At 44.6% G+C, this 72089-nt stretch overlaps 1 protein-coding gene across 2 annotated transcripts; it reads left to right on the top strand.

Annotated features, from left to right (window-relative positions):
* The first annotated feature begins 23078 nt into the window (after positions 1–23078).
* LOC144817787 (uncharacterized) lies at positions 23079–70892 on the top strand. Of its 2 annotated transcripts, XM_078674602.1 has the most exons (3): positions 51863–51995; positions 58444–58566; positions 68107–70892. In XM_078674602.1, the coding sequence occupies exons 2-3, from the start codon at positions 58482–58484 to the stop codon at positions 70152–70154; spliced, it is 2133 nt and encodes a 710-aa protein (XP_078530728.1). In that variant the 5' UTR covers positions 51863–51995; positions 58444–58481; the 3' UTR covers positions 70155–70892. The 2 variants fall into 2 exon arrangements, with proteins under 2 accessions (XP_078530729.1, XP_078530728.1); XM_078674603.1 differs by lacking the exons at positions 51863–51995; positions 58444–58566 and adding an exon at positions 23079–23153.
* The last annotated feature ends 1197 nt before the right edge of the window (positions 70893–72089 follow it).

Below are 72089 nucleotides of genomic sequence, written 5' to 3'. Positions count from 1 at the left end.
AGAAAGGGAAAAAAGGAGTGAGAAAAGAGGCAACGACGAAAAGGAAGGCAGAAGAGAAGGGGGGAAGAAAGAGGATATAAATAGAGGAAAGAAGATGAGGAAATGGGGTATAGTCCCCCAAGAGAAGACTGCAAAAAGAAGATGACAAAAAGCCAATTGACTTTAGTCATAGAGGACACTTGACCAAAAAACATTAATGTGGGAGGGGGGCATCAAAGAACAAGGCAACCGCTCGAGTAAGAGACAAGAATAAAAAAGAGAGGTCACCATACAATAATAATAACAAAAAGCGAAGTAACCATTTAAGACAAATGAAGGGAACTTACAAACATTCGGAAAGGAACAGCAGCAGAATGGATTGCACATTAGAAACATCAGGATAACATGAATGAGAATGCAAAGAGGAGACCTGTAAAACAAGGGAGAGGAAGAACAAAGTAATCATTACAGCTTACAGACAAAATTTGGAGGTGAAATTTATTAATACAAAACAGTAAACATTAACAAAACAACTAGGGTTTGTTCACTTCCAGAAGTTCTCCTTTGTGAGTGTGAATGAACTTTCAAAGGTCGGCAGGATCTTCAAAACTAAAAGTTATTTCTTTATAAGTTACTTTAAAAAAACCAGGGATGGTTTGGCCATTGCATACATTCATTGATCTCAGTGCATGTCGGAGGTCTTAGAATTCTTTCCGACGGGCAGCAGTTGGTTTAGAGACATCTCGAGTAAAGAAAACGTTATGTCCAGACCAGAGCATAAGTCGTAAGGTCTGAGTATGAGAGGAAATAAGCAATTATGCCTTTAGGTTTAGAATTAGAAGATGTATTCTTTGGTCCAAGACGATGGGCTCTTTGGATCTTGATATCCTTTTATCCATGTGTTTTGGGAGACCAAGAATTTGAAGGACTTGAGTTTTCAGGAGGTGAATGATGTCAGACCCTTCAGAACCTTCTGGAATACCACAAATGCGCAGGTTATTGTACCTATTTCGGTTTTCCAAAATATTCTGTGGTCTTTTTAAGTTGACTGAATTCTTTAGTAAGGCTATCAACTTTGGCGACAACATCCTGAACATCACTAACTTTTTGTTCTACGTCAGTAAGTCCCAGATCAAGGCTAGACCATTTATCATCCAACCTCTGAAGGGTAGCAGCCGTATCAGTCATGAAAGGATGAATGAGGCGCAATTCCTACATAAAATCCTCAAGTGTGATAGGAAGCAGTGATTTTGACGGAGAAGGTGGATCCTTATTGATGCGCTTACCAGAAGATGCAGCTGGCTCTTTACAACCTCTGGTAGCATGAGATTTGGTTGAATGTGGGGAATCCATGTTAAAAAAAAGTCACAGGAAAGGTGCAACAAAGAACAAAATGCAGGTGGAAAAAGAACCAATTGTTGGTAACGTCGAAGAGAAGTAGCAAAGAGAAAGTTTAGTGCAAAACAGCACCCTGTTGTACCAAAGGATGACAAAAAAGTAAATCCGCTCAATGCAGTGACAGAAGGCATTGGAAAGAAGAGCCCAGAAGGAGCGAATTAAAAGTACAATAAATTGTTAGTGAAGCAGGCCAATAGAACATGTGAATTCTCCCAAGCTCTTTTTAATCAGGCGCTAATTGCGAAGGGTCATCTCGGTGGTGTAGGGGTGGAAGAAATTAATTCTAACCTAGACCAACGTATCACGGAGGCCCTGGACCTGGTGGCTCCACTTGGTGCGGCCAAAATGGGGGGTAGAGCTATGAGATCAGCTCCTTGGTTCAATGAGGACATGCGGGTGGCTAAAGCAGCTTGCAAACGGGCGGAGAGGCAATGGAGGATTGCCTATTCAACTCCCTCCAAAGCAGAGTACATAGACTGCAGGCGTAACTACCATAAGCTGCTTAGAAAGGGGAAATCACTGTACTTCTGCACTAAGATTGCAGAAGCTGAACAGTCCACCAAGGAACTCTTCTCTATTTATAAATCTATTGCAGTAGGGAAGCCCGCTGTGATACCCACGAAACTTTGCACTACGGAGGGCTGCGACCGTATTGCAGAATTTTTTGCTAACAAAGTTACTAACATCTATAACTCCTTTCCTCAGCGGGCAAACACCAGTCCCCCACACTGGGAGGTCATTAAAACCAAAGGAGAACGACAGCTTATCTCCTTCGCCACCCCCTCAACTGAAGAATTAATCCGTATTTGCGGGTCGATAAAATCTGGTTCCCCAAGAGACCCGACGACTCCCAGTCGACTCAAGGGTAGCCTGCAAGTACTCGAACCCCACGTCCGCCACTTACTAGACACCTCCTTCAAATCCCAGAGTGTCCCCAAAGCTTGGAAGCAAGCAATTGTACTACCCCTACAGAAAAAAGCCAATGTGCATTTTGAAAAACTTGACAACCTTCGCCCCATCTCCCTCCTGCCCTATATGGCTAAAGTGGCGGAAAAAATAGCCAACGCACAACTTATGCAGTACGTGGAGGAGGCCTCACTACTCCACGACTCGCAATTCGGCTTCCGCCCCCGTCATTCGACGGAATCGGCACTACTTGTGGCGGTTGAAGCACTACGACAGGGCGTAGATGAGGGCCAAACCATGGCTTTGATCTTGCTTGACCTAAGCGCAGCATTCGACACTGTAGCACATTCCACCTTGCTACAGTGTCTGAATGGAGGTGGGGTTACAGGCGCCGCGCTGGGCTGGATCGGGTCCTTCCTGTCTGACAGGTGTTTCCAGGTCAGGCTGGGTGAATGCTATTCGAGGGAGATTGAGTTGGGCCAGGGCGTGCCTCAGGGTTCGTCCCTGAGCCCAACCCTATTTAATATCTACGTCTCCCCCCTAGCGGCCATCGTGGAGAGACACGGTCTTCGCCTGGTGTCCTACGCCGACGACACGCAGTTGGTCGTCTCCCTATCGCGTGCACCCGGTCTTGCAGCGGACATCTTCAGGAACTGCATGCAAGATCTTGCAACATGGATGTCCGCAAACTGTTTAAAACTGAACGGCAGCAAGACCGAGGTGCTCGTGGTGGGGGGAGGGCCTTCTGCTTGTTCGTCGGCGTGGTGGCCGCCCTGCCTGGGCGATGTCCCTGCTCCTTGTCAGGAGGCCAGGAACCTAGGCGTGTGGCTGGATAGAGACCTTGCCTTTGGTCCCCGGGTTAGCCGGGTGACGGGGATGTGCTTCGGTGTCCTAAGAGCCTTAAGGAAAGTCTTAGACCTGCTTCCCATTTCTGCCCGAAGGACGCTGGTGCACGCCCTGGTCACCTCGCGACTTGACTATGGGAACTTGCTCTATCTGGGGGCCACGAAAAAGGTCATGGGCCGCCTTCAAGTGCTTCAAAACGCCGCGGCACGGCTTGTACTCAGGCTTCCCAGGAGATCACCCTCCATACCTGCTCTTCAAGCCCTCCATTGGCTTCCTATGGAGAAGAGGGTTGAGTTTAAAGCCCTCTCCACATGCCATCGTATTTTGAGCGGTAAAGCCCCTGAACCACTTCAAAATCTGGTGACCCACTACGAGCCTACTCGCAAGTTACGGTCTTCTCAGACCGGACTACTAATGGTACCCAGGGTAAGGAAGGCCCGCATGGGAGGGAGATCTTTTAGATATCTCGCTCCCAGATGCTGGAATGTTCTGCCTCCAGAACTGCGACTTGAACCATCTGAAACCCTGTTTAGGAAAAAGCTTAAAACTCACCTTTTCAGCAGGTAGCTTTTAATGGGAGGGGGGGCGGCCACTCTCACTTACTACAGCGCGGGAACACGCCAGTGGCGTCACCAGGCGCTTTACAAATGCCCAAATAAATAAATAAATAAATAAATAAATAAATTGCGCCAACAGAGTACGCTGTCATAAGAAGATGCTCACATCCTTTATTCCAGTGCATAGATGGTGCTTAAACCATTGCTGAGGTGATTGAAGTAAAGCACAGCAGAGGTGATTTGACAAATTCACCAACTCAGCATGACTAGCACAGGAAAAAACAACAGGTCTCTCTACAGCATTAGAGGAAAACAGCAGCTAAAAGGGCAAAGCATGAAACAGCATTGCAGTGAGGGAAAAAGAAAAAAAAATGCTGCGTGGAAAGGAAACAAAATGGCTGCCGTTTTTCAGGAGAAACAAAATTAGTCCAGAAAATGCTCAAAAGACCACATTTGAGAATTTGCCCACCCATGCCCGAATACTTCTGTGCAAAAACGCTGCCTCGAAAATACTTTTTAATCACTAAAATTACAATATTAATCTCCCAGGCCGTGCCTAACAAAAAATATGGCATGGCTGGAGATTAAGATTTTAATTTTATTAAGTGATTTGCCCAGAATCACAGGATGTTGAGCCAATGAGGCCGGTAGGGCCAGATACTAACTCAAACCTATTCATAAAATCGGGTGGTGATGGACGGAGCATCTGAATTAAGCAGAACACTCCTACCCAGTCAAAAGATCAGGGCTTGATCCATCACCGTTTTTTAGCTCACCGCACCATCCCAGTTCAGAATCTGGCTACATGCAAATTAGTCTGTCCCTGGCACAGTGCATCATGGGAACAGAGCAGACCAAACTACCAAGCCAATTCTTTACTGGAAAGGAAACAAGCTTCCGGGGACCGGTTTCTGGCATTACAGCCGTCTTCGGCCCGGCTTGCTTAAAACCTGATGGTGCAGGGAGCAAGGGACTCCTGTCTGAGCATACCCTTCCACTCATATAGTGGCCAAAACGATTCATAAAAGGGGGTGGTGATGGACAGAGCATCTGAATTAAGCAGAACACTCCTACCCAGTCAAAAGATCAGGGCTTGATCCATCACCGTTTTTTAGCTCACTGCACCATCCCAGTTCAGAACCTGGCTACATGCAAATTAGTATGGCCCTGGCCCAGTGCATCATGGGAACAGGGCAGACCAAACTACCAAGCCAATTCTTTACTGGAAAGGAAACAAGCTTCCGGGGACCGGTTTCTGGCATTGCAGTCGTCTTCGGCCCGGCTTGCTTGAATCCTGATGGTGCAGTGAGCAAGGGACTCACATCTGAGTATACCCTACCACACTTATGGTGACCAAAACGATTCATAGCCTAGTGCGCAAGTTCGGGCTGAATGGAACATTTTTAAGCCCTAAAAAGGAACATGCGCACTCTTGCTGTGCGCTCACCCGGCCACCTGATACATTCTGCACTTGCACTGAACTCTGTCCTGCTGCGGCTGCCCGCCCCCTTCAGAGCCGACTGCCTACTGTGAGTGAGTGAGACTGAGAGAGTGATGGCAGCAACAGCACGCACGCTTGAAAGTCGACTCAGGCCTCAAATTAATTAGTGGGGCAATGCCCAAGCACCCTAATGGGCGCACCACTGCTGGTGACAACTCTGACTTGTCCTAATGTAGCACAGTGGTTTAATATTGCCTGCTGAAAAAACAAGTGTACCATGCAGATCGCAAAGTGGGTTACTGCTTTTGTCAGAGAAATCCTTTTAATACTTGCAATTTATAGATTAAAATCCTAATATTGAAAAGTGAGCTAATAACTGTCATCAAAGTACTGTATGGAATAAGTGATAGAGTTATGATATTTTTCTCCAGTCTTTCATTATTCAAATGCTGTAAAAATGGTTCTTTTGGGTAGAAATACATTCTTATTAGTAAAGAGAATGGCCAACCATTGTGATAAGTTTTAAATGCTTAGTTTGTCAATGCCACTTTACTTATAAGCCACAGTGTGAGTTCAGAAGGGGGGGCTCAATCATGAGATTGCAGGATTACAGCTGCCCCTGCAGTGAGCATGTTGGGTTGGCCAGCTGCTTTGCTATGGCCAGCCCGACATGCCAACTGTAGACCAAGTAACCCATGGATGTGAAACAGCTGGGAGATTGCTGGCACAGGCACCAAGCACTGCATGAGAGGACGTCCAAGATTAGTTGTTGAAGTCCCCCCGTTTCCTGCTCTAGGACGCTGATCGGGGAGAGAATCGCCTGGGGTGTAATATCTGTGGTGAGTTTGGCGCCATCATTTCCCACCATGTTTTCATAGTTCTAGCTGGATATTCAAAGGTATATTCTCTTTACAACTTTATGATGTTTGAATAAATAAAAAAGCAGATTTCTCTGATGGAATTTTCGGCTGAATGTTTGTTTGAGAAATCAACAGTGACAGGAGAAATGTATTTGCAACAAATGTTTTGAGAGCAACTTACATTGCAAATCCTTCTTATATGTGAAAAGCATGTCCTGCCTGACATGTATAGGGAAATTGTAGACACGTAAACCTACAAGAGGTATGCCTCCTTAATAAATTGTCCCATCAACTCACTAAAATACCCTCCCTGATGTTTTCAACATGGGAACCGAAGAGGCTAAGACTGGTCTTTCTCGGAAGATCTCCATCTTGCAGCCCTTTAATGACTTAGGGGCATATTATCAATGGGGTTTATCTCCGCTTTTTTGGCTTTAAAAGCCAAGTAAGTGGAGATAAAGTGATCTTCCTATTACCTAGCTGTCGCTAACACCAGTTAGCGACAACTAGTAGGAGATAGTGACCATCTTGGGCCCCGCTTTGCATGTCAGTGAAATTTATCACTAATGACATGCAAAGTGGGCGTGCCAAGATGTTAGCGACTGAAAACAGTCGCTAACATCGCTATCTCCTATTACCAACTTTTGGAGATATTTGCGCTAAGCGCGAATATCTCCAAAAGCTAACACCTGCCCTGAGCAGTTCTTAGCCATGTTATCCAATGGAAGGTGGATAACATGGCTAAGAGCATTAGCTCGGTAATGCATGAATATCGCTGATTTTTCAGCGATATTCATGCATTGGGGCAGATTTTTATGGCTTTTGCGATAAACCTTGATAATAGCAAGGCATATCTGCGATAATTTCTGGCGATGCTTTGAGGTTCCGTAAAAATTATTACGGCGTTCTGGGCATTACCGAATATGGACGAGTTTGGTATCTACGAACCGTAAATGGCGAGTTCGGCAAGAGTGTGTATTTTCGCTACACTACCTGCCAGGGTTCGTCTAATATTACGGGTTCTTCATCTGAACCCTTGGGTTCCATTTTAGATACGGCATCCATTTTGTTTCTTGCCCTCACGTAGTCAGCGAGCAGGTAACTGTTCGCCCCCTGACCCTCTAGTTCCCAAGCCTTGCGGAAGACGCATATTCCTTTCATGCATCTTTATGGCCGGAGGAATGACACAGCGAAGGCAGATGGCCCAGCTTGAGGGTGATCTGGTTGTACCGGTCTATTGTGACAGCCGTGCAGGCGATGGATCCAGCTCTTTGATCCTACGATCATGCTTCCGATATTACCCTCACCCTCTTTTCTCTACACGTGTCTGACTTCCTTGCAGCTGCCCTTGGCTTTTCTTCTTTGTCATTTACAACTCTCATGGGTGTGCCTAGTGGTGGGAAGATGTACTTTTACAGTTGGGAACCGACATTTCTACTGTAATTATGTTCCGGGATTCTGAACACATGAAAGCGACCCTTTTGAAGTTTTACTGTGGGAACTGAATTGTAACCTTTTGTTCACATGTTGTGCAATGGCAACATTTTGTATAAAAGAGAGCGACCTACATATGCAATTCGAAGCAGACTCGCAGAACCTACATGCCTATGTACTTCTAATGACTCTTGTTTCCCTGCAGTAATAAACGCTGATCTTTGACGCCGAAGGAAGTGTCCCGTGTCTCTGTAGTTGTGCGCCGAAACAGGTATCCCATGAAGGTTATAGGTGTTGTTCCCTGGCACCGCTGGTTCTGTTAAAAGTCCAGTCCTTCAGTTGGCGCCCCACGTGGGGCGACTTCAGCGGTACCGGTCCAAAGCCTGATGATCGTGAGGAACTTCGTGTGAAATCTCCGAGGGAAGGTGCACCCCGCTTCATCGATCCTGTTGTCGAAATAAGTGGCCCGAAGATTTTCCCTGCGAAGATTCCCGCCTCCTGACGGCTGCGACGGACCGATGCCCTGACTGTCGACCTGTCTTCGACGCCCGGCGCAGACCTTACGTACAAGCGAGACGATAGACGGGCCTTCCTGGTGACGCCATTGAAGTTCTGAGTTAAGTATTTGTGGGTCGCTCCCAGTCCTTAGTGGTTGTTCTAGCTTCTCGAAAGCTTTGTTGTAGCCTTTAAGGCTTTGTTGTAATAGCTCACTGAGCTTTGTTATAGCCTCTTCAGGCTTTGTTGTTAGCTCTCCGAGCTTTGTGGTAGCCTTAAGGCTTTGTTGTATTGCATGGTTCCATTGCATTTGTGGTTCTTAGTATTGGTTCTTAGTATTATTTGACAGTTGCAATTGCCAAAAACCGAGGGTTTTGACTTACACGAGGTTTAACTACTTCGGTAATCCTTGAAGTTTGATACTAGGTTAGTGTGCACGATGCCTAGCCATAGTGGTTTGTTTCGTATTTTCAAATGTTGCGCAATGGATTCCCGGTTGGAGGACTCGTGTCCGATACCTCCAGTTGGAACTCCGATACATGATCTTTATAGTCGACATGGGGTGGGTCCTATAATATATAATGATTACTGGGTCCGCTATACAAAGAAAGACGGTGACCTTAGATGGCCACCACATGGAACTTTTGAACTTTCGATTTTAGACAATCTTGAGGCTAAATTATTTTTAAAGAAAGCTAGGCCAGCTATGTTTGATTCCTTTCGGATATGGCGTAAAGAGGCCAAGCAGAAAGAAATCAAACAACTTAAAAAGGATCAAAAACAAGGGTTCGTTCCGATAATGCAAACTATACGAGAATGTAAACAGGAAAAAGAAGAAAAGGAAATGGAAATTTCTACTAGATTGCATCACATGAAAATAGATAAATGTTATCCGGTTTTACCGACTAGTCTGGATAAGAAAGGAGAAGATTCGAAGGAGGATTCCTTGTTATCGTATTTAATGAAATCACCACCTCCTTATGTACAGGGTGCTACTGCCCCTGTACCTCCTCCTGTTGTTCCTCCTGTTGTTCCACTTATTGCTCCAGCGGCTGCGGGTCAGCCCGTTGTTAACCCTACGTTTGTTCCACCACCTGTCCTTGTTCCTACTGCCCCTGTACCTGTACCTTCGCAGACTGTTGTTTCTGCTACTCCGACTACCTTGTCCGTTCCTACTATGCCTTCCTTCACCTCCAGTGTTGTTGCCCCTGTTTTTCTTTCTCCTTCTGTTCGTAAGCGTGTTCCTAACTCTGTTGCTACCCTTTATTCACCACTTTCTGGTCCGTTATTCCCGTCTGATTTATCTGAAACTCCTCAGAGACGGAGTCAGATCCCTAGTGGTAGGGAGAAAGAGATGTTAGTAACCATGGCACATAGGTGGATAAGACATCCTGCTAACTACACTCCTCGTGTGGTCTTTGACACGTTTTCTCAGTTTAATGAGCCTACGCAGAGATTCGTGTTTGAAGAGATGTGTAACTTTTTGAGGGAAGAATGGTATAACGATGATGTGGATAATGTACCGCCCGACATAATTGAACTCCAGAGTCATTTTTCGAACGGTATGATCGTAGGTGAAGATGTACGACGTGCCGTGGAACGCTTGTTAGCAGTCAGATCCACAGCGCATTCTCGGGTATCATTAGATGATACCACTGAGAATTGGAAAGCGGCTCCTGGTCAGTATCCTATGAGAGAGGTTCCGCCACTTTGGGTGCCTGGTGACCCTGGTGCTGCCCCTCCGGTTTTACCGCATTTTCGAAGAGTGTGGATACACCTACCATGGAAACGATCGGAAGTTTTGCAAGTGAAGCAATCCTTGCCTGATCCGCGTAAAAATCCGGCTGGTTATTATAAGGAGTTATCCCAACTGGTGGAAGCTTCTGTTATGAACCTTGCCGACATCGACATGTTGTTCGGTAATGTTGTACCGCAACCAGTTTGGGCGAAAATTCGTCAAGCCAACCACGCAATTGAGCTAGGGGGTGATTGGGCTGCACTGATAGCGGCTGATGCATTACAAGTTGGAGGGGCTAAGCCTGAACAGCTGATCTTGGATTTGCCTCAGAAAATCATTACGCTCATGAAAACTCTCATGCCAGCGATGAAGGTGAACTGGGATAAGTTATCAGCTTGTAAGCAAAAGAAAGACGAGAGTGTCTCGGATTTCTTCACAAGGTTTGAGGAAGCATTTGTCGACCACAGCGGCCAGGACATGGGCGCTGAGGGAGGCCAGCGGTTATTTGTTGACAAGTTCGTGTCGAATTTGTTGCCTGAGCTAAGCAACAAATTGAAGAATTCAGAAAGTGCGTGGGCGGTTTCAACCACTGCACAGATATTAGCAACAGCCCAATATTATGAGAATAGGGAAAAGGAGGAAAGTGATCGTGTAGAAAAGAAAACGAAGGAGCTCAAAACGAAGGTTTTGTTGCAGCAAGCATATCCTCCACGATCAAACCAAAATGATTCGCAACAGCAGTATCGACCACGGGCACAGCCCGATAGGATGCAGCCGCGCTCTGATAACTTTGATTATAGACCTTCATTTGGGTATAATCAGTGCGCATATTGTAGGAGAGAGGGACACATAAAATATGATTGTCCTGCCTTACGGGACCGTTTGAATGGTGTGTCAACACGAGGAAACCGTGGTGGTGGTCCTCAACAGGCATCACGAGGTAGAGGTCGTGGTTCATCCCAAAATCAGATTGATCGCCATCAAAATCAATCGGATGCGAATAATTGCTTTGACCAGCGAAATGCGGGGTCAGTTCGATCTGCACAATATAATGTGGACGATTATTACATAGAACATGAGACTGATGCAAACGACCATTACTAGGACAGCCAACGGCAAAGAGAGGGAGTAGTATCAGTACCGGTTGATCAGAGTGGGCCTTACGTTGCAGTGGCTACATCGGGCGTAGTTGAGCCTTTTCTGTTAGACACTGGTGCGACGAAAAGTTCCATCATGCATTCGAAACTCCCTTGCGCACCTTTGTCTGGCTTAACAAATGTTTCCGTTGGATTCTCCGGCGCCCCTGTTAGCAACCCAGTCTCTAGTCCTTTGTCCCTTATGATTGGACCTCGTGAGCTAACGGCTCCACTGATTCTATCTACAGGTTGTGGTGAGAATCTTTTGGGCCTGGATTTGTTGAAACGACTATATGCAACATTGTATTGTTCCCCCGAAGGAGTGGAGCTTACATTGGGACGGAAAGTGATCTCTCCCATGTACTTGTCGGTCGATAAATTCCCAACGGAATTAAGTTCCCTCCCTGCGTCCCTATGGGCCACAGGTCCCAATGATGTGGGCCTGTTAGACATTCCACCTTATGTGATTCAATTGAAACCGAACGTGCGATTACCACGTTTACCTCAATATCGTATCTCTCTTGATGGCGAACGAGCGCTGTTAGCGATTGTTCATGATCTAATTGGAAAAGGTGTTGTTGAAGAAACTCGTGGAAATGTGTGTAATAGCCCTGTATTGCCTATTCTGAAACGAACTGACCCAACTAAACCTCCTGTGTATCGTTTTGTAATAGATTTGAGAGAGGTAAATAAAATAGTGGTTCCACAATTTCCTGTGGTTCCCGATATCACGGCCTTACTAACAATGATTCCGGCATCTGCCTCCTGGTTCACAGTGATCGATCTAAAGAATGCTTTCTTTAGCATCCCGATTGCAGAGGAAAGCAGAGACCTATTCGGATTCTCATTAGGTGGTCGCAGTTTTAGGCTAAAACGCGCTCCACAGGGCTACTGTGAGAGTCCGTCAATCTACAGCCAAGCACTTAAAGGTCAGCTTGATGCCTTTGTTTTACCAACGGGTGCGGCTTTGATTCAATACGTTGACGATCTTTTAGTGGCAGCTGATACAGAAGCTATTTGCAAAACGGCTACGGTATCATTATTACACTATCTACATGACTTACACCACAAGGTATCGCCTTCAAAGCTACAGTATTGTTGTCAAGAAGTTACCTATCTAGGTCACTTATTGTCAAAAGAGGGGAGAAGGTTGACCCCAGAAAGAATCGCAGCGATTTCCCGAATGACTGTGCCTAAGAGCCAGAGAGATGTTCGTGCCTTTTTAGGTATTACGTCCTATTGCAGACAATGGATTCCAAATTTTTCATTGTTGGCGAAACCATTGATAGCCCTTACGTGCAAGGATGTTCCATCCCCGTTGCCTTGGTCTGAAGAGTGTCAGAAAAGTTTTTCTGAATTGCGTGATGCGTTGTGTTCGGCTCCTGTGTTGGGCACTCCTGACTACAGTAAGCCGTTTACGCTTTACGTTCACGAGAGGGATGGTTGTGCGTTGAGTGTTCTGACACAACCTTTTGTCGGCAAGCAACGCCCATGCGCCTATTTTTCTTTGACTTTAGACCCAGTAGCTAGAGCCTTGCCGAGTTGTTTGAGGGCAACAGCGGCAGCTGCGGCGTCCATTCGACAGTCCGCAGGTCTAGTCATGGATAATATGCTTACGGTGATGGTTCCGCATGCAGTTGACACTCTATTGAATCGAACGAAAACTCAACATTTGACGAGCGCAAGATTGTCTGGATATGAGTTGACGTTACTGGCCAGTCATATACGGATAAAACGATGTAATGTGTTGAATCCAGCAACATTGCTGCGGATCGACACGGAGTCAAGTGGTGAAGCACTACATGATTGTTGTCTCAGAACTGAAGAAGAAACTAAGGGTCGTATTGACCTAAAAGATACTCCATTGGCAGATCCCGATGGTACTTTATATGTGGATGGTTCCTGTTTCAAGTTGCCGAATGGTGATGTGACGACTGCGTATGCTGTAGTAACATTGAGTACGATTGTGGAAAGCGCAAGATTGAGTCAGAATTCGGCTCAGGCTGCTGAGCTGATCGCATTGACGAGAGCGTGTGTATTGTCTAAAGATAAATGGGTGAATGTATTTACAGATAGCCAGTATGCGTTTGGTGTGGCACATAGTTTTGGGCGACTGTGGAGAGAGAGAGGATTCCTTACGTCGCATGGCACGAAGATTCAGCATGGTCAGCTTGTAAATGATCTTTTAGATGCACTCACATTGCCTAAACAGGTGGCCGTAGTCAAATGTAGTGCGCATCAGAAAGTAACGGACGATGTGGGTCGTGGTAATGCGTTTGCGGATGAAACGGCTAAAGAGACAGCTAAAGATTTGATGAACAGAATGTATGTTACGAGCTCAGTGAGATGGCCAACAGAGACTGGTATGTGTGAAGACACAATTGAGAGTGTGAAGGGAATACAGAATGAAGCCACTGAGACAGAAAGGACTAAATGGAAAGAGAGCACAGGAAGATTGGATGGGAATGGATGTTGGGTTGATTTATCAGAGAAGCAGAGATGGATGTTACCGGATGCGTATGTGCTCGCTGTTGTTACAATGGCTCATGGTATGGCGCACATCAACACGAAAGGCATATGCAAGTTGTTGTCTCATGTATGGAAGAATGATGGGATCACTAAGTATGCAGAGAGAGTGGTTAAAAATTGTATGGTGTGTTTGATGCACAATCCTGGTAAGGGCACCCCCACTCCTCCTGGCCATTTTGCCCCTCCTACGTACCCTTTCGAAGTCATCCAGTTGGACTTTATCCACATGGACGGATGTAACAACTTGAAATACGTTTTGGTTGTGGTGTGTGCATTCTCTAGGTGGATTGAGGCCTACCCCCTTAAGTATAATACGGCCTTATCCACGGCAAAAATTTTGCTCAAAGAGTATTTTCCCCGCTACGGAATGCCTCGGGTCGTATGGTCGGACAACAGAAGTGAGTTTGTTGGGAGTGTGATGAAGAGTGTGTGTCGTGGTTTAGGGATAGTGCAAAAGTTTCATAGTGCAAACCATCCACAATCAGCAGGCTTGGTGGAAGGATATAATGGCACCCTAAAACTAAAATTGGCTAAAATTCAGGCAACAACTGGTCTATCATGGCCCGACGCTCTGCCTCTAGCTCTCCTGTCGACCAGGGCAACTGTACACTCTCGAGTAGGGCTCAGCCCATACGAGATTGTGTTCGGCCGTCCTGCTAATGTATGGGGAGTCCCAAGGCCTAAGGAGTTTGATAGAGTCGAATATCCTATGTTGATTGATTATCTCTATGATCTGACTGCTAAATTGAGTTTGATTCATCAACAGGTCTTTGAGGCTCTGCCGTCACAAACAGAGGGTCCTGGTCATCGGCTCCAACCCGGAGATTGGCTTCTCGTCCGAAACTTCGGACGAAAACGGAATCTTGAACCGAGATTTGTGGGTCCGTTCCAAGTACAGCTAGCTACGAGGACGGCGGTTCGACTGCAGGGACGCAAAAATTGGGTACATGCTACCCACACCAAAAAAGTCCCGCTTCCTTTGCCGTCGGACACCTGGATAAGAAGAGGTTTTTCTTCATGTGAAACAGACACTCCACAACACTTTGTTCCGTTCAGCGAAGCTCAGTCCATAGCTGACACCCCTCGAACAATTTCTTTGCCATCGCCATTGGAGAACTCTGAAAAATTGCCTGAACAATTAAACACTCATTTGCCATCCAATCCACTGTTTGAAGATCAGACTCGCCCTGGGAGCAGCCGATACTTTCTCCGTTCACGTACGAGCCACAAATAAAAAGATTTTTTTGTTTTTAGGTTCTACATTTGCTCTGAACATAGTGGACATTGTATATTGTGTATCTTCTTCCTTTTTCGTACAGCCAAGAACATTATTTAGCCAGAACCTACCATCCAGGTGGGCCGTAGGGCCGTGCGGGTACTTCCTTCTGTTTAGCAGCTATCGACACAAGGTCGGTTTCTTTTATCGATTTCTGGGAACTCCTGGGAATTGGTAATCGCTATTCAGAACGAAGTGCGTCAAGAACGTCGCGGACGGTCGTTAGGGGATGGAATCATCATTGTCAGAGCTGTCGAAAAGAGAGGAAATGTTGGCGCAAAGATCTGCATTGCATAAAATGTTTCATACGAAATGGGTTTTCTTACAGGTGATCATACTGTTCCTGACTATATCTATGTTACTGGTAGGGGGAGTATATTATGGGTCCCAATTCTTATTGTCTTCTGCTACACCTACTCTTCCATCTCGTGATCTATATTTCGTTTCAACTGTCTCTCCACATTCCTTTTATCTTCTGCCTCAACACGAACAAGTCAGACGTGCGGAATTCAGAAACAACTCTTTTATTCAACTCTTGCATCAGCATCAGTTAGTGGTAAACACCACCAATTGTTGGGTGTGTGGGTTAATGCCACATACCATGGATAAGGGTATTCCGTACTTAGTTCTGCCTTATAGTGCCCAAGGGTCAGCTCGAGCATTGCAAACCATGTTCCGTAGCGCACTAGATTCCTACCCCCATCGAGAACCACGATCAGCAAACTTTGGTCCTGGCCCGTACCACAAGACTCTGGCGAGAGCCATTGCAGACTTAGATAGAGATATTTTTGACGCATCGCTCATCCCAGAGGAAGAGGTGCGAGCATATAAGGAACTAAGTGAGGCTGAGTACAGCTTATCAGTGGGTGAGAGGCAGCTTAAAAGCTCGTCACCGATATGGATTGTACCTCACCTCGGTGATTTCTGCTTGAAAGGTCTTGGTCGAAATCCGAGAGCTCAGTTTGGGGAGAGCGCGTGTCCTGAGACATATGTCTTACCAACGCTCTCCTCCCCTGTCTTCCTGCCTGCCAAGGGTACCTACTTTGTATGTTATGATCGAGCCTATACGTGGTTACCTCATGACTTCTCGGGTACCTGCTATATTGCGAATCTTTTGCCCCCGACTTTCACTGTGGCCTCTGATTATCACAGAACTAGAATTGTGAGAGGTGTGGTTAGCAAAGAAGATACTGCCGGACAAGAAGCGAGAGACTTCTTTAAGGGTTTCCTACCGTTCTGGGGACCGATGGTTAATAGCAGGAACCTGAGGCAGTTAACTCGTGTAGTAGAATCAACTGCCAATATAACTGCAAGTGCCCTTGGTAATTTGACAGCCGAACTTCAGGCGGATAGACTAATGACGTTGCAGAACCGTATGGTTCTAGATATCGTTCTAGCAGATAGAGGTGGGGTTTGTAAAGTCATCCATTCGAGCTGCTGCGTATTCATACCTGATAACGATCCAACGGTTTATCAAGCCAACTCTAAGTTGCACAAAATTTCAGAGTCCATACACGTGGACGAAGGAAATTGGACGCTTCTGGGATGGTTTTGGGGTCTGATATCGACTTGGGGTTGGAAGATTCTGATGATCATAGGGGTTGTCGTGACATTTCTGTTCTCATGTTGTCTTTATGTGCAATGTGGTCCTGCCTTATGTGGCCTTTGTGCTACGACGTGTATAAGACAGCCCGTTGTCACCAAAGAGGCATTGAAGGATAGAATAATGCATCAGCAACATCTAAATGATCTGATGAGTATCGAAATCGATTATGATTCCGACTAGTGCTTGCCTACATGAGGGCAAAAGGACCGTCTGAGGTTCCGTAAAAATTATTACGGCGTTCTGGGCATTACCGAATATGGACGAGTTTGGTATCTACGAACCGTAAATGGCGAGTTCGGCAAGAGTGTGTATTTTCGCTACACTACCTGCCAGGGTTCGTCTAATATTACGGGTTCTTCATCTGAACCCTTGGGTTCCATTTTAGATACGGCATCCATTTTGTTTCTTGCCCTCACGTAGTCAGCGAGCAGGTAACTGTTCGCCCCCTGACCCTCTAGTTCCCAAGCCTTGCGGAAGACGCATATTCCTTTCATGCATCTTTATGGCCGGAGGAATGACACAGCGAAGGCAGATGGCCCAGCTTGAGGGTGATCTGGTTGTACCGGTCTATTGTGACAGCCGTGCAGGCGATGGATCCAGCTCTTTGATCCTACGATCATGCTTCCGATATTACCCTCACCCTCTTTTCTCTACACGTGTCTGACTTCCTTGCAGCTGCCCTTGGCTTTTCTTCTTTGTCATTTACAACTCTCATGGGTGTGCCTAGTGGTGGGAAGATGTACTTTTACAGTTGGGAACCGACATTGCTACTGTAATTATGTTCCGGGATTCTGAACACATGAAAGCGACCCTTTTGAAGTTTTACTGTGGGAACTGAATTGTAACCTTTTGTTCACATGTTGTGCAATGTATAAAAGAGAGCGACCTACATATGCAATTCGAAGCAGACTCGCAGAACCTACATGCCTATGTACTTCTAATGACTCTTGTTTCCCTGCAGTAATAAACGCTGATCTTTGACGCCGAAGGAAGTGTCCCGTGTCTCTGTAGTTGTGCGCCGAAACAGGTATCCCATGAAGGTTATAGGTGTTGTTCCCTGGCACCGCTGGTTCTGTTAAAAGTCCAGTCCTTCAGCTTAGCGTTAAAAAATGTGTTGCTAAGCATCGTTAGCGATAAATATCGCTTAACGTTGGTAATATGCCCCTTAGTGAGCTGCTCAGATTCTGGCAACTAACACGCCTGACACTATCTACATGGATTAAGCTACCCCCTCAAACATCCTTGTCCGACATCACCACATTGGCATACAGGATACTTCTCCCCATGATTGTGTTTATGAGCTGATTGCCACTGTGGCAACAGCACACTATTGTGTACTCCTCTCTTCTGACACGTCAGTATCCAGAGCGCATCCAGAACGCCTCTGCTCGCCTGATCCTCAACATCTCTCGCCGAAGTCAAATCAAACCCCACCAGAAATACCTGCACTGGCTCCCCATCAACAAGAGGATAACCTTCAAACTTCTCACCCACGCACACAAGGCACGCCACAACACCGGACCTCAACAGCCGACTCAGCCTCTACACCCCCACCTGCCAGCTCCGCTCCACTGACCTAACCCTTGCCACCGTCCCCTGCATCCGAAGAGTGACCGCCGGCGTCAGATCTTTCTCCCACCTCGCCCCGAAGACATGAAACACCCTCCCCATCGTCCTGCGGCAGAACGAAGACATTCTAACCTTCAGGAGACTTATCAAGACCTGGACATTCGAACAGAAGCAGCCTTCCCCCAGCGGCTTGAGACCCTCACGGGTATGTAGTGCGCTTTATAAATGCTATGATTGATTGAGTACACTCATCCATTGTACTGCGGTTCCACTAAGGTGCATAATACTGCCCTCTTGTAACATGCCAGTACACTCCTCCAATGCGCTGTGGTTCCACTAAGGCAAATTAGTACTGCCCTCTTGTAACATGACAGTGCCATCCTGCAACGCACTGATTCCAGTAAGGTGCATTAGTACTGCCCTATTCTAACCTATCTGTGCACTCCTGCATTACAAGTCTCATCTTCACAGAAATTCTGTGAAGGGTCACTTGTGTTTCTTGCAACGCTCCTGAGATCAGCCTAGACTGGCCTACGGCATATGATGTCATTCTATTGAAATCTGGCACAGCCCTGTCACAAAGTGTCATTTCTGTCCTCAGCTGCAACAAATTGTACATAAATCAATCCTGGGAAATTATGCCTAAGAGCAGGTGGTGTGAAGACATGCTGGCATTAACCTCTACTAATACATACATTGTCAGCATCTGGCTACACACTTCTGTAGCTGTCTGGTGGCAGCAGTAATAAGTTCAACACTACCAGAAAAATAACATATCGCAGATGATTTCATCACGTCTCAGATGAGATGGCCACAGTTACTTTCTGCTTCACAATTTTAAATCAAGGATCAATAGCGCCACCCTCTGAATGTGGTGTATTGCAGGCAAGCCAGATGTGTGAAAGGCTTATTTTGTAAAATTATTTGTATAGCAGATGTTGGCAGTACTAAGTATTTTAAAGAATAAAAGCTTTTACCCACCTTATTGGTACGCAATTCATCTGTCTTAGAATATTCAAAGGCTGAGCTGGTCAAGCCAAAAATACAACTTTCTTTTTTATAATGGAATCCTCTTTCGTTTTAGTGTTGGCAGTGGTCCTCTGGACCTGCTACCTGCTCTTCAGCAAACTTTTTTTAACATCCACAAAGTGCTTGGGGTGCTAAGGGGGCCCGTTCCCTTTTATGGATGCAGTACTATCTCCTTTGAGGTGTTAGTAAAATATCAATGTTTTGCGACCAGACTGAAGCTGGGAAACATTAATACATAATATACCAAAGCAGTATTTGGAAGGGACGCCTAAAGTCATCCCTCTCTAGATACCAAACTGGTATCCATGTGCCCAGGTTTAGCAGTCAGTTTAAGTTTTCTAACTTCGACAATGTGCTTGCCACTTAAGAAAATGAATTGTTACAGTTGAAAGCCTTACATTGAAGTGTTTGTGTCTGTAAAAATCCCGGCCTTAAAAATAAAGTCTGCAATGTGCTGCTCTGATATAAAACTGCTAATTCTCTTGTAAATCGCTCTAATGCCTTTGGGCCAAGTTTGCGCTATATAAAACTGCAAAAAAAATAACAAAAAAAATAAGTGTGACTGAGTGGTTCATTGCTTGTGAGGACAAAAGTATGCTGAAGTGGCATAAAATACTGTTGTCTCGAACAATACTTGCCAAACAAATGATTTGAGTTAAAGCTCACATCCTCACTCCTATTCTTGACACACACACACACACACACACATTATTCTAACCCACACATCCAAACATGGCTGTGTAATGTACAGAATGTAAATATGTATCATTTTAATGCATGCTATTTTACTTTTTGAATTCAACTCATTAACCTCGCACCCTTGAAATTATAGGTTTGTGTCATCCAACTAGGCAGAAATAAATCTATGTATACTATAGGTTCATTTTGTCAGGAAATAAAGGAAAACAATAAATCTAGGGGCAGGATGATAAACATGCCCTGTACCCTCGGGGCTCATGACTCGCTTGAGTGAAGGGGTGAGAGTCTGTCGACATCTGAACTTACTTACCCCTCACTACAGCCTTGCAACACGTCAGTCGGACTGATGCACCACAAAGCATCACTCCCTCCCAAGCACAGGAGCTGACCGTGTGGCTCCCTCCCTCATTTACTAGAGCTGATTCCTATCAATTGGAATGTTTGGCCACAGATTTCTAAGATTTGTCTGCAATAAAAATAAATGCAGAGTGAGAGCAGCTCAAGGGTCTGCCCCACCATGTTTTATGCGGTACAAAAGGGGGTGGTGATGGACGGAGCATCTGAATCAATCAAACACTCACACCCAGTCAAAAGATCTGGGTATAATCCATCACCGTTCTTTAGCCCACTCTGCCACCCCAGTTCAGACATGGTTATATGCAAATCAGTCTGACCCTGTGCCTCATGGGAACAGTCCAGCCCGAACTGCCAAGCCATGTCTTCCCTAAACCAGAAACAAGCTTCCGAGGACCGGTTTCTGGCATTCCAGCCGTCTTCAGCCCGGCTTGCTTGAATCCAGAGGCAAAGTGAGCAAGGGACTCACGTCTGAGTATACCCTGCCACACTTATGGCGGCCAAAAGCGGTACAAAAGGGGGTGGTGATGGACGGAGCATCTGAATCAATCAAACACTCACACCCAGTCAAAAGATCTGGGTTTAATTCATCACCGTTCTTTAGCCAACTCTGCCACCCCAGTTCAGACATGGCTATATGCAAATCAGTCTGACCCTGTGCCTCATGGGAACAGTCCAGCCCGAACTGCCAAGCCATGTCTTCCCTGGACCGGAGACAAACTTCCGAGGATCGGTTTCTGGCATTCCAGCCGTCTTCAGCCCGGCTTGCTTGAATCCAGTGGCAAAGTGAGCAAGGGACTCAAGTCTGAGCATACCCTGCCACACTTATGGCGGCCAAAAGCGGTACAAAAGGGGCTGGTGATAGACGGAGCATCTGAATCAATCAAACACTCACACCCAGTCAAAAGATCTGGGTTTAATCCATCACCGTTCTTTAGCCCACTCTGCCACCCCAGTTCAGCCATGGCTATATGCAAATAAGTCTGACCCTGTACCTCATGGGAACAGTCCAGCCCGAACTGCCAAGCCATGTCTTCCCTGCACCGGAAACAAGCTTCCGAGGACCGGTTTCTGGCATTCCAGCCGTCTTCAGCCCGGCTTGCTGGAATCCAGTGGCAAAGTGAGCAAGGGACTCACATCTGAGCATACCCTGCCACACTTATGGCGGCCAAAAGCTTTACAAAAGGGGTTGATGATGGACGGAGCATCTGAATTAATCAAACACTCACACCGAGTCAAAAGATCTGGGTTTAATCCATCATCGTTCTTTAGCCCACTCTGCCACCCCAGTTCAGACATGGCTAAATGCAAATCAGTCTGACCCTGTGCCTCATGGGAACAGTCCAGCCCGAACTGCCAAGCCATGTCTTCCCCTTTTGTACCACCATGTTTTATGAGCTGCCCTTTGAAGTGTTGAGAGCTGCTGTCACATGCATGAAGTAGGGAGTCAGCTGTCTTTTAAATGACAAGCATTGTCAAAGCCAATGGTTATTGCCTTTAGGACCTATTGGCTGTGTTACTTGCTTTTAGTGGTGCTGCAAAATAATAATATGTACAATAATGTCCCTTATTGCACTGACATGCACATGCGTTAGAACATGCGCAGATCAAGATATTGATGCAGGCACATTTTAAAGATGACAGATTCCATTCAGCATGGTGAATTAAAAATATTAGATTTTTTTTGTAAAAGCACCTCTTATACAAAGTACCACAGCTCTTGAGAGGTTAGGGGCTAAGGATGGATAGGGGAAAGCAGATAATAGAGGGAGGAGGGGAGAAGCTCAACAGGGAAAGAACACAAAGACGTGAGAAGGCAACACAGGGTATACAACCTTTACAACGCAACTTTTACCATGCAGTGCCTTTACGACGCAACTTTTACAACGCAAACCATTACAACGCATTGCGCTGGGGGGCGCTCTAGGATAGGGAATAGGTTTAATTTACTGTCCAACACCTTCCCTACTATCCACGGGGACTGGAGTTTGAATAGTAAATTAAACTATTCACTATCCAGCGCCCCAAAGCACTATGCGTTGTAATGGTATGCGTTGTAAAACTCGCGTTGTAAAAGCATGCGATGTAAAAGCATGCGTTGTAATGTCATACATCCCAACACAGAGTTTGGGAAGTAGGAGAGAAACATAAAAATGTGAGAGAGCAGCACAGGGGATGAGAGGCTCACAAAATAGAGAGCTGGAAAATATATGCATTGTGGGGTGCTTAGGAATAAAGATAGGAGGCAGAGCAGCTCAAAGGGGAGAAAACAGATGGATGAGAGAGAGAAACACAGGGTGGAAGGACGAGAAAGACTCTTATGAGGAAGACTGGAGGAAAATATATGCACTCATGTGGAATTCCTAAGCAAAAATAAAAATGTAACTCTCCTAAAAGTGAGCAGTGGAAGGACGTAACCAAGGAGGCAATTCTCTAGGGGATGGACAGACACAAGCTGTACTTGTATTACCTTTAAAGGAAAGCCTTTCCAGCTTTGCACATTTAAGACATACTACTGTTCTTGATTGTTGGTATTTGATTAGATGCATATGGGACTCTGTTTATTTTATTTATGTATCACAATATGTTAATATGGTTGTAAAAAATTATACAAATACACACATGAATTAGCTTTTACGAGCAGCAGCACCTAAAAGTCTGATTATCTATCCATACTTGAACAAATGGATTTTATATCACTTTATTATTTTCCTTAGAAATGTCTACCCTTTCTATGTAGTTATGTATCTATAAATGTATTACTTCACTCCTAATGTAGAAAAAAAAGTTAAACTCCCTCCAATGCACTAATCTATGTCTCACCCTAAACCTCTTTCAATATATGCTCCACCTCCACTCTCTGACTCATCCCAAACTTCACTCTATTACTATGATCTCCGTACGATCTATTATAGCTCTTCCCTCCTTTACTCACCCAAACACCATTTTACAACAATGATCTCCATAATAATCCATTCTGGACTCTTCCCTCCTCTATCGCTACCTCATCCGCATGTACACATCAAGTTAATGATACAGCTGCAATTTTTTTTATTTACTGATCCATGATGGCAGTTTTTTAGACATGCTGCTGCTCTTGATTGTTGTAGTTTCAGATATTCAGGGTCTTAAGTTGTCTGTATTTACTCCATATTGATAAACTATATTTTTCTGCCATACTATCCAGGAAGAAAATGTAGACAGCAGATCATCCCCATTAGACCCAGAATACTAACTTACTCTCTGGTCATCGTGCAGTCAATCCTGGAAATGTCCTTTTCTGGCTCAGTTTCCATTTACAGTAAGTTATCTTTTCATGGGAGCCCGGCATTACCTCATGATATTCTGTGATTTCATGCAGTGACAACTATGATCATGACTCTATTGGACATCTCCTCCTCCCACAGATAGAGGACAGAGGCAACCTCAAACCGTACTATAAACAAGGCATCATAGCTGGGTGGTCGAGTAATTCTTTGGAAGTACCCTAGATTTTGTGAAGCGAATACTACACTCCACATATGCTAAAGCTCTCAGCTTTAATGATGTCTCCTTACAATAGTGAAATCAATGACTTTGTTTCCTGAAACACAAATCCCTGTGTCAATGGCTGTGACAGACACTTCTACTGGAAGAGGATGTTGCAAATTATATTTCAGAAGAACATATTGCAGAGCAGGCTAACACAATAACATATCACTTTACTGTCTGCACACTGTGCACATACTAAGAAGATGTAGAATCAAGGAGGGTGAGAAGGAAGTGGTCGTGATCCATTCTGCTTCCTTAATATATAGTTAAAAAAATCAGAGGGGGAAGGATCACTTGTCCTGGGACACCAGGGTTTTTATTCTTTCGTTTCAAGGTACCGATAAAAAACCCTCAATCACGTGCCATACTCGAATGGCGGTATAGATTGAATCTCCGCCTTTAAAGGTACGTGGCAACATCATCATTGGATTTAGTGGTTATGCTTCCTCCACCTGGAGGTAAACCACTGGTAAGACCAGTAGTGATCAGTGATCGAAAAATTGTCAGTGGGTGAATATATGAAACAATATTGTTAAAAAGCTTGAATATCCAGAAATAGGTTTTTATTGAGTCTGGGTGCAGGCTAGATACAATGATCGGTGTGCTAAGGAAGAGGAGTAACAGGTTTCCTGCACTGTAATTAGTCAATTAAAAAGGTCGACATGTTTCAGCCTTTGTGTGCCCAGAAGGGGTCAATTAGGCTTTCATCAGGACCAAAAGTAGTGAAAATGACCTTAATATTTAGGTTTGATCAGTCTAGGAATATTATCCTGACTGTGGTGAGGTCTGTAAGTACCTCTGTGTCAATGTTGTCTGACCTCATCGAGCGATCCAAGAGGTATGTGCCTGCTCTTTTGCAGGATGTGCACCGCTTGTGCTGTCGCTGCCTCTGGATCCCCTAGACTGAAGCAAGGAAGGCTCAACCATCCCTGCAAACAGGAAGTAAGTGCTTCAAGTGTCTAGGCCCAACCATCCATCCAACACAGACATCAGTAAAATAACCAGAATTGATTACCTAGGGGCGGATAATCATATCCACATGGGATGAAATAGGGTGAAGATAAGACTATCCTGAATTGAAAAAAAAAAAGCAAGATTTATATCCAATCTAGTGAAAAAAGGGAAAGCTGCTGTAGTATCTGGAGAACTGAAGTGAGCAAGCATCTAGGGATAATTAGGTGGATGAGAGAAAGAATGGGAGCCAATAATGATGCAGTGAGGAGCACTGCTGTTGACATGGAGAATACATTACATAGGACAAGAAGGGATACTGCAAGCTGGGGGGTGGCAATTATTGTACCTGCTACATAGGAGCAGAGACTAACTGCATCTGCAGAAAACAGACATCCAGCATTAGGAAAGAAAGCGTGGGTAAGCTGAATTGGGACATATTGTGAGGATTGGTCAGGAATGAGAAGGGGCTTCTCATCAATAGCAGGTTACCCATAATATTCTTAGAAATATCGCCGTAGTAGCCAGGTCCTTAACAATGTCCTTGTCTTGGATTTGAGTGGTGCAAGGGCGATGAAAAACCTTGATATATATGGGCCTAAATGTTGATCTGTGCATGCCCAATCACTGGACAATGTGCCCTCACCTCAGATGCATTTTTGAGTGATATATGTGCTCACTATACACTTATGCTCAATACTTTCTGTTGACCATCATCTGCTTAGCCATGATTTGCGCATCCTAAGCGCCTCCATGTGCCCCCGAGAGCAGACTGGAGCTCATGCTTTTTGCAGCAGCCGACACTGAGGTCACAGAATCATGTGGGCTGCAAGTCTGAGCCCCTCTATCCAGCCTATGGACGCCCCTCTTGCGGTCAGCATCCCTGCCTGGTGCCCCTTGATATGTTGGCAACATATAACACATATAACCAAAGACATAAAGGAAAAAGAGTCATGCACGTCTCTGCTTGTCAATAAAAAATTTTCATTATACAACGTCACAGTTATGACACAGTTGTAATATTAGAAGGTTATAACAAATAGACTTACCATGAAGTTGTGCCTGCTTGTACCTGTTAAATGTGAGTCCAGGGCACAAGAGACTAGCTGACCCATGGGTGTAAAGACATGGCTTGGGCCGCTGACAGAAAGGGAGAAAAGCCAGACATGGCTCTGTGTGAAATGGGAAGTCGAATTGAAGAAGTCCTTAATCACAAGCAGGACCTTGGTGCAGCGCTCTGTCCCCACTGAACCCACCTCAGAAGATAGCGCCCTATCCAGAGAAGGTGCAAACCAGGGAGTGAGTTATACCTCATTGACTCTCATGCACTCTCTCTCTGTCCACTAATCTAAAGCAGCTCACAGACTCACTCACTCCATCAGCAGACCCTCATTTACAATGGCCGACCAATCTGTGGTAATACCACCAATGTGGTTTTGTTACCACACCCTGCACATTTTCCATTAGCATTATGTATTGTGACATTGCTAAATCCGCACCGGAATAATAAGGCATTGCTATAAATTAGTTGAATGTAAAATTCCCCTTTTTATTTTTTTATCCAAACTAAAGGCGCAGTTTGCCAGCATTTTTTTTACCTTAACTGATTTTAGAAGAACAAAACCACATTCGCTGATGCACCTATGTGAAGCATTTGCTTATGTACCTATGTGAAGCGTTTGCTGATGCACCTATGGAAAGAACACTACTCCACAATGCATTAACCGTCCACAGCTGCTTCCGTCCTGTTACACATTGTCTTCAAGGTCGTGAATGGCCATGTACAGCTCTCCTCTATCTTTATGCTACGTTTAGGCTATAGAAATGCCATATACACACATACATACAAATTCACAATTCTGATTCATAGATTCTGGTTGGTTGGCTTTCATCCTTACAAATATCATTTGCGAATACAGAATTCCAATCAGTGGAACTTCCACAACAGCGAATTAATAATTATTTGCAAGTTCAACTCCATTTTTTGTAGGCCTCATTACAAACTACAAGCTGAGGTGATTACAGGCCTTTACCCCCCTCACCCTCCCATGGGTAGTTTCTCATGCACAGTAATATACTCCTCTCATGGACGGGGATAAGCCTGCACGTCATGAGCAGGAAGGAAGTATACACTCATTTAAAGGGGGTTCACAGAAAGAAATGTTATCATTCAAATCAGTTTCCTCATGCAAAGAAATGATACATAAAATGAAATATGCAAAATGCCCAGTTACTTCAAATTTATCATAGCAGAACTTCAGCCTATAGGAATTTTTGGGCAGAAATCTGGACTAGTGTACAATGTTATGAGCCTTCCCATGATCCTTTGAGAATCCCAAAAATGTGGAATACTAACTTAAAATGTAGGAAGAATCACAGAAGAGAAAATCCCCACCTTGGGCAATATGACCAACTATGTGACTTTCTTTGAGTGGTGTGACCAGTAATAATACTTGGCAGAAAGCCGACATGGAGGGGTACCGGAGAAATAGTAGTCAAACGTATATATCAATTCCTTCTGTTAATGTGGAAGAAATGCGGCCACTAACTAAGGGATGTTGAGAGAGAATCAAAGCAAAGCACAATTTTTGACAAAACTCAGCAAACTGCTACACAGCAGGAAGGGCTGGCTTCTCCATGAGAGTGGAGGAGTGCGAACTAAAATGAGCCCAAAAGCCCCTGAGATGAAAAATAAAATGGTAATAAAGTTAATTTATTTCCACTTTTTTTCATCCACGCATCCCGAACTCAAGGTCAGGATGGGTGAGGTTTGCTGAGTGGCAGCAGCAGGGAGGAGGGTGGGCTTTATGGCACTTCAGTTCATAGTTCTATGGCCAGGCAGACATGCAAACTTTGAACATTTTCTAACCCATTTCTAACCCAGCTGTCCTAGGGCAGCTGGCTTAGAACAAGCACAGGGAGAGCTGAGAGAGTACACTCCCTCCAATCCTGGTGATTTCCTTGTGCTTCTCTCGTGCTGGCTAACAGCATGAGGGCAGTGACAGGATCGGTTAAGGAAGTTGGCTGGGGCCTGCGCTGAACACCGCCGCAGGAGGAATTGCAGTGAGAAGGAGGACGTTTCAAAGGTAAGTGGATTGTTAGAGAATTATTTCGAACCAACATCCATTTTCCTGTCACCCATACTCCCCATAGATGCCAGCTGCCACTGCTAAACACTTTGCTCTTGCTAGCCCTGTGGCTACTGGAACCAGCTTCTTTCAAAGACCTGTGAAGAACGGTTCTGTTCTGTCTTCTCTCCTCCACATGGTTATTGTTACAGACATAGCAGTCTGGTATGGATTGATCTTTGCTAGGATATTGCTGAACAAGCGCAACCATCTGCTCAGAGGTTTCATGTCCTAGGATGTGTGGTTGAGCGGCAGAGTTAATATTGTTGTATATTAACTTACTTTCTTGAGCCCTCAAAACATATAGGTATAGAAATCGATGGTTATTTTCTCACATGCCTTCTCATATGTTAAGAGCATACTTAAGGGGGGTGGCAGTGTTTAAACTCTCACAAAGAAAATAGTGGTTGAAGCAGAGAGATAGGAGACCACTTACCATTTATAATAATACAATAGGCATTGGTAAACCAATCTGTCTTGCTCTGCCAGTGATTATATTAGATTTGCCAATACTTGTTCAGCACAAGCATTTTCAAAGCCATTACTATTGAGTATCCACCTTAGAATTCAGTCAATGAAGCTGGATTTTTGAAATGTGGCTATTCATCCACGAGGGTCTCCAGGTACTAAGGCCCGGCTACTAAAGAGACTGTAGTTGGGCAGCAATGTCTTGAGTCCTTTCTGAATTCCAGAAGAAAGTGTGAGGTCACTAAGTGAAGGGGAAGTCATTTATAGGATTCATGGCATGGTAGGAGAAGGAGTGTCCTCCACTGTTGCTTCAGCAACTGCGGGTGGTGTGCGAGGGAGAGGGAGGTAGAGTGCAGGTGTCTGGTGCATGTGTGTTTGTGAAGGGCTTTGTAGTTGTGGATCAGCATCTTGAATTTGCATCTCTTCTGGATGGGGGGCCAGTGGAGTTTTTTTTTAGATGTGGGGTGAAGTGGGTCCTTTTGGGAAGGTTTAGGATAAGCCTGTCCACTGAGTTCTGTATGGTCTGCAGTCTTGTCAGATGGTGTTATTACTATGTGGAGTGTGTTGCCGTAGTCAAGCTGACTGGTGACTAGGTCTTGGGTGATGGTACATCTGCTGCTGACTGGGAGCCATTTGATGATCTTATGAAGCATGCAAAGTAGGCAGAAGATACTGCATTGATCTGGCTTTTTAATGTGAACTAATTTTCCAATGTTTCTACATGAGCTGTTGGTGATGATCTGACTTGGTTCCGTGCCCAATGTTCTAGCAAGGAACCAGGTCTGTCTAAGGTTCTGTTGAGTAAGTGTTCTGAAAGTGTCAGTTGGCCCTTGCTGTCTGTTGGATGAGGTTCTATGTCCTATCTGAATCATCACTTCGTGTGGACCTTCTTTATTACACTAGCGATGCTTGGATGGAGAGGCAGGCTCGCTAAAATTTACAACCTCAACAACAACAAGAAGTAACGTCTATTTTTTGGGGGGGAATGTAAAAGAAGGTATACTTGCAGTTTTGGGCACTTCGTCATATATTATGCGAGGTGGAGTTGTCTGTGGAGAGGTGTCGGTTCCAATGCAGTTTCCGTGAGGAGGAATCGGGAGGTGTGGCAGTGATGTGCAAGTAGCTTGGTGTTTCTGGAGCGGTGGATCTAGGTGACACGCACAGGCCTGCATGCGTTCCACTACGACGAGAAGCCTAAAGCAAGCATGACGCTCTGCTTGCGTTCCACTGCGGTGGGAGGCAGAAAGCAAGCACGATGCTCCACAAGAATTAAGCCCAGAAGCTGTTGTCTGGGATGTTTAGAGCAAGCCCAATCGCCCAGGGAAATAGCACTGTTTGTTTCATGACGCAACGTGAAGGCCATCTTAGGGATGAAGACGTACGGCAAGCTGTATCGGTGTATGAGGCATTTTGAGCTTGTCGTCAGGTAACAGCCTGTGTGTTCCAGAGAATAATGAATGATCTTTTTAAGGGTATACCAGGAGTTAGATGTTATCAGGATGATGTGTTGATCTGCGGAAAGGATGTAAAAGTACATGATGAAAGAGTAAACTCTGTCCTGAAAAGAATGCTTGAGGCTGGGTTATCTTTACGGCGTGATAAATGCAAGTTTGGCGTTACTGAACTTGAATATTTGGGTGACCATATTTTTCGGCAAGGGGTTAGACCTAAAAAAGAGTTGGTTGATACTATTGAGATGTTGAAGGTGTAGCAGGGGTTCCATTCTTCCACAGAACTGTGCACAGAGATTTGGAACCTCGGCGAATTAGGGTGACCCAAAACTCACCTCAGTACCCGAAATCCCCTTACCAAGCTAGCTACAGTGTCTCATTGGTCATAACAACACTCCCAATGTTTAGACAAACCAGAACATGGATTTACAATACCTCAGGTTACATGGAACACATGAACACTCTTTCGTTATACAATCATTTCAACCCAGAACGTGGAGTAAATGAGGACACATGCACATTTGAAATATGTATTTACTAATGCCGTTTCTCAAATGCAGTATCTTAGATAATACAAGGAAACATATTATCAGAAGCAAAGTTATCAGCATAGTTACTAGTCCATAGAAAGCAAACGGTGACAGCATACTATTATGCTGAAATGAATAAGTGCTACCCACACCTAATTCTCACCCTCCCTAACTAGTATATTATATTAATATATAAGAAGGTCTCTTTGGGTTTTAGCAGGGCGGGCCCATACCTCAAGATCCTAGTATGAAGAGATTACATCTGCTTCCACCAGCTCCCTGCATGCGTACCGCATCAAGTGAGTGTATGTGCTCCAAGCATTGCAATATAAAACACGCTTAAAGCCAGAATTTGGCAGGAGCTGCACTTGTGTTATGTCTATGAAGGTGCGGAGATCAGTTCTCACAACAATCTGTGTCGTGTTATTCTTGTAGCTTCAGCACTCACTGTACAGACATAGTTTATTAAGCAAAGCTGATTTGAGAGCAATTACATATTATTCTCATGTAAACTACTAGGTTGAAAGCTAAATCAACAATTATGTATCGTGTGCAGAAGCAGCAACAGGAAAAAATGGCGTTTAAACATTTAATGAGCCTATGCTAACTTAACACAGTATTCAGATTAACAGTAGCTATATGACACCCCCCCTTGATCCGAGCACGGATAAGATAAGATAACATAAGGGCCATCACTTGAGAGCAGAGTTCAAGAACTATGAGCCTGGTGCATACTTAAAAAATATTGGAGAAACTGTGGCATAATGAAACTATTTGAAAAAGCCAAAGTTCATGTTTGCTCAAGTCAATAGGCCTGGGAAGGTAAAAAAGTGTAACACATTCCGCAAAAATAATGTCAGCAGAAAGCTAGTTGGCAGGATCTGAAACATGGAAAAGTTTTTAGGACATGACCGTATATGCAAAATAAGCAGCAACAGCCTCCAACATGAAATCACCGTCTTCATCCGAAAACAGTTCAGCCATCCAATTTAAAAGTGGAAAAGAACATACGTGTTCTCCTAGTACCGGAGCCTCTATTAACATCAGAGGACAACTCGGTGGGTTTTCAAGAAAGCTCAGTGCCAAGAAATCTTGCGCTGCTGCGAGTATGTTCCAAGGCCCCATTAGTCCATGCATCGCTGCTAAGGCCATAATCCTTTTGCCAGTACAAACCAACTCGTGAGTAACGACGGGACCCATCAGCTGATTAAAATCGACTTCAGGAGAAACCGGTCCGCAGAGACACAAATCAATGGCCAAGTCAAAATCACAGCTAAGGCAATGAAACACAGGCTTGACACAGGTGAAGTAGGAAAATCGAAATGATAATCCATATGCCGTGCTCAAAGTCGCAAGCGGCAGGGTGCCATAGTATTCAAGCATCCGGTTGTGAAACAGCGCCAGAAGGTGCTGGGCGGCTTCTTGCACAGGAAGGGCATCCATATTTAATGAAGCAAAAAATCACCAGAACGCCTGCCGCTAGTGCCAGTAAAACCGGGACACCACCAAACAAACTTGAAAAAATGGAATGGAAGAAAGCAGGAATGACTCCAAATATTTTTTCAAATGAAGTCACGAGACCGCTGCTAACTTGCGCCAGCCCAGTTGTGGAGGACGCGTTAAAGATAGAATGAACCATCTCGCTGAAATGCAATGGTAAATCAGTATTTAAAAGGGCCTGAACCTCTGTACGGGTGTTAGCTATGTGAAGCACGAAAGTTTCTCGAGCCGAACTCAAGGCCACTTCTTTTTGGGACAATAGAGCTCTTACTCTGCTCATGCCATTGAACTCCGCTGTCAAGGTTGGGATGCGCGGCCAGATGGAAACATCCCTGTTCTCATGCGTGGGTGGGTACAGTACATTTCTGCAGCAAACTACACGCTCAGTTACAGTTACCACATAGGGAACCCCTTTTATTAACCCACAACAATCCTCAATATTCAAAAGTAAATAACTACCGTTTCCCAATAAGGTAAAAGTTGGGATGATCGCTGGAACTGGTGTCCCTTTTAAAACACAGGCTAAATTTGGCCGGTCCTTGTTGCAGGAACTGTGTAATTGTATGTGCCTACACATTAATGAATGATCAGGTGTCTCTGTACACTCCTCCCCATTCAGATAAACCTCTTGTCCATCTTTCAAACATCTGTAAGTGAAAGGAAGGGACCACACTTCATGAAGGAAACCACTACCTAATGGTTCATATCGACCAATGGCAACATATCGCATACAATTTGTAAATTTATACAAAGCAAAAGGCAACGTTATTAAACCGTGGATAAGCCACGTTGCAGCAGTGGCCTCCGCCACAGAAAAAGGCAAGGACTCTAATCTCTCAATATGTAACATTGACGGCCGTCTTCGGCCCGGCTTGCTTGAATCCTGATGGTGCAATGATCTTTGGACTGGGTAAGAGTGGTATGCTTAATTCAGGCACTCTGTTCATCACCACCCCCTTTTCTGAATCATTTTGTCCACCATAAGTGTGGAAGGGTATGCTCAGACATGAGTCCCTTGCTCATTGCACCATCAGGATTCAAGCAAGCCGGGCCGAAGACGGCTGTAATGCCAGAAACCGGTCCCCGGAAGCTTGTTTCCTTTCCAGTGAAGAATTGGCTTGGTAGTTTGGTCTGCCCTGTTCCCATGATGCACTGGGCCAGGGACAGACTAATTTGCATATAGCCAGGTTCTGAACTGGGATGGTGCATTGAGCTAAAAAACGGTGATGGATCAAGCCCTGATCTGTTGACTGGGTAGGAGTGTTCTGATTAACTCAGATACTCTGTCCATCACCACCCCCTTTTTGTAACTATTTTGGCCACCATGAGTGTGGAAGGGTATGCTCAGACATGAGTCCCTTGCTCATTGCACCATCAGGATTCAAGCAAGCCGGGCCGAAGACGGCTGTAATGCCAGAAACCGGTCCCCGGAAGCTTGTTTCCTTTCCAGTGAAGAATTGGCTTGGTAGTTTGGTCTGCCCTGTTCCCATGATGCACTGGGCCAGGGACAGACTAATTTGCATATAGCCAGGTTCTGAACTGGGATGGTGCATTGAGCTAAAAAACGGTGATGGATCAAGCCCTGATCTGTTGACTGGGTAGGAGTGTTCTGATTAACTCAGATACTCTGTCCATCACCACCCCCTTTTTGTAACTATTTTGGCCACCATGAGTGTGGAAGGGTATGCTCAGACATGAGTCCCTTGCTCATTGCACCATCAGGATTCAAGCAAGCCGGGCCGAAGATGGCTGTAATGCCAGAAACCGGTCCCCGGAAGCTTGTTTCCTTTCCAGTGAAGAATTGGCTTGGTAGTTTGGTCTGCCCTGTTCCCATGATGCACTGGGCCAGGGACAGACTAATTTGCATATAGCCAGGTTCTGAACTGGGATGGTGCATTGAGCTAAAAAACGGTGATGGATCAAGCCCTGATCTGTTGACTGGGTAGGAGTGTTCTGATTAACTCAGATACTCTGTCCATCACCACCCCCTTTTTGTAACTATTTTGGCCACCATGAGTGTGGAAGGGTATGCTCAGACATGAGTCCCTTGCTCATTGCACCATCAGGATTCAAGCAAGCCGGGCCGAAGACGGCTGTAATGCCAGAAACCGGTCCCGGGAAGCTTGTTTCCTTTCCAGTGAAGAATTGGCTTGGTAGTTTGGTCTGCCCTGTTCCCATGATGCACTGGGCCAGGGACAGACTAATTTGCATATAGCCAGGTTCTGAACTGGGATGGTGCATTGAGCTAAAAAACGGTGATGGATCAAGCCCTGATCTGTTGACTGGGTAGGAGTGTTCTGATTAACTCAGATACTCTGTCCATCACCACCCCCTTTTTGTAACTATTTTGGCCACCATGAGTGTGGAAGGGTATGCTCAGACATGAGTCCCTTGCTCATTGCACCATCAGGATTCAAGCAAGCCGGGCCGAAGACGGCTGTGTTTTGCCAGAAACCGGTCCCCGGAAGCTTGTTTCCTTTCCAGTGAAGAATTGGCTTGGTAGTTTGGTCTGCCCTGTTCCCATGATGCACTGGGCCAGGGACAGACTAATTTGCATATAGCCAGGTTCTGAACTGGGATGGTGCATTGAGCTAAAAAACGGTGATGGATCAAGCCCTGATCTGTTGACTGGGTAGGAGTGTTCTGATTAACTCAGATACTCTGTCCATCACCACCCCCTTTTTGTAACTATTTTGGCCACCATGAGTGTGGAAGGGTATGCTCAGACATGAGTCCCTTGCTCATTGCACCATCAGGATTCAAGCAAGCCGGGCCGAAGACGGCTGTAATGCCAGAAACCGGTCCCCGGAAGCTTGTTTCCTTTCCAGTGAAGAATTGGCTTGGTAGTTTGGTCTGCCCTGTTCCCATGATGCACTGGGCCAGGGACAGACTAATTTGCATATAGCCAGGTTCTGAACTGGGATGGTGCATTGAGCTAAAAAACGGTGATGGATCAAGCCCTGATCTGTTGACTGGGTAGGAGTGTTCTGATTAACTCAGATACTCTGTCCATCACCACCCCCTTTTTGTAACTATTTTGGCCACCATGAGTGTGGAAGGGTATGCTCAGACATGAGTCCCTTGCTCATTGCACCATCAGGATTCAAGCAAGCCGGGCCGAAGACGGCTGTAATGCCAGAAACCGGTCCCCGGAAGCTTGTTTCCTTTCCAGTGAAGAATTGGCTTGGTAGTTTGGTCTGCCCTGTTCCCATGATGCACTGGGCCAGGGACAGACTAATTTGCATATAGCCAGGTTCTGAACTGGGATAGTGCATTGAGCTAAAAAACGGTGATGGATCAAGCCCTGATCTGTTGACTGGGTAGGAGTGTTCTGATTAACTCAGATACTCTGTCCATCACCACCCCCTTTTTGTAACTATTTTGGCCACCATGAGTGTGGAAGGGTATGCTCAGACATGAGTCCCTTGCTCATTGCACCATCAGGATTCAAGCAAGCCGGGCCGAAGACGGCTGTAATGCCAGAAACCGGTCCCCGGAAGCTTGTTTCCTTTCCAGTGAAGAATTGGCTTGGTAGTTTGGTCTGCCCTGTTCCCATGATGCACTGGGCCAGGGACAGACTAATTTGCATATAGCCAGGTTCTGAACTGGGATGGTGCATTGAGCTAAAAAACGGTGATGGATCAAGCCCTGATCTGTTGACTGGGTAGGAGTGTTCTGATTAACTCAGATACTCTGTCCATCACCACCCCCTTTTTGTAACCATTTTGGCCACCATGAGTGTGGAAGGGTATGCTCAGACATGAGTCCCTTGCTCATTGCACCATCAGGATTCAAGCAAGCCGGGCCGAAGACGGCTGTAATGCCAGAAACTGGTCCCCGGAAGCTTGTTTCCTTTCCAGTGAAGAATTGGCTTGGTAGTTTGGTCTGCCCTGTTCCCATGATGCACTGGGCCAGGGACAGACTAATTTGCATATAGCCAGGTTCTGAACTGGGATGGTGCATTGAGCTAAAAAACGGTGATGGATCAAGCCCTGATCTGTTGACTGGGTAGGAGTGTTCTGATTAACTCAGATACTCTGTCCATCACCACCCCCTTTTTGTAACTATTTTGGCCACCATGAGTGTGGAAGGGTATGCTCAGACATGAGTCCCTTGCTCATTGCACCATCAGGATTCAAGCAAGCCGGGCCGAAGACGGCTGTAATGCCAGAAACCGGTCCCCGGAAGCTTGTTTCCTTTCCAGTGAAGTATTGGCTTGGTAGTTTGGTCTGCCCTGTTCCCATGATGCACTGGGCCAGGGACAGACTAATTTGCATATAGCCAGGTTCTGAACTGGGATGGTGCATTGAGCTAAAAAACGGTGATGGATCAAGCCCTGATCTGTTGACTGGGTAGGAGTGTTCTGATTAACTCAGATACTCTGTCCATCACCACCCCCTTTTTGTAACTATTTTGGCCACCATGAGTGTGGAAGGGTATGCTCAGACATGAGTCCCTTGCTCATTGCACCATCAGGATTCAAGCAAGCCGGGCCGAAGATGGCTGTAATGCCAGAAACCGGTCCCCGGAAGCTTGTTTCCTTTCCAGTGAAGAATTGGCTTGGTAGTTTGGTATGCCCTGTTCCCATGATGCACTGGGCCAGGGACAGACTAATTTGCATATAGCCAGGTTCTGAACTGGGATGGTGCATTGAGCTAAAAAACGGTGATGGATCAAGCCCTGATCTGTTGACTGGGTAGGAGTGTTCTGATTAACTCAGATACTCTGTCCATCACCACCCCCTTTTTGTAACTATTTTGGCCACCATGAGTGTGGAAGGGTATGCTCAGACATGAGTCCCTTGCTCATTGCACCATCAGGATTCAAGCAAGCCGGGCCGAAGACGGCTGTAATGCCAGAAACCGGTCCCCGGAAGCTTGTTTCCTTTCCAGTGAAGAATTGGCTTGGTAGTTTGGTCTGCCCTGTTCCCATGATGCACTGGGCCAGGGACAGACTAATTTGCATATAGCCAGGTTCTGAACTGGGATGGTGCATTGAGCTAAAAAACGGTGATGGATCAAGCCCTGATCTGTTGACTGGGTAGGAGTGTTCTGATTAACTCAGATACTCTGCCCATCACCACCCCCTTTTTGTAACTATTTTGGCCACCATGAGTGTGGAAGGGTATGCTCAGACATGAGTCCCTTGCTCATTGCACCATCAGGATTCAAGCAAGCCGGGCCGAAGACGGCTGTAATGCCAGAAACCGGTCCCCGGAAGCTTGTTTCCTTTCCAGTGAAGAATTGGCTTGGTAGTTTGGTCTGCCCTGTTCCCATGATGCACTGGGCCAGGGACAGACTAATTTGCATATAGCCAGGTTCTGAACTGGGATGGTGCATTGAGCTAAAAAACGGTGATGGATCAAGCCCTGATCTGTTGACTGGGTAGGAGTGTTCTGATTAACTCAGATACTCTGTCCATCACCACCCCCTTTTTGTAACTATTTTGGCCACCATGAGTGTGGAAGGGTATGCTCAGACATGAGTCCCTTGCTCATTGCACCATCAGGATTCAAGCAAGCCGGGCCGAAGATGGCTGTAATGCCAGAAACCGGTCCCCGGAAGCTTGTTTCCTTTCCAGTGAAGAATTGGCTTGGTAGTTTGGTCTGCCCTGTTCCCATGATGCACTGGGCCAGGGACAGACTAATTTGCATATAGCCAGGTTCTGAACTGGGATGGTGCATTGAGCTAAAAAACGGTGATGGATCAAGCCCTGATCTGTTGACTGGGTAGGAGTGTTCTGATTAACTCAGATACTCTGTCCATCACCACCCCCTTTTTGTAACTATTTTGGCCACCATGAGTGTGGAAGGGTATGCTCAGACATGAGTCCCTTGCTCATTGCACCATCAGGATTCAAGCAAGCCGGGCCGAAGACGGCTGTAATGCCAGAAACCGGTCCCCGGAAGCTTGTTTCCTTTCCAGTGAAGAATTGGCTTGGTAGTTTGGTCTGCCCTGTTCCCATGATGCACTGGGCCAGGACAGACTAATTTGCATATAGCCAGGTTCTGAACTGGGATGGTACATTGAGCTAAAAAACGGTGATGGATCAAGCCCTGATCTGTTGACTGGGTAGGAGTGTTCTGATTAACTCAGATACTCTGTCCATCACCACCCCCTTTTTGTAACTATTTTGGCCACCATGAGTGTGGAAGGGTATGCTCAGACATGAGTCCCTTGCTCATTGCACCATCAGGATTCAAGCAAGCCGGGCCGAAGACGGCTGTAATGCCAGAAACCGGTCCCCGGAAGCTTGTTTCCTTTCCAGTGAAGAATTGGCTTGGTAGTTTTGTCTGCCCTGTTCCCATGATGCACTGGGCCAGGGACAGACTAATTTGCATATAGCCAGGTTCTGAACTGGGATGGTGCATTGAGCTAAAAAACGGTGATGGATCAAGCCCTGATCTGTTGACTGGGTAGGAGTGTTCTGATTAACTCAGATACTCTGTCCATCACCACCCCCTTTTTGTAACTATTTTGGCCACCATGAGTGTGGAAGGGTATGCTCAGACATGAGTCCCTTGCTCATTGCACCATCAGGATTCAAGCAAGCCGGGCCGAAGACGGCTGTAATGCCAGAAACCGGTCCCAGGAAGCTTGTTTCCTTTCCAGTGAAGAATTGGCTTGGTAGTTTGGTCTGCCCTGTTCCCATGATGCACTGGGCCAGGGACAGACTAATTTGCATATAGCCAGGTTCTGAACTGGGATGGTGCATTGAGCTAAAAAACGGTGATGGATCAAGCCCTGATCTGTTGACTGGGTAGGAGTGTTCTGATTAACTCAGATACTCTGTCCATCACCACTCCCTTTTTGTAACTATTTTGGCCACCATGAGTGTGGAAGGGTATGCTCAGACATGAGTCCCTTGCTCATTGCACCATCAGGATTCAAGCAAGCCGGGCCGAAGACGGCTGTAATGCCAGAAACCGGTCCCCGGAAGCTTGTTTCCTTTCCAGTGAAGAATTGGCTTGGTAGTTTGGTCTGCCCTGTTCCCATGATGCACTGGGCCAGGGACAGACTAATTTGCATATAGCCAGGTTCTGAACTGGGATGGTGCATTGAGCTAAAAAACGGTGATGGATCAAGCCCTGATCTGTTGACTGGGTAGGAGTGTTCTGATTAACTCAGACACTCTGTCCATCACCACCCCCTTTTTGTAACTATTTTGGCCACCATGAGTGTGGAAGGGTATGCTCAGACATGAGTCCCTTGCTCATTGCACCATCAGGATTCAAGCAAGCCGGGCCGAAGACGGCTGTAATGCCAGAAACCGGTCCCCGGAAGCTTGTTTCCTTTCCAGTGAAGAATTGGCTTGGTAGTTTGGTCTGCCCTGTTCCCATGATGCACTGGGCCAGGGACAGACTAATTTGCATATAGCCAGGTTCTGAACTGGGATGGTGCATTGAGCTAAAAAACGGTGATGGATCAAGCCCTGATCTGTTGACTGGGTAGGAGTGTTCTGATTAACTCAGATACTATGTCCATCACCACCCCCTTTTTGTAACTATTTTGGCCACCATGAGTGTGGAAGGGTATGCTCAGACATGAGTCCCTTGCTCATTGCACCATCAGGATTCAAGCAAGCCGGGCCGAAGACGGCTGTAATGCCAGAAACCGGTCCCCGGAAGCTTGTTTCCTTTCCAGTGAAGAATTGGCTTGGTAGTTTGGTCTGCCCTGTTCCCATGATGCACTGGGCCAGGGACAGACTAATTTGCATATAGCCAGGTTCTGAACTGGGATGGTGCATTGAGCTAAAAAACGGTGATGGATCAAGCCCTGATCTGTTGACTGGGTAGGAGTGTTCTGATTAACTCAGATACTCTGTCCATCACCACCCCCTTTTTGTAACTAGGAACTACTCAGGGCAGGCGTTAGCTTTTGGAGATAATAGCGCTTAGCGCGAATATATCCAAAAGTTGGTAATAGGAGATAGCGATGTTAGCGTCTGTTTCCAGTCGCTAACATCTTGGCCCGCCCACTTTGCATGTCATTAGTGATAAATTTCTCTGACATGCAAAGCGGGGCCCAAGATGGTCGCTATCTCCTACTAGTTGTCGCTAACTGGTGTTAGCGACAGCTAGGTAATAGGGAGATAATTTTATCTCTGCTTTCTTGGCTTTTAAAGCCAAAAAAGCGGGGATAAATCCCTTGATAATATGCCCCAAAGTCAATAACAAATCCTCTGGCAGTAGCATTAAAAGCATCCAAAATAAAGTGAAATTGGGACGTGGAGTGAAGATTGTTTTGGAAGAATTCCTCCATGAAAAGTGTGAAATGTTCAGTGAACTGGGGATCAAGGAGGAGAGAGTTATTGATGCGCCAACGCCGAGTGGTGGGAATAGTCAAGGGGTAATCAATGTCCAATATAACAGGGGCATGATTTGAGATAAGGATAGAACCTATTTCTGAGTTAGTCATGAATTGGAAAATGTGGTGAGTGAGGAAAATGTAGTCTATAAGGGAGTGTGATGCATGTACAGGAGAAAAAAATGAGAATTCTAGTGTATCAGGATGAGATATTCTCCAGGAATCTATGAGGTCTCTAGAGGAAGTAGCTTTATAAGGAGTAGTTTCTGTCCTGTAACTCCAGTTCTGTAGTAGGGGTATCTCTGTTATAGTCATAATCTAGTGAATAGTCCCGCCCATGTGCGTGGACCCCGGAGCAATCAAAAATAATCTCTTACAGTGTCAAAAAATGCAGAAATGCATAGACACTTAAGAGAGAATTTAAAGACAGATAATGCAGCCAAAAAGGCTACACTGTCCAGTACTTCAACTAGAAATTCCACCATAAAATCCACAAAACAGCAAAGCCTGTACAGATTTCCCTTGCTTAACAGCAAAAATCCCTCAGGAATGATAGAGAGAAGAACCTGGACAGACAAGCCCCATAGGCTGCCATTATGTGGCTTAAACAGGATACTGTGCCTTTAAGGAACCTTCCAGAACCTTCTCCCAGTATCCCAGAATGCATAGCAGGTCCAACTTAGTTTCAGTTCTTTTTGAAGGCGTAAGAAACGCCAGACCTGTAGCATTACGTACATGAATAACTCTCCACCGGGGAGGCGGGAGGGCGCTTATGACTATAACAGAGATACCCCTACTACAGAACTGGAGTTACAGGACAGAAACTACTCCTTCTGTAGTAGGGGATCTCTGTGTATAGTCATAATCTAGTGAATAGAATGGCAAGCCCACCCCCACACCAAGCGGCGGTGGAGAATACAAAATTACGCCACTATTGTGCGAACAGATTCCGCAGCAAAGCCTGCCCAACCTGAGCGTCTGCCCTGGCGTCAGTGTCCAGGCAGTAATGCTTAGCAAAGGTATGGACCGACTTCCAAGTGGCCGCCTTGCAGATCTCTGCAATGGGAACATTACGAAGCATAGCTGTCGTAGCAGCTTTGCCCCTGGTGGAATGAGCCTTAGGTTTGCCCCCTAAGGTCTTATTAGCTTTGTACTAACACAACTGTATGCAGGACACAATCCACCTCGAGATGGACTGTTTAGAGGTAGCAAGACCTGTCCTGACTGAGCCATAATTGATGAACAATTGGTCTGACCTACGAATATCTTTAGTCTTATCAAGATAAAACTTCAGCACCCTCCTCACATCCAGGGAATGTAAAGACCTTTCCGCTGGAGATGAAGGATGCTGAAAGAACGTAGGCAAAGTGATAGTCTGGTTGATATGAAAATCAGAAACAACCTTGGGAAGAAACTTAGGGTGAGTACGCATAACAACCTTAGGATTATGAAAGACAGTATAAGGTTCTTGGCAACACAATGCCTGAATCTCACTCACCCTGCGGGCCGATGTAATGGCCACGAGGAACGCCGCCTTCCAGGACAGGTGCTGCAACGAAGCCTTATGAATGGGTTCAAAAGGCTCCTTCATCAATCTCGACAGCACCACATTCAGGTCCCATGAAGGCGAAGGAAGCCTGATAGGAGGGAACACGTTCTTCAAGCCTTCCAAAAAATCTTTGATCACAGGGATCTGGAAAAAGGAAGTCTGTGAAGGGCCTTTCCTGTAGGCAGTCAAAGCAGCCAGATGAACCTTAATGGAATGGACATTAAGGCCCGACTGCGCCAGATGTAGCAGATATGGAAGGATGACATCTTCCTTGCATGTCGTAGGGTCATAGTTCTTAGACTTGCACCAGATGCAAAACCTCTTCCACTTGTAAGCATAAGAAGTCCTAGTGGAAGGTCGCTTAGCCTCCTTCAGTATGTCCATACAATCCTCTGGGAGATTCAGATGGCCATATTGCACTATTTCAGGAGCCATGCCGCCAAACTCAAAGATGAGAGGTTGGGGTGCACCATCCGCCCCCCGAACTTCGTGAGAAGGTCCGGCCTGCACGGCAGCTTCATGTGAGGAAGGAGAGATCGGTGAAGCAGGTCCGTGAACCACCACTGTCTGGGCCATTCTGGGGCAATCAGAATCATTCTCGCCCTGGATTGGGACAGCTTGATGAGAACCGCCGGAATCAGGGGAATTGGTGGAAAAGCGTACAGAAAGCTGTTCGACCAGTAGATCCATAACGCGTTCCCCAGCGTCCCCGGCTGGTAGTACCTGGAGGCGAAGCCTCGGCATTTGCTGTTTTCGGCGGTGGCGAACAGATCGACGTCTGGAGTTCCCCACCTTGCGAAGACTTCTCCTAGAACTTCGTCGTTTATGACCCATGCGTGGTTTTCCTGAATGAGTCTGCTCAGTTCGTCTGCCTGAACATTCTGCACACCTGGCAGATGGGTAGCCGCTATCGACAGTCCTCGAGCCAGAAGCCAGTGCCAGATCACCTGCGCCTCCTGCGACAGAGTGCGTGATCTCGAGCCCCCCTGCTTGTTGAGGTAATACATCGTTGTTGTATTTTCCGTCTGAACAAGCAGAGAGTTGGTCTGAAAGGACGGATGAAAAGCCTTCAGTGCCAAGTGAACAGCTCTGAGTTCCAGGAAGTTGATGTGGTACGTGGACTCCGTCTGAGACCACATCCCTTGAATCTGTAGGTCTCCGGAGTGCGCTCCCCAGCCTTGGAGAGACGCATCCGTCACGATGGTCTGTGTGGGAATGTCCTTGTGGAAGGGAACACCTCTGAGAAGATTCTACTTCGAGCACCACCACTTCAGAGACTGAAGAGCATGTAGAGACAGTCGTATCTTGTCGTCCCAAGATCCTCTCCCCTGGTCCCATTGATCCTCCAAGCACTCCTGCAGCGGTCTCATGTGCAGCCGCGCATGTGGCGTCAGGAAGATACACAAGGCCATCGATCCCAGCAGAGAAGACACCGTCCTCACTGTCGTGGATGGAGCGGACATGAGAGCCTGGGCCTCCCGAAGGAGTGATAAACGTCGCTCTTCCGAAGGAGACACGCTTGCTGACAGCGTATTGATGGAGGCTCCCAAGTACTGGATACACTGGACCGGAGTCGGGACAGACTTGGACATGTTGATGTGCAACCCCAGCTTGTTCAAGAGAACGCACGTCTTCTGGAAGTGCGCTTGAGCTTCCGAGAAGGAGGAGGCCTTGATCAACCAATCGTCCAGGTACGGGTAGACAAACACCTTGTTCTTCCTCAGGTGTGCCGCTACCACTGCCATGCATTTCGAGAACGTCCTGGGCGCAGACTTCAGCCCGAAGGGAAGCACCGTGTACTGATAGTGATGGGTGCCGACCTGAAAGCGCAGAAACTTTCTGTGATTGCATGCAACTGGCACATGGAAGTATGCATCCTGTAGATCTATGGCACACATCCAGTCTCCTCGTTGCAGCTGAGGATAGATCTGATGCAACGACAGCATGCGAAATGTTTCTCTGCGAATCCACTTGTTTGCCTGTCGCAAGTCCAGAATGGGCCTGAACTCGTTCTTGCGGACGAGAAAGAACCGAGAGTAAAGACCTCTTCCTCTTTGAGACAGAGGTACGTCCTCTATCGCCCTTTTCCTCAGCAGAATGTCTGCCTCCGCCTGGAGCTCTCGCAGTTGGTACTGTGAGCTGACCGGGGGGATCGATGGAGGAGGGCTGATGAACCGAAGACTGTATCCATTGCAAACAATATTCAGCACCCACTTGTCCTGAGTAATTTTTCTCCACTCGGCGAGAAAAAATTGAACGCTTCCCCCCACCGGAGCGGGTAACGGACGAGGGGGAAGTAACTGCTCAGCGTCAAGACCCGGCCGGGCCCTTGGACGCGGTAGAGGATTGCTGTCCACCTCTACCTCTCTGACGCTTCTGGAAGGGTCTTCTGTACTGTTGCTGCTGTTGCTGCTGCTGATGTTGTCCAGCAGACTGTCCCCTTCCACGACCCTGCGACCCGAACCGTCGTTGGAACTGGCGGTAGGGTTTCTTTTCCTTGGGCTTCTCCAAGCCCACTGCCGTCAGGGTCTCCGCCTCGGCCTTCATCCTGGCCATCTCGTCATCTGCGTGTTTTCCGAAGAGGGTATCTCCGGAAAACGGGAGATTCACCACACGTTGTTGCGCTTCCGGTTTAAGCGACGTCAACCTGAGCCAAGCATGGCGTCTCTGGTTAATCCCGTGGCAGTATCCGTGCGCTGACAGCAAGGAGATATCCACCGCGGCGCTGATGGCCTGGTTAGAGACCAGCATCCCCTCCTGGACGATCTCCATGAAGTCCTCCTTGCGGTCACGAGGAACAAGGTCCGCAAACTGCTCCATTGAGTCCCAAAGTGCACGGTCGTAACGCCCCAACAACGCAGAGTCACTGGCGGCCTTCATCGAAGAGGAGGACGTACCACACGCTTTCCGACCAGCAGAGTCGATCCAGCGGCTCTCTTTGTCCGGAGGCACCGTGGACGCAGGGGAGGTGGCATGAAGCTTCCGGGCCGCCGTCACAATCACCGAATCCGGTACCGGGTCCTTTCTCAAGAAGGCTGGGTCCGAGTCCGGAGCTCTGTACTTTTTGAGGAGCCTGGAAGGCGCAGACTTCACCACTGCCGGTGTCAGGAAGAGCTGTTCAGCCGGCTCGAGGAGCCCCGGCACCAGGGGCAGCAGGGGGCGAGACATGTGTTTTTTATGTAATGTCTCAAAGATCACAGAAGTCGAAGGTGTAGGCGCTTCAACCTTGATCCCCAACTTCGCCGCTCCACGCAGGAGAACCTCCTGGAATGTGCCGATATCGTCTATAGGGGACACCCTAGTCTCCGGCGAATCAGACAGTGTGGGCGAGTAAGAACGGGTCCCAGATGCAGAACGTGACCTGGACCTACGCCTCCTATGGTGATGCCTGGATCTCGATGAAGATCCACGTCCACTCCTAGATCTGTCCCTTCTCCCCGAGCGAGACCTCGATCTCTTGGGTCTCGGACGTTCCGTTGGCCTCCCTGGTTCAGACGCCCTAGGCTTCCTAGGAGTCTTCTTCGGTGGCGTCGGATACTTTGGCATCGACACCGCCCTCGGCGGAACCGGGGGTGGGGGAGTAACCGGACGCGGGGCCTGCGGAGCCGGCAACGGAGGAGGGGTCGGACCCTTCGGAGGCGGACCCTTCGGTAAAGGAGGCAGCGAAGGAGGCGCAGAAGGCTTCTTCGGGGTATATACCTCGGAATACACCGTTCCCGGCGAGCCATCATCCTGTTCGGACTGTGGGGAGCCCCCCACAGTCCTGGGCCTGTCCTTACGACCTCCAGACGCCGAAGATCGGTGCCCAGACGACGACCGTGGATCCTTAGACGTCGAGCGGCCCTTCGGCGTCGACCGTTTCTCACTCTTCGACGTCGAACGGTGTCTACGTCTCGACGTCGACCCCGACCAGATGGATGAACCACGAAACCTCGACGACGGGCGATGGTGCCTCGACGGCGACCTCGACCTCTTCGCACGTCTCGACGTCGACCTCTTGGATCGCCTCGACGTCGATCTCTTTGAACGTCTCGACGTCGATCTCTTTGAAGGTTTCAACGTCGACGTCTTCGGCGCCGGAGACTTCTTCTGTCTCGACAGCGGCCTTGACGACGACGATCCCCTCGACGACGATGTCCTTGACGGCGAACGGCGGTGTCGCCTCGACGGCAAGCGCCGACGCCGGGCCCTCCGATGTCGACCACTCAACGCCGACAGCGACGACGAGGAGATCGACACCGGCTTCGACGGCGGCCGGAACACGTCCCTCGACGTCGACGGGCGACGTTTTCTCAACCCAGAGCTCTGGGGAGACCGGGAACTGGCCGTGGACCTTCCTCTCGACGTCGTGGTCATCGCAATTGACCCAGACGGAGATCTTGGGCGCGGGCTGGACTTCCTGCCCCTGGGGAGCCCCCCAGAGGCCTCAGCATGGGCAGAAGGAGCCCCTCCTGACCCACCTCGTGCCTTCAATCTTCTTTCTTCAAGTCCCTGAAGTCTGATTTTACTCCTGTCCTTCAGGGTCCTTCCAGAGAAGCCTCTACAGATCACACAGTCCTCAGGGATGTGGGAAGAGGGAAGGCAGAGGATACAGACCTCATGGGGGTCTGACTTGGCCTTCTTCCTGGAGCACTCCGGGCATTTGTCAAATAATGCTGGCATTATGGACAATAAAAGAGTGCAGAAACTCAAGAAGAAAGTCACCAAAGTACTTTAAAAGCACCAAAAATCGAATTTAGTGTAAAAACACCAACAAAACCCTTGAAAAGAGAGAGCTCAATGCTCCAGGGTCCTGCTTGCAGGAGCCGGAAAAAAGAACTGAAACTAAGTTGGACCTGCTATGCATTCTGGGATACTGGGAGAAGGTTCTGGAAGATTCCTTAAAGGCACAGTATTCTGTTTAAGCCACATAATGGCAGCCTATGGGGCTTGTCTGTCCAGGTTCTTCTCTCTATCATTCCTGAGCGATTTTTGCTGTTAAGCAAGGGAAATCTGTACAGGCTTTGCTGTTTTGTGGATTTTATGGTGGAATTTCTAGTTGAAGTACTGGACAGTGTAGCCTTTTTGGCTGCATTATCTGTCTTTAAATTCTCTCTTAAGTGTCTATGCATTTCTGCATTTTTTGACACTGTAAGAGATTATTTTTGATTGCTCCGGGGTCCACGCACATGGGCGGGACTATTCACTAGATTATGACTTTACACAGAGATCCCCTACTACAGAAATGGATTTTTGCAATCTATTGGGAACATATCTGGTTTGAGATTTGCAATCTAAAAAGGGGTCCATAAGTTGATTGCAGTCACCGCACACAAACAAGTTATCAGTCGCACGTGATGAGAGAAGCATGGAAAAGTCTACACCATTGGAGCCATAAACATTGCAAAGAGAAAGTTTTTTATTATTGACAGTAACATATAAAAACAACTATCTACCATTAGTATCATGAAAATCGGTTTGTAACTGAATAGTCAACGACTTGTGAAACACAATGATAACACCATTTTTGTTGTTCACTGCCGGAGAGCAAAAGGTTTCTCCCACCCACTGTTTACGCAGTGAAGACAAATCTTTTAAAGTGAGGTGAGTGTTTTGCAACATTGCAACTTGACATTTCAGTCTCGTAAGTGAGATAAAACACATTTTTTAACAGTATTGCGTATACCTATGACATTCCAAGAGATAACGCAAAGACCATTCATCTTTGGAAATTACATAAGAGTAGGCGGAAAACTAGAGAGAAAACATTGAAGGGTAGGAGCAAAGGAAAGAGGATAAAAAGAGGTTGGGAAGATATAGAGTAAAGAAAAGTACAAGAGGTAAAAATTGAGCCATGTGACCACCACAGAAATAGAAACAGGAACAATTTGAAAGAACAATAGCAAGTCAAAAACTGAGTGAAAAAGAGAGAAAGGTGCAAAATGTGGCAAACGATGAATAGGTTGCCTAATAGAAAGGGAAAAAAGGAGTGAGAAAAGAGGCAACGAAGAAAGGGAAGGCAGAAGAGAAGGGGAGAAGAAAGAGGAGATAAATAGAGGAAAGAAGACGAGACATAGAGGACAATTGACCATAAAACATTAATGTGAGAGGGGGGCAGCAAAGAACAAGACAAACGCTCGAGAAAGAGACAAGAATAAAAAAAAAGAGGTCACCATACAATAATGATAACAAAAATCGAAGTAACCATTTAGGACATTCGAGAAGGAAGAGCAGCGGAATGGGTTGCACATTACAAACATCAGGATAACACGAATGAGAAGGTTGTACAACAAAACTGCAAAGGGGAGACCTGTAAAACAAGGGAGAGGAAGAACAAAGAAATCATTACAGCTTACAGACAAAATTTGGAGGTGAAATTTATCAATACAAAAGAGTAAACATTAACAAAACAACAAGGGTTTGCTCACTTCCAGAAGGTCTCCTTTGTGAGTGTGAATGTACTTTCAAATGTCGGCAGGATCTTCAAAACTAAAAGTTCTTTCTTTATAAGTTACTTTAAAAAACCAGGGATGGTTAGGCCATTGCTTGCATTCATTGATCTCAGTGCAGGTTGGAGTACTAAGAATTCTTTCCGATGGGCAGCAGTTGGTTTAGAGACATCTTGAGTAAAGAAAACGTTATGTCCAGACCAGAGAATGAGTCATAAGGTCTGAGTATAAGATGAAATAAACAATTCTGCCTTTAGGTTTAGAATTAGAAGATGTATTCTTTGTTCCAAGACGATGGGCTCTTTGGATGTTGATATCCATGTGTTTTGGGAGACCAACAATGTGAAGGACTTGAGTTTTCAGGAAGTGAATGATGTCAGACCCTTCATAACCTTCCGGAATACCACCAATGCGCAGGTTATTGTGCCAAATATTCTGTGGTCTTTTTAAGTTGACTGACTTCTTTAGTAAGGCTATCAACTTTGGCGACAACATCCTGAACTTCACTAACTTTTTGTTCTACCTCAGTAAGTCTGAGATCAAGGCTAGACCATTTATCATCCAACCTCTGAAGGGTAGCAGCAGTATCAGTCATGAAAGGACGAATGAGGCGCAATTCCTACATAAAATCCTCAAGTGTGATAGGAAGCGGTGATTTCGACGGGAGAAGGTGGATCCTTCTTGATGCACTTACCAGAAGTTGCAGCTGGCTCTTTACAACCTCTGGTAGCATTAAATTTGGTTGAATGTGGGGAATCCATGTTGAAAAAAATGTCACAGGAAAGTTGCAACAAAGAACTAAAATGCAGGTGGAAAAAGAACCAATTGTTGGTAACGTCGAAGAGAAGTAGCAAAGAGAAAGTTTAGTGCAAAACAGCACCCTGTTTTACCAAAGGATGAAAAAAAAGGAAATCCCTCAATGCAGTGACAGAAGGCGTGGGAAAGAAGAGCCCAGAAGGAGGTAATTAAATTGTTAGTTAAGCAGGCCAATAGAACATGTGAATTGCGCCAACAGAGTACGCTGTCTAAAGAAGATGCTCACATCCTTTATTCCAGTGCATAGTTGGTGCTTAAACCAGTGTTGCTATGTGCATTGCTGAGGTGACTGAAGTAAGGCACATCAGAGGTGATTTGACAAATTCACCAACCCAGCATGACGAGCACAGGAAAAAAACAACAGGTCTCTCTACAGCATTAGAGGAAAACAGCAGCTGAAAGGGCAAAGCATGAAACAGCATTGCAGTGAGGGAAAAAGAAAAAAAAATGCTGCGTGCCGTTAGTCAGGAGAAACAAAATTAGTCCAGAAAATGCTCAAAAGATCACATTTTAATTTGAGAACTTGCCCATTGATGCCCGAATACTTGCGACGACAGAATCCGCTGTTTCTGTGCAGAAACACTGCCACAAAAATACTTTTTAATCACTAAAATTACAATCTTAATCTCCAAGGCCGTGTCTAACAAAAAATACTTTTTTGTTTGGCATGGCTGGAGATTAGGATTTTAATGTTATTAATTGATTTGCCCAGAATCACAGGATGTTGAGCCAATGAGGCCGGTAGGGCCTGATACTAGCTCAAACCTGGCTGGTTTCTTTCAGGTACACCAGGTTGTTCGGATCTCTGCATTGATGGCTCCACATTTCATCGTGTAATGTATTCTGCAGCAGGGTTCATGGCCCATGAACTCTGCTGCAGGACAAAATGTGTGTTGAGCCATCGGATCCTGGGATCATGGCTGTAATGCTGGCCAGAGCAAACACAGCTGAGGTGCTGACTTTGGAGTGGGTGCTGTGTGTGCAAGTCCGACGTGTGCACTGTAGTAATGGCGGCGTTAGCTAAAGAGCAGACCTGACGACCTTGGAAGCACCAAAGTTGGCAGCTCAGCTCTTCCATGATACACACACACAAACAAAATAATACATACTCACTCACAATAAGTGGGCAGGTCAGGCATTCATCTGACATTCACGTTGCAGTCTGCCAACAAAAAAGTAGTGACGCACACACTACAGCCGTGTGCTTGAGGCAGCGCAAATGTGGTAACACTCAAACCTAGTTGTCAGGTTTCCCCCATCCAAAACCAACATTATAAACCACCCACTTTATCCAGGAGTCTGGACCCATACATCACAGGGTGTCCTCAAACATCCAGCCATCTGCTGTATGGTCTCACGTCTCAGATAGCACCTCACGCTAACTCCTGGCTGGCTGGCAAGAACACCCTGCGTCTCAGCCAATCCAGATGCTGCTCTAGCAGTAGCACTTGGATAGGCTTGAGCAGTAGTGCGCATGTTCTGTTTAGGGCCCAAAGATTTTGGCGACCAGCCCAAATATGCGCACTAGGCAGCTGATTAGAAGAGCGGCATGGAACAACCGTCGGTCTTCTAATGAGCAGCCTAGTGCGCATGTTCAAGCTGATCGCAACATTTTTAAGCCCTTAAAGGGAACATGCACACTCTTGCTGTGCGCTCCACCGGCCACCTGATACATTCTGCACTTGCACTGAACTCCGTCCTGCTGCGGCTGCCCGCCCCCTTCTGAGCCGACTACCTTCTGTGAGTGAGTGAGACTGAGAGAGTGATGGCAGCAACGGCACGCACGCTTGAAACTCGACTCAGGCCTAAAATTAACTAGTGGGGCAACGCCCAAGCACCCTAAAGGACGCACCGCTGCTGGTGGCAACTTTGACTTGTCTTAAGGTAGCACAGAGGGTTATATTGCCTGCTGAAAAAACATGTGTACCATGCAGGTCCCAAAGTGGGTTACTGCTTTTGTCAGAGAAATCCTTTTAATACTTGCAATTTATAGATTAAAATCCTAATATTGAACAGTGATCTATTAACTGTCATCAAAGTACTGTATGGAATAAGTGATAGAGTTATGATTTTTTTCTCCAGTCTTTCATTATTCATATGCTATAAAAAGGGTTCTTTTGGGTAGAAATACATTTTCATTAGTAAAGAGAATAGCCAACCATTGTGATAAGTTGTAAATGCTTAGTTTGTGCTTCTCCAGTCCAAGCACCATTAAACGATACTTCCTACCAGTATGGGTGGCATGTGACTCCTACACCTGTAGTCCTCTGTCTTATGCAACATTTCCGATACCCTGAATTAGGCACACATGATAAACTGTCTCTGTTTAATGTGTGTGTGATGTAAAGTGCTCTGACAGCCTACACTGTATGAGTGGGCAATAAAACAAATGAAATGCATGAGAGAGATAGTGGTCATGGAGACTCAAGGGACACTGTTAAAGGGTGGTAGTGAGGGAATCCGTGGCAGAGGAGGTCATTGAGGACACCAAAAAACATGGTCCCACCGGGCGTCACCAGCACTAACGAAATTTAGAAATACATTATTATGCTCTCTTTTTTTAGGTGTTCTGTAGTAGCAGCTGTCAATTCTCTAATTACTTCCTAATTTCTTACTTTTTTGGCAATTAGTATAAATGTTGGGAGGTCTTTATTTTATAATACTTATTTATAAAGTAAATGTGTTGCTATTTTTTCTTTTGTTAAAATTCTTGTTATTTGTTATGTGGACCTCTGCTGGAGTTCCTCATCATAATAAAAAGTTTGTTCCTCGTATGAAATGCAATACATATTAATGGTGTTAGACAAATCAGAGTATGTTTTAGAGCTGTAAAGTAACAGTTCCTAATCATGGTTAAACATGTTGTCACTTTCGAAGTCACTTACGGTCTTCCAGAAGTTTATGTTTGTCCTGGGCACCCGAACTTTCAGTGACATCCTTACTACACAAACCCGGGTACCTTCATCTGCAGCATTAAGTGATTTGTTTGGAGAGTGCACTTTTATTGTGGTGGTCAAATATGATTTAATGCACAGACAGGGCTCTGCTATGCTTAATTCAATGTGTGCGACCCATTTTGCATTCGGTCACATTTTAATCGCCTCTTACTCCCACAGCTAGGTCTGAGCTGCACATGACATACCTAAACGTATTAAAACCAACAATTATGCTCACAAATATTTGCCGAGATACCTCACTGTCTGCTGGCGCGTTGCAGGTGATTGATAGCTTTGGTTGTGTGGGAACAGTTTTTCCTCTCAGACTTTCCCACTAATTTGCATTGCAGGTTCTATATCTACAGAGATCTCTAGTAATCCAGCATCACTCACTGAGTGTGAGAGATCCCTCCTGAGCTGACAGAAGATAGCAGCAGGCAGCAGTGAGACCTGACACCACCCCTCACTGAGTGTGTGAGGTCCCTCCTGAGCTGACAGAATAGAGAAGCAGGTAGCGGTGAGACCTGACTCCGAGTAATCAGACATAAGGTGAGCAGAAAGTAAGTTGACTGGGGCGGCTTCTCCTCAAGAGCGGTGGAGTATTGTCCACCCACTGCGAGTGCAGCAGGTGCACACAAATAAGTAAAATGGCATGTCGATGCCATTTTACTTATAAGCCACAGTGTGAGTTCAGGAGGGGGGGCTTAATCATGAGATTGCAGGATTACAGCTGCCCCTGCAGTGAGCATGTTGGGTTGGCCAGCTGCTTTGCTATGGCCAGCCCGACATGCGAACTGTAGACCAAGTAACCCATGGATGTGAAACAGCTGGGAGATTGCTGGCACAGGCATCAAGCACTGTATGAAAGGATGACCAAGATTAGTTGTTAAAGTCCCCCAGATTTCCTGCTCAAGGACGCTGATCGGGGAGAGAATCGCCTGGGGGTGTAATATCTATGGTGAGTTTGGCACCATCATGCCCCACCATGTTTTTATAGTTCTAGCTGGATATTCAAAGGTATATTCTCATTACAACTTTATGATGTTTGAATAAACAAAAAAGCAGATTTCTCTGCTTTAATTTTCTGCTGAATGTTTGTTTGAGAAATCAACAGCGCAGGAGAAATGTATTTGCAACAAATGTTTTGAGAGCAACTTACATTGCAAATCCTTTTTATATGTGGAAAGAATGTCCTGCATGGCATGTATAGGGAACTTGTAGACACGTAAACCTACAAGAGGTATTCCTCCATCATAAGTGGTCCCATCAACTAACTAAAATACCCTCCCTGATATTTCCATCATGGTACCTGAAGAGGTTAAGACTGGTCTTTTTCGGAAGATCTCCACCTTGCAGCCCTTTAACGACTTAGTGAATTGCTCAGATTCTGACCACCAACACGCCTAACACTATCTACATGGATCATGCAACCCCCTCAAACATCCTTGTCCGACATCACCACACAGTCCTACAGGATACTTCTCCCTATGTGATTATGAGCTGATTGGCACTGTGGCAACAGCACACTAGTGTGTTCTCCTCTCTTCTGACATGTCAGTATCCAGAACGCATCCAGAACGCCTCTGCTCGCCTGATCCTCAACATCCCTCGCCACAGCCAAATCAAAACCCACCTGAGATGGCTTCCCATCAACAAGAGGATAATCTTCAACTCCTCACCCATGCACATAAGGCACGCCACAACACCGGACCTCAACAGCCGACTCAGCCTCCACACCCCCACCTGCCAGCTCTGCTCCACTGACCTCGCCCTCGCCACTGTCCCCCGCATCCGAAGAGTGACCGCCTGCGTCAGATCTTTCTCCCACCTCGCCCCCAAGACATGGAACACCCTCCCCATCGTCCTGCGGCAGACCGAATACCTTCTAACCTTCAGGAGACTTCTCAAGACCTGGGCATTCGAACAATAGGAGCCTCTCCCCCCCAGCGACTTGAGATCCCCACGGGTATGTAGTGCACTTTATAAATGCTATGATAACACTCATCCATTGTACTGCGGTTCCAGTAACGTGAATTAGTACTACCCTCTTGTAACATGACAGTGCCCTCCTGCAACGCACTGATTCCAGTAAGGTGCATTAGTACTGCCCTCTTCTAACCTATCTGTGCACTCCTGCATTACAAGTCTCATCTTCACAGAAATTCTGTGAAGGGTCACTTGTGTTACTTGCAACGCTCCTGAGATCAGCCTAGACTGGCCTACGGCATATGATGTCATTCTGTTGAAATCTGGCACAGCCCTGTCATAAAGTGTCATTTCTGTCCTCAGCTGCAACAAATTGTACATAAATCAATCCTGGGAAATTATGCCTAAGAGTAGGTGGTGTGAAGACATGCTGGCATTAACCTCTACTAATACATACATTGTTAGCATCTGGCTACACACTTCTGTAGCTGTCTGGTGGCAGCAGTAATAAGTTCAACACTACCTGAAAAATAACATATTGCAGATGATTCCATCACGTCTCAGATGAGATGGCCACAATTACTTTCTGTTTCACAATTTTAAACCAAGGATCAATAACACCACCCCCTGAATTTGGTGTATTGCAGGCAATCCAGATGTGTGAAAGGCTTATTTTGTAAAATTATTTGTATAGCAGATGTTGGCAGTACTAAGTATTTTAAAGAATAAAAGCATTTACACACTTTATTGGTACACAATTAATCTGTGTTAGAATATTCAAAGGCTGAGTTGGTCAAGCCAAAAATACAACTTTTTTCTTTTTTTTATAATGGAACCCTCTTTTGTTTATGTGTTGGCAGTGGTCCTCTGGACCTGCTACCTGCTCTTCAGCAAACTTTTTTTAACATCCACAAAGTGCTTTGGGTGCTAAGGGGGCCCGTTCCCTTTTATGGATGCATTACTATCTCCTTTGAGGTGTTAGTAAAATATGTTTTGCGACCAGACTGAAGCTGGAAAACATTAATACATAAGATACCAAAGCAGTATTTGGAAGGGACGCCTAAAGTCATCCCTCTCTAGATACCAAACTGGTATCCATGTGTCCAGGTTTAGCAGTCAGTTTAAGTTTTCTAACTTCGAAAATGTGCTTGCCACATAAGAAAATGAATTGTTACACTGGTAAGGCTTACATTGAAGTTTTTGTGTCTGTAAAAATCCCGGCCTTAAAAATAAAGTCTTTACAACAAGGGGTGGTGATGGACAGAGTCTCTGTCCATCACCACCCCCTTTTCTGAATCGTTTTGGCCACTATAGGAGTGGCAGGGTATGCTCAGACATGAGTCCCTTGCTCACTGCACCATCAGGATTCAAGCAAGCCGCGCCGAAGACGGCTGCAATGCCAGAAACCGGTCCCCGGAAGCTTGTTTCCTTTCCAGTAAAGAATTGGCTTGGTAGTTTGGTCTGCCCTGTTCCCATGATGCACTGGGCCAGGGACAGACTAATTTGCATGTAGCCAGGTTCTGAACTGGGATGGTGCAGTGAACTAAAAAACGGTGATGGATCAAGCCCTGATCTTTTGACTGGGTATGAGTGTTCTGTTTAATTCAGATGCTCTGTCCATCACCACCCCCCTTTTCTGAATCGTTTTGGCCACTATAGGAGTGGCAGGGTATGCTCAGACATGAGTCCCTTGCTCACTGCACCATCAGGATTCAAGCAAGCCGGGCCGAAGACGGCTGCAATGCCAGAAACCGGTCCCCGGAAGCTTGTTTCCTTTCCAGTAAAGAATTGGCTTGGTAGTTTGGTCTGCCCTGTTCCCATGATGCACTGGGCCAGGGACAGACTAATTTGCATGTAGCCAGGTTCTGAACTGGGATGGTGCAGTGAACTAAAAAACGGTGATGGATCAAGCCCTGATCTTTTGACTGGGTATGAGTGTTCTGTTTAATTCAGATGCTCTGTCCATCACCACCCCCTTTTCTAAAAATAAAGTCTGCAATGTGCTGGTCTGATGTAAAACTGCGAATTCTCTTGTAAATCGCTCTAATGCCTTTGGGCCAAGTTTGCGCTATATAAAATGGCAAACAAATACAAAAAAATAGGAGTGACTGAGTGGTTCATTGCTTGTGCGGACACAAGTATGCTGAAGTGCCCCACAAGACTGTGTGTCTCGAACAATACATGGCAAACAAATGATTTGAGTTAAAGCTCAAATCCTCACTCCTATTCTTGACACACACACATTATTCTAACCCACACATCCAAACATGGCTGTGTAATGTATAGAATGTAAATATGGATCATTTTAATGCATGCTATTTTACTTTTTGAATTCAACTCATTAACTTTGCACCCTTGAAATTATAGGTGTGTGTCGTCCAACTAGCCAAAAATAAATCTATGTACACTATAGGTTCACTTTGTCAGGAAATGAAGGAAAACAATAAATCTTGAATTTTTGGGATGCACCTAGCAAATTAGTAATGGGCACAATAAGCTGAAATTGCACACATTTGTTGTGTATACACCCATCAGCTCCTATTGCCAAATACACTATTGTGGACATACCAGATAGGGCTTGACAGGTGCAGATTCAAGGGCAGCCCTCTTCATGGACAGATATTTTGACATCTGTGCCAGGTGAATATTGTGTTGCTCCACTTCAGGAAGGAGGGAGATGTGCACCTAGTGCATTGCACCCCTCAGCTCTCTCACTCCATGTAGGATGATAAACATGTCCTGTACCCTCGGGGCTCATGACTCACTTGAGTGAAGGGGTGAGAGTCTGTGGACATCTGAACTTCCTTACCCCTCACTGCAGCCTTACAGCACGTCAGTCGGACTGATGCACAACAAAGCATCACTCCCTCCCAAGCACAGGAGCTGACCGTGTGGCTCACTCCCTCCTTCACTACAGCTGATTCCTATCAATTGGAATGTTTGGCCACAGATTTCTAAGATTTGTCTGCAATAAAAATCAATGCAGAGTGAGAGCAGCTCAAGGTTCTGCCCCACCATGTTTTACGAGCTGCCCTTTGGACTGCTGAGAGCTGCTGTCACATGCATGAAGAAGGGAGTCAGCTGTCTTTTTAATGACAAGCATTGCCAAAGCCAATGGTTATTGGCTGTGTCACTTGCTTTCAGTGGTGCTGCAAAATGATAATATGTACAATAATGGCCCTTATTCCACTGACATGCACATGCGTTAGAACACGCGCACATCATGATAAAGATGCAGGCACCATTTAATGTTCATGTTTATATTTGTTGGTCAAAGATGGCAGCTTCCATTCAGCATGGTAAACTAAAAATGTTAGATTTTCTTTGTAAAAGAACAGCTCATAAAAAATACCACAGCTCTTGAGCGGTTGGGGATGGAGGATGGAAAGGGGAAAGCAGATAATAGAGGGAGGAGGGGAGAAGATCAACAGAAGAACACAGGGGCATATTATCAAGGGGGTTTATCTCCGCTTTTTTGGCTTTAAAAGCCAAGAAAGCGGAGATAAAATTATCTCCCTATTACCTAGCTGTCGCTAACACCAGTTAGCGACAGCTAGTAGGAGATAGCGACCATCTTGGGCCCCACTTTGCATGTCAGTGATATTTATCACTAATGATATGCAAAGTGGGCGTGCCAAGATGTTAGCGACTGGAAACAGTCGCTAACATCGCTATCTCCTATTACCAACTTTTGGAGATATTCGCGCTAAGCGCGAATATCTCCAAAAGCTAACACCTGCCCTGAGCAGTTCTTAGCCATGTTATCCAATGGGAGGTGGATAACATGGCTAAGAGCATTAGCTCGGTAATGCATGAATATCGCTGACTTTTCAGCGATATTCATGCATTGCGGCCGTTTTTTATCGCATTTGCGATAAACCTTGGTAATACATTGGTTTATCTGCGATAAAAAGCGCTGCAGCTCAGCGGTAAAATTTTGTCTCTAATTATCGCTATTGCTTGGTAATATGCCCCACAGAGACAAGACAAGGCAACACAGCGTTTGTAGGAGAGAAACATAAAAATGTGAGAGAGCAGCACAGGGGATGAGAGGCTCACAAAATAGAGATCTGGAAAATATTTGCATTGTGGGGTGCTTAGGAATAAAGATAGGAGGCAGAGCAGCTCGAAGGCGAGAAAAACAGATGGATGAGAGAGAGAAACACAGGGCGGAAGGACGAGAAAGACTCTCATGAGGAAGACTGGTGGAAACTATATGCACTCATGTGGAATTCCTAAGCAAAAATAAAATTGTAACTCTCCTAAAAGTGAGCAGTGGAAGGACGTAACCAAGGAGGCAATTCTCTAGGGGAGGGACAGAAACAAGCTGTACTTATATTGCATTTAAATGAAGGCTTTTCCAGCTTTGCACATTTAAGACATACTACTGTTCTTGATTGTTGTTATTTTATTAGATGCATATGTGACTCTGTTTATTTTATTTATGTATCAATATGTTAATATGGTTATAACAAACTATAAAAATACACAAATGAATTAACTTTTACAAGCAGCAGCACCTAAAAGTCTGATTATCTACTCATACTTGAACAAATGTACCTATATAGAATACAATTTTTTATCACTTTATTATTTTCCTTAGAAATGTATACCCTTTCTATGTAGTTATGTATCTATAAATGCATTACTTTACTCCTAATGTAGAAAAAAGTTAAACTCCCTCCAATCCACTACTCTATGTCTCACCCTAAACCTCTTTCAATATATGCCCTATCTTCACTCTCTGACACATCCCAAACTTCACTCTATCACTATGATCTTTGTAAGATCTTTCATAACTCTTCCCTCCTTTACTCACCCAAACAACTATTTACCCCAATGATCTCCATAATAATCCATTCTGAACTCTTACCTCCTCTATCTCTACCTCATCCGCATATGCACATCAAGGTAATGATACAGCTCCAATTTTTTTATTTACTGATCCATGATGGCAGTATTTTAGATATGCTGCTGCTCTTGATTGTTGTAGCTTCAGATATTCAGGGTCTTAAGTTGTCTGTATTTACTACATAAGTGATAAATTATATTTCTCTGCCATCCTATGCAGCAAGAAAACTTGGACAGCAGATCATCAGACCCGGCACCATGGGACCCCGTATACTAACTTACTCTCTGGTCATCGCGCTGTCAATCCTGGAAATGTCCTTTTCTGGCCCAGTTGCCAGTTACAGTAAGTTATCTGACATGGGAGCCTGGCGTTATCCCATGATATTCTGTGATTTCATGCAGTGACCATGATGATCATGACTCTATTGGACTTCTCCTCCTTCCACAGATAGAGGGCAGAGGTCATTTCAGCTTTACAAACCATACTATAAACAAGGGATCATAGGTTGGGTGGTTGAGTAGTTCTTTTGAAGTACCCTAGATTTTGTGAACCCAAAAAATTGGAGTCACGATACGTTAAGTCTGTGAAACAACTCCTCTAATTACGATAATGTTCCATGTTTTGGAGTGTGATTGAGTTTTGGACTAGCGTATTTGTCTCATCATAATAGGAACTACTTTCCTTATTTTTGTTTCCCACTTTGTGTGTAATTTCCTATGTGGAATATTGTAATATTTTTATCAATTAACATTGTATACTGTGTTTTTTAATATATATTGGAATAAACTGTACACTTTTTATGGATCCATTATTATTATTATTATTTTTATATTTTACTCTTTGCTCCATTTTTGAATTGAATGTTTTGTTTATAAGCGTTGATGCTATTGTAAGTTCACCCAAAGGGGAAATTCTGCTTTGACAGAAAGGGAGAAAAACCAGACTGGCTCTGTGTGAAATGGGAAGACGAATTGAAGAAGTCCTTAATAACAAGCAGGACCTTGGGGCAGCGCTCTGTCCCCACTGAACCCACCTCAGAAGATAGCACTCTATCCAGAGAAGGTGCAAACCAGGGAGTGAGTTATACCTCATTGAATCTCATGCACTCTCTCTCTGTCCTCCAATCTAAAGCAGCTCACAGACTCACTCACTCCATCAGCAGACCCTCATTTACAATGGCCGACCAATCTGTGGTAATACCACTAATGTGGTTATGTTACCACACCCTGCACATTTTCCATTAGCATTATGTATTGTGACATTGCTGAATCCGCACCGCAATAATAAGGCATTGCTATAAATGAGTTGAAAGTAAAATTCCACTTTTTAACAACAGGATGAGGACTGATCCATAATGGCTTGCTGAGCAATTTAAATATAATTCCTTTAACAGAAGACTAGATCTATTTTCATTCAAAGTAAACTGAACTAAAATATTTACTTATCTTTCTGGCAGTGCTTAGAGCACAACGACAGCGCAGAAGTGGGAAAGAGGGTTTGCAATATAGTTGTTACCATGCATCACCATCCATTACCACTCATCCATAGCAATGCAAACGTCTTTCATGCACAAGCGTTTACCTTGCACGTACCTTTCCCATGCATGCCTTTATAATAAAAATCTAAGGATTTTGGCACTTAAGTATAAATCTTTATATATATATATATATATATATATATATATATATATATATATATATATATATATATATATATATATATATATAGATATATAGATATATTACTTACTGGCGATAGCCAGTAGGTATATATAGTTAGGATTGTTTTCCATAGGAAATCCGCAACATTCTATTGGGAATAACTTTGGCGCCGGTTGACGGATCTGCCTGTAATTTTCCTTAAATTGGTCTCGCTGCGCTCCGCTCCTTCCCTGAAAGATTCGGGGGGATTCGTGATGTGAGGGCTGAGAAAAAAGGGGGGTCCCAAAACGTGTTTTCCCCATGTTAATTTCCATAGGACGGTCTGACAAGTCTACAGCCCGAACCGCTTAACGGAATTACGCCAAACTTGGCAAAATTGTAGGGACTGGTATGCAGATGTGCCTTTGCTATGCTTGGTGAAAATTGCTGCAGTGGTTTTTAAGAAAATTAACTTCAAAAACACATATATATCTATAACAGCTCACCCTAAGCTTACCCCATAGGTTACCAGTATGCGTACCGTCCGCGTACATACGCGTATGTACGTGGACGGTACGCGTACGTACCCCTACGTGCACGAGCTGCATGCTGATTGGCTGCCACTCTCTGTCAACACTCTAAAACAGAAATTGTGGGCAGCCAACTTGTGCCTCGGTAGAGTGAGGTACAGTAAAGCAGAAAAACAAATGTGTAGAACTCAAAAAGGGGGCAGGGTACAAGCACCCTGACCCCCTAGGCCTGCTCAGGGGGTCCCACAAGGACCCCCAATGTAAAAAAAAAAAAATGTTTTTTAAAAAGTCGGGGGGTCCGCGTACTGTGCTCGTACACATGCGTATGGTACGCGTACGTACGTGCACGGTACGAGGACCCCGCGATGTTTAAAAAAAAAGATTTTTTTTATTTTTTGCCTTGGGGGTCCTTGTGGGACCCCCTGAGCAGGCCTAGGGGGTCAGGGTGCTTCTACTCTGGCCCCTTTGAGAGTTTCGCACCTTTGTTTCACTGCTTTCTTGTGCCTTGGTTCTAACAAGGCAAAAGATGGCTGCCAACACTGGTTTTGAGTGTGTTGACAGACAGTGGCAGCCAATCAGCATGTCTTCCCGAGAAAGCTGCATGGTCATTGGCTGTCAACACTTCTAACCAGGAGGTGTTGGCATCCATCTTGTGCTAGTGTTGACAGACAGTGACAGCCAATCAGCATACCTTCCCGAGAAAGCTGCATGCTCATTGGCTGTCAACACTTCTAACCAGGAAGTGTTGGCATCCATCTTGGGTTTTAGTAGACTGAGGCACAAGAAAGCAGAAAAACAAACATGTAGAACACAAAAAGGGGGCAGGGTAGAAACACCCTGACCCCTAGGGCTGCTCAGGTGGTCCCACTAGGATATTAATATATTTAAACGTTATCCGCTAATAGAATTAGCATTTAAAAAACCTTTGAAATTCACTGAAAAAACCATAGGTTTCAGGCCTTATATAGTTAGGAATTAGCATTTAAAAATCCTTTGAAATTCACTGAAAAAACCATAGGTTTCAGGCCTTATATAGTTAGGAATTAGCATTTAAAAAACCTTGCAAAGTCACTGAAAAAAACCATAGGTTTCAGGACTTATATAGTTAGGAATTAGCATTTAAAAAAGCTTGCAAATTCACTGAAAAAACCATAGGTTTCAGGCCTTATATAGTTAGGAATTAGCATTTAAAAAACCTTGCGAATTCACTGAAAAAAACATAGGTTTCAGGCCTTATATAGTTAGGAATTAACATTTAAAAAACCTTTGCAATTCACTGAAAAAAACATAGGTTTCAGGCCTTATATAGTTAGGAATTATTATTTAAAAAACCTTGCAAATTCACTGAAAAAACCATAGGTTTCAGGACTTATATAGTTAGGAATTAGCATTTAAAAAAGCTTACAAATTCACTGAAAAAAACATAGGTTTCAGGCCTTATATAGTTAGGAATTAGCATTTAAAAAACCTTTGAAATTCACTGAAAAAAACATAGGTTTCAGGAGTTATATAGTTAGGAATTAGCTTTTAAAAAACATTTGAAATTCATTCAAAAAACCTATAAGTTTTAGGGGTTATAGTTAGCTGGACATTTCACTCATACAAAACCATTGAAATTGCTCCTATATAGTTATTTGTACTAACTATATTTCGCGCACCCGCAATCCACTGCTGATGATGTCACATATTAGATCATTCATGACATGGGCAGTGACATCACTGATGACATCTCAAATGTCATCACTGATGACATCATCCACTTGACAATCGCATACACCTTTTCATACACTATTACAATTTTCTATCACTCTTTGTAAAATACAGAGTATCATATTTAAATCCATTGTCACAGCAATACAAGTATCTAAAAATCCACTCAGTGATTCATAGATGTATACACACATCTAATCACTTACCTATGGATTCACTCATACATGCTGTCAATGAACAATAGAACACTATCAAAAATACTTATACATCTATATCGACATTAAACAACAGCACGCATCCTATTCACATATGAAGTCATCCTACTCACTTATGCAAACAATGGATCATACTTACATATTTATTTAGCAAAACACTTATACAAACACCACTTCTTCTATTCATTTAGATAGTAAGTCATACTTAGTGAATTATAAAATCATTATTACAAGTATACAGTTATCCATACAGTCACTCACACAATCATTGAGTCTTAGGTATACTTATATATATACAACAACTGACATATACACTGCCTTTTATTTTTCTAGTTTGTTGGACCTGTACCATTGAGAAATATATTTTCTCATCACCACACCCATAAAGAGATTCACTCACCCAAACTGTTAGAACATGTAGTTTTAACTTCATATATCTACTGAATCAACTATTCACATATCTTTGGACAGTCACACCCCCCCCCCCCCAACGAACCACACACACTTTCACACTCCCATACAAATACTCAGTTAACTAATCAATAACTAATATAGACTTTCACATAGCTAGTAACCAGCTGTAAAATCAGTTTACACAACAACTGACAAAGTGATACAGATATTCACACAGTTTAGTCACTATCCACTATATTTAGTGAGACATTCAAAATTGGTCAAATAAACAGTCAATTACACTGCTACTAAATCCTCCATCCAAATATTTATTTATATATATCCACTCATTCTTCAATGCAAATTGCTATATATATAATGCATATTTAAATAACGAAGCAAACCACATTCACTGGATGATGTCATCAGTGATGTCATTTGAGATGTCATCAGTGATGTCACTGACCATGTCATGAAAGATCTAATATGTGACATCATCAGCAGTGGATTGCGGGTGCGCGAAATATATTTAGTACAACTAACTATATAGGAGCAATTTCAATGGTTTTGTATGAGTGAAATGTCCAGCTAACTATAACACCCCTAAAACTTATAGTTTTTTGAGTGAATTTCAAAGGTTTTTTAAAAGCTAATTCCTAACTATATAACTCCTGAAACCTATGGTTTTTTCTGTGAATTTCAAAGGTTTTTTAAATGCTAATTCCTAACTATATAAGGCCTGAAACCTATGGTTTTTTCAGTGAATATATATATAGATATATGGCTGGCAAATGAACATTCTTCTGGTTGAGAATACGTGTACACTTCATGATAAATATAATTTAAGTGTAGTGTTTGATTCCAGTAATGTGCCCCCAAGACCTCAGTGTGCTCAGAACTAATTTACTGACCTGCACCCATTGTCTCACCAGACACCTTAGAACTCTGTGTGCTGTGGGCTTATTCAATTACCTGTTTCCATTGTTTAATCAGTCAAGGTCTGTTTGAAGGCGTGGGGTGCTTGTCGGTGAACTTGTTTTTAGAATCCTAAATGCTTTATGCCTTTTAATCCTGAGTTGGTCTTTAACTAAAAATCCTTTTAAGTTTCCTTTTTCATTGTATCCTTAAGTGGTATTTTTACCGTACTCATTTCAATTGGGGATTTGGGCCTAAACAGTTTTTTTAATACAAACAGCTGTGTGGTTTTTGCTTGAGCTTGTTGTCGCATTATATTTGTATGTTTTATACTTTTTGCAGTGCAGTATTCATGTTATACTTTCTACAACAATACCTACCAGTGAAACACCTACAATTGCATTGTAAAGGCATGTGTGGCAAAGGTACATGTGTGGTAACATTTTGCCTGGAAAGGAATGCTTTGGTAAGACGTATGCATATTGTTAAGTCTGGGTTGTAAAGGCATGCGTTGTAAGAATACTCGTGGGTCCGTCATACATCCCCCGGAAGGTGAATGACAAACTGTCAACATCCATACAGGTACATAGAAAAAAGTGCAGCTCAGTTAATTGATGCTAAGGTGGGTTTTGAACCCTGTAACACCTTACCCTTCAGTAAGGGACAGACGCAAAGTAGAGCAGTAAACCAAAAGAACAGATGACAATCAAAGTAGAAAACGTTCTTTAAATTAACTCCGTTCGGAGCATGAACTTTGCTAATTAATCAATAAATAGGAACATACAAAAACCAGTGTTTAACAAATTATAACACTAAACCAATTCCACAAATGTAATATAGCTGCTTTGCTTACAAGAAGGCAACATTTGACTTAAGAGACTGTATAGACACAAAGATGAGAACACAAAACCCTCAGGTATCGAAAGAGATGTAAAGCTACAAGAGGACAACAGAAAGACCTAAAGAGGTATCCCTTTAAAGGATAGTTTCCCTCACCCACCAAAGGTGGCATGCTTCCTCTCTGTGGAACCTTAGTGCACCATGAAGCCCAGTCATAGAGTGGGCTACAACCCCCTCAATTAGAGGGTGGAGCTCAGGGATGTTTTAATTGCTAGGAGGGTATATCCTAAATACCCAATGTGAGCTGAAAGCTGTGGTGAGAGATGCAGTGCAGCACATGAGGGAGTGTAAAACTATTGGCAGGATTCAACACACAACGTTATCTAGCAACTCTGTGCAAGGATTAAAAACAAAGGCAGACAAGCATTTTAGGGAGTATTAGGGCCACTTGTGTTACTCAAGGATCAACATGTTTCAGCCTGAGATCTAGTTTGTGTCATGGCCTTCATCCTGCAAAAAAGAGAAGTGTGCAACAAAAGGAATAAAGCACATTTCTTGAGAAGAGCCATGCATACAATACTGGTGCTCCAATCATTTGGGAGTGATGGCTTCACTGGTAGCACATGTTGGAAAGCCAGAAAGAATGTATACAAAAGGTGATTCATTATTGTGTGAAATCACTGTTGTGCTGTCCAATAAGCCTGTGTTTCATTCATGTAGTAGAAAATATTCATTAGAGCATATACTTCGATGAATCTGAATCTCTGAAGAAGTAAAGCAACACCAAGTGTGGCTGTGCCAAAAACTCAAATGTGTGGAATCCGGCATACAGAACACAATGTTGGGTATCTCCAAGGAAACACCTACCCGCCACAGTTGAATTTCATTCTTCAGCTGTATTAGGCATGGATGCTCTAATGCAATCTGGTTTACAATCTGGATGATAGTCAAGGGAGACCTATTTATAATCAAGCAAGATAAGAAAGTGTGAAAATGTTGTGTAAGAACAGTCATAAAAATGAATTTCGAGGATTGTGGACCAATTTGGAGTATGACGTCGACTGGGGTAGCAACAAGTGCTGGAACTGATGCTTAAATCAATCTGGGTGCTAGTGCTAATGGTATGCCAATGTATGGCAATGGTTTTGTTTATCTCTCTTCGTAGTGAGAGTATCATTCTAATATGAATGGTGGGAGAGTGACTCATGGATGCAGCGTAAGTGGTAGCCCTCTTAAAGATCACGGTGTCCAACGTGGTGACTACCAATCGATAAATGCAACTGATGCTCCCATGTTGATACATAGAAAATAAATGTCAGAGTAACAGGTGCACTTGAAACTGTCCCTGACTTAGAACTGTAGGTGTGGATGGGAAAACAACACTTTCAGACAGTGTCTGCATACACGGGTGGTCATAAAAGAAAAGTGCTGTCAGTGCCGCATGATCCTCATGTGTGGGCCAGATAGGGAGAAACTGATGTTACACTACTGGCAGTGTAATACATATATAGTTTGATTCACCAAATTGAAAATTGGCAGTCGGCCGACCAGGCCAAGACGCAGGACCTGCTGAGTCACGCAGTTTACTAGTGAGTATTATACTGCTTCCAGGTAAAAGGACGGAATTGTGATAATTTGTTATGCTTTTTATGTCAGAGTCTTAGCCCTCACTGTTCTTATACTGTGTTGCCACTCTTATCTTGTGTAACTATAAATATGTCTCCCTTGACTATCACACATATTGTAAACTGGATTGCCTCAGAACAACAGTACCTAGGACAGCCGATGCCATTGCTCATTTCTTAATGAACCTTATGGTTCCATTTAATATTGGACTGCATTTTTATCACCACCTGAGTTACCGTTGCCCTTTTTTCATTTACTCTGGGTGTGGGGAAATACTGGTCCATTTTCTGGGCTTCTTGACTTTGAGAGCCTACAATTGATTGTATGTGATACAACATAGTTTGAAACGCTAAACTGAGGTGCTGCTGAAACTGATGTCTCTCAGACAATCCTCATTAGATTATGTCAGATCCAGTATTATACTCTGATGCTCAGGAACGTGTTGTGTGAGGCATATCCTGCACTATGTCTAGAATGAATATGTCTTGTATTACCAGATGAGCGTTTACTATGTCTATTTCTGGTATCCCCAGGTATATGTGTAGCATGTCCATGTTTGGTGTCACCACTTGCATGTGTGTAATGTCCATGTTTGGTGTCACTAGCTACATGTTTGTATACCCATGTCTGTTATTACTCAGTATATGTGGTGTTTGCCCTTCTCTGGTATCACTAGGTACATGTGCAGTATACTCATGTCTGATATCAGTAGGTACAGTGTTAACATATCTATTAAATCATGGTGCATGGACAGATTTTCCACTTTCTTAAGTTCACAAAACATTGACTTAGATGCCCTGGGCACCTTTGCACTTTTCCAGGCATGATTGAGGAAAACATTAGTGCATTCCTATTTGCTGCTTTGCAGTGTTGTTTCCAATGGAGAATTTGAAAATAATGTACCATTAATCCCGGATAAAAGGCAACTTGTTTATGCAATGGCATAGCTTTTTTTAATGTTTTTCCGCTTGGCGAAATCATTTACCTGACAACCTACAAAATATTAGGGTGTTTTTCTAGCCTTTTCATCCGGGAAGGGAATTTATTCTTGCCCCTGAAAAGAGACAATATCCAATACATTTCAGAATTGGAAAGGGTCAGAGGGGAGCTGTGCACAATCTTATATACATGTGGACATTGATAATCATTTATGGCTGCCCATGTCTTGAATCTTCCACTACTGTCCACTTGTGTGAGATTCACTCCTGTAAAACATTGTTCTATCACAGAGTTATTAGTGGAATTAGCAGACTTTATACAACAAGGTAAACTTTTGTGAATTCAGTGACCTGCCAATCCTGACACTGCACTCCTAAATCTTTTTTAAGAGTTTCGATTGGCTTTTTTAATTGGGACTGGTATGTCTAGTCTGCCTATGTATGAATATTATTTGTGATATGTCTGTGTCAACTATGCCTGTTTTTCCATGTCTATTATGTATCTGTTTACATTTAGTATGACCGTGCATGCTAGTAAATGTAACAGTTTTCCACAGTGTGAATGGTTCAGAGTTTACAATCTCCTAGCAGCAGCATCTCACCTTCACTCCTAAAATAATGTATGCCTAGGTTACTTCGAATTTTTCTAGAAGTCCGGTGGTTTAGTCATTTCAGGAGAATACACATTCTGTCATCTCAATTATTACATGTAAGGTCAAGCGATCATTCTAGATAGTTATGTTATATTAAAGACATATGTTTACAGCTCAATTGCTCATGGTTTGTTGCTACTACATAATATAGAGAAAGGGTTAGATTTGGCCCAAATGAGGATCTTTTGAAATGGGAAGCTAGCCCTTGCTCTTGCTGCACTAATGTGAAGACTGGTTTTGTGAGAGAGATTAGCTCAGCAGCAGGATCTAAAAATAGCATATGTTGTGATTACATGTCAGTATAAATGTGTTAGCCCCTCAAACTGGACATATATTTCTGCTGATGTTTGTTGTTAGCCTTTGTATTCTCTCATTCTCGTAACATAATTAATTTCCCTTTTTTCTGAAACTGTTTTCTCTAGGGGACAAGAGGGAAGCTGACTGTAAAACATCAGCTGCTAATCTAAAGGATGCAGTGAAGAGTGTCACCAAAGCCCAGGATTTAAGGTTGGAAGCCGAGATGATAATGAAACCATACGCTAACTGGGAAGAGTTCCTGATGCCAGCCCCCATGTCCGTTGCTATCCTAGGAGAGCTGGCAGCCATTTCATCAGCCAGTGGGGACTTCTCTATCAACCTGAATCCACCAGCAAGTGGATTCAAGCACATGAAATACCCAGAGTCCTTTTCTGCCACCCTAATGCAGGTCTGCAATAGAGCCTGGCTTTCCTTCAGCACAGCAGATAAAAACATGGATAAGATCAGGCTCCTCACAGGTTCCATGCCAACTACCATTAGAGATGTGGTCCAGATTCTGTTCATGGACACTGAATCTGTTAATTCTCTTCTCCCACGCCGCCTAAGCGCTCTTCTCAGTATGTCCAATGAATGCACATCCTTGGCTCAGTCTGTGGAGAAAAGCTTTATGGATACCATTCACTTAATCCAGGAGGTGCTTGAAGCTTGTTTGAACTCCAAGAGGGGCTACGAGAAGAAGTTGGGTGATGTGAAGATTGCCCTGGAACAGCTTCGCATAAAAGAAGCCTCTTCTAACTATTCAGTGAAAATGGCAGAGGAGTTCAGGAAGTCTACTGAGAAACAACTAAAAGATGCCACAGATATGTATAAGGAAGCTCTGAATAAAGTTCCCTCTGTGTGGGAAACCTTGGCTGCTAATTTTGTGGGTGGCATTCTTGACACACTGTCTTTCAGTGGAAACAAAGGTGGAAGCGTGGTGCTTCATGCAAATGTTCCTGCTACTGCTGACATAAGTGACGTGAGGTCCACTCAGGCGACTAAAACTATCTGCTCCAAGTCCAGTCAGATGACAGCTATCACAGACAACCTTCGGAAAATTATAGCTATGAACGGGGAAACTATTAACATGACAATGGTTTATAATGAGAGAGATCATACCGTGGTGTCAAACTATCCTAAACAGCTGACATTGATATTGAAAAAGGATATAGACGATGAAGTTGAGTGTAAAGCACAAACACTAATGGATGCTGTTTTGCAATCTGCTGTTGATATATTTGAAGACCTGGAAAGAGTTGCAAAATCTCAGAATACAGATGAGAGTTACCAGAAAGCACTTGTTAAAAGATTAAACTCAATAATTAGTAGGTCACTAACAGTTGATTCATATTGTAAATCAGCAACTAATGCTCAGCCATTGCAACAAAACCCACCAAATGCAGCCAACACTCAAGGCCCTGTTGGCTCTCAATCTGCACAAATGGCCCAGGCACGAGTGGAACAAGCCAACCTTCAATTAAAAAGAACTCAGGAAATGTACAGTGAATCCTTTGAGAACACCAGAAAAGAAAATGAGAAACTAACAGCGATCCTGGTTGAAATGAGGGGCCAGAAACTGGACCAAATTGAGTTTGATGTAGCCAAGAAGATGCTCATTAAAGGACTAGATTCTCTGGAGAAGGTGAAGGAGCAGTGGGAGAAAATGGTCCACTTCTTTCAGATGATATCCAACATCATTAAGACGTGCCTAGATAAAAATGTCAATGAGTTAGTGCAGTCTGCCAGATCAGTGCAGAGCATTCCCAACTATTCCACTGATGCCTTTGTGAAGGACCTGATGTACAACCGAGCATTTGCAGCCAGCAGTATTGCCCACTTAGTTAACATGATCTCGTCTACCTACTGTGAGGTTTCCCAACGCTACTTGATGGAACGCGTGAGCGCTTTAGGTAGACTTCTCATCATACCTCCCTCAGACCCACAGTTCAAGGTCGAGCGAGAAAAGTTACAAAGTGGTTGTGATGATGCTCGTAATGCAATCCAAGCCTTGGTGATTTCAAAAAAACAAGAGTTTGACCTTGGTATTGAGGCAAGAGTTAAAGCAATAAATTGCCAGCTGGGAGAAGCCATCCCACCCATGTCAGCAGCAGAAAAGAAGCGCATCAGTGAGGATGTAAATGCAGGGGCAAGTGCTGCGACAGATTACATATGATTTATCTAGATAGCTTTACCTTAGAGGGCCAACATATTCTCTATAAGTCATGTTTACTTCCTTTAGCTTTGCTAAGACAATAATGTACTGGAGTCAGTGGGTGGAAGTTATTTCCATTCCAATGGGGGTGGGTGGCAGGCATTTCACATTTGGTGCATCAAGTGTTTTGCTCTAGATACATGTTGTCCATTGCTTTGGAATTGTGCCTCATATGCCATTCTTTAAAAATCAAGCCTTGATAGCTCACTAATGTACACTGTTATGTCAGATACCTGAAGGTTGTGCCAAGTATTTCTTCTCTAAAATTAAACTGCTGCAAGATCCACCTGTCCTTCAACCTGTAGGCACACCACTCACCATTTTCTTGGACTCTTTGAAGACTCCAATATTCTGGCCTCTGAACTCAAAGTTCCTCTGAATCCCATGCCTTGCTACCACCAAGAATTCAAGATTTAAAACAACCTTGCTTGAAAACATGCACATGCATAGTAGATGGTTCCCAGATCAAGCCCTCCACAGACCATATGTTTTTAGTAAGAGTTAAACATTGTAGTTTGAGTATGAGGTACACCGGGCATAAACTTCCTATAGGCTGCCCATTAACAATAATTTTATTATTGTTCAGAAGTTAGCTAAAACATGTACAATGTCTTTGTGTTTTATCCTCAATCAAGCTTGTGCTTTTGTTTCTCGCTATTGTAATTTATAAAACAATAAAATTTACTGCATATGAATTAACGTAGTCTTCAGCTCTATTTCTTTGGTAGGTAGGTGTTCCTCCTTTGCACATTTGTAGCCACATAACTATTCAGTTTATTCACTGGGTGCTTCTGCATTTGAAGGCACCAGGCATTGGATGTTAAACAAATTCCAAGAGAACTAACCTGACACTAACATAGTAAAACAAGGCTCCAATATTACTGTCCACACGTAAGTATTAGTCATCAGTAACAACAAATCAAATTGCTAGTTAAAATGAAGTAGGGGTGGGCATAAACTGCATAACTACATGTAGTAGAATCATGCAAAATGCCCCCTTGCTACTAGGTAACTATCAGTATATCGCTTAGTGTCCCATCTATGGATCATCATACCTACAGAACATCATATCTTTAGATCTACATATCTATTGTTCATCAACATGCCTATGGATCATCTATACCAACACACCTATGGATCAAAACACAACATCGACATAAAACAATTTTCCTGACATTACAAGAAGCTGTCAACTTCCCTGGTTACCTGATGTATATAGGTTTATTAATAATCACTTATAGTTCACTTGGGGCCAGATGTATCAACAGACCCTTTTGCGATTTCTAAATAGCGATTTTTAAGGAATCGCTATTTAGAAATCGCAAAATGGTATGTATGTAGAAATTCGCTATTTTGTAGCGATTTCTTAAAATTCCCTAATTGCGATTAGCAAATTGCTAATCACAATTAAGGAATCATTTACCATTCATTTCTATGGGCCAGGAGGTCCATAGGAATGAATGTGAAATTATTCTCAATTTACGATTCGCAATTTGCAAATCTCAAATTGAGAATAATTTCAAGGGTGCAGGGGTGTCTCAAGAACACCCTGCTGCACCCCTGAAAATGACATGTGTGCGCCTATGGCGCACATACATGCCCTAAGGGCATGTATCAGCGTCACATGCCACCTTTACAAATTGCATAAAGTGCATTTGTAAAAGAAATCGCAAATTACCACTAACTACAAGTTGGTGGTAATTTGCGATTTCTTAGCCTAAATTCGCAATTCTTAAATTGTTGATACATTGCATTTAAGAAATCGCAATTTGCGATTTCTTAAATGCTTACGCAATATTAAGGAATCGCAAAATTTGCGATTCCTTAATATTGCGAGGCATTTTTCTTCATACATACCATTTTACTCTTTTTTAGTCGCAGACGCAGTTTTTTTGC

The sequence above is a fragment of the Lissotriton helveticus genome, chromosome 2_1, assembly GCF_964261635.1.
Source record: "Lissotriton helveticus chromosome 2_1, aLisHel1.1, whole genome shotgun sequence".
Lineage (NCBI taxonomy): Eukaryota > Metazoa > Chordata > Amphibia > Caudata > Salamandridae > Lissotriton > Lissotriton helveticus.
This window is presented reverse-complemented; position numbering and strand designations above follow the sequence as displayed.

What these genes read in the sequence shown, in the direction of transcription:
- LOC144817787 (XM_078674602.1), top strand. Translation starts at nt 58,482, where the DNA reads ATGGGACCCCGTATACTAACTTACTCTCTGGTCATCGCGCTGTCAATC. An exon ending in TGGCCCAGTTGCCAGTTACA is followed by an intron (nt 58,567 to 68,106) that starts GTAAGTTATCTG and finishes TGTTTTCTCTAG; the next exon opens with GGGACAAGAGGGAAGCTGAC.